The sequence below is a fragment of the Scardinius erythrophthalmus genome (genome assembly GCF_964197995.2).
Source record: "Scardinius erythrophthalmus genome assembly, chromosome: 3".
Lineage (NCBI taxonomy): Eukaryota > Metazoa > Chordata > Actinopteri > Cypriniformes > Leuciscidae > Scardinius > Scardinius erythrophthalmus.
In genome coordinates, this window is record NC_138223.1 from 48,274,661 (window position 1) to 48,346,749 (window position 72,089).

At 38.3% G+C, this 72,089-nt stretch overlaps 1 protein-coding gene across 1 annotated transcript; it reads left to right on the forward strand.

Moving 5' to 3' along the window:
* The first annotated feature begins 2,041 nt into the window (after positions 1-2,041).
* Positions 2,042-59,714, forward strand: LOC308687932 (complement C3-like). The gene is made up of 41 exons (XM_081360750.1): positions 2,042-2,243; positions 2,326-2,521; positions 2,607-2,775; positions 2,953-3,026; positions 3,150-3,238; positions 3,398-3,480; positions 3,583-3,670; positions 6,469-6,571; positions 6,703-6,823; positions 8,172-8,287; positions 8,546-8,692; positions 10,181-10,372; positions 10,510-10,701; positions 10,776-10,928; positions 11,010-11,139; positions 13,177-13,218; positions 13,672-13,771; positions 14,867-14,955; positions 15,066-15,208; positions 15,418-15,624; positions 15,848-15,908; positions 16,177-16,260; positions 23,743-23,946; positions 24,150-24,225; positions 24,373-24,532; positions 28,524-28,619; positions 36,116-36,272; positions 36,486-36,649; positions 36,727-36,885; positions 39,076-39,114; positions 39,629-39,685; positions 39,769-39,859; positions 40,219-40,264; positions 40,671-40,761; positions 40,874-40,963; positions 41,493-41,598; positions 41,785-41,874; positions 42,097-42,171; positions 42,265-42,348; positions 42,478-42,616; positions 59,301-59,714. Exons 1-41 carry the CDS (start codon positions 2,173-2,175, stop codon positions 59,440-59,442), a joined length of 4,716 nt encoding a protein of 1,571 aa, XP_081216876.1. The 5' UTR covers positions 2,042-2,172; the 3' UTR covers positions 59,443-59,714.
* The last annotated feature ends 12,375 nt before the right edge of the window (positions 59,715-72,089 follow it).

Here is a 72,089-nt window from a genome sequence, read left to right on the forward strand (position 1 = left end):
ATTGTGATTTATTAAGGGAAAACTGCGTAGGATGTGCGTGCGCACGGTTTTATAAATCCGAATATTTCTGTGCGTACGCACGTCCTATGTTTCATCCGTACGCCACTTCTGACGCAAATCCTACGCAAAGTTTTATAAATGAGGCCCCAGGTGTTAACAAGCAGAATCACTGAAGGAGAAAACCATAATTAAAGTCACCATTGTGGAGATCAGTGTGTGTTTTAGTTGGGCTCTTGACCCTTAAATTATTAACTTTAAGTTTTGTTCGGCTGCTGTACATGAGTTATAACAGCCAGATGAACAAAGAGAAAAGGTGATCTGATGGTGTGGGTTGTGTTTTAACATAATCATTATTTCACAATAATTTGACCTGAATCACTGAACTCACAGAGTCCAATTTATGAGTTAGGTTTACTTTATTAACTGTAGCAGCACTGGCCTTGTACGGTATAATATTTTTTAACTTTTACAATGCCTAAGGCAAATCATTTCTAAAAAGTTTATCTGACATAAAAAGGAGACACACAGACATCAATAATCAGCCTGTGATTCTCAACAATGGTGACAATAATAAAGCATGTTGCAGTGCATTCTGGGTTCCACCAATCAAAACTCATTCATGGCTCCCATCATGCATTGCTGCATGAATAAATAATGAGCTTATGTTCAGAGGTGATCTGTTTGTCACCATTGCTGAGATTCATACGCAAAATCTTGATGTGTGTTTGTGCCTAAAAAAAAAAAGAACACAACATAGGCTATATATTTATTTATTTTTTATTATTGATTTGATCATTTGGATTTCATTGAAAGGGCTAAAAATATTATACTGCTGTAGTTAATAAAGTTAACTTAACTCATAAATTGGACTCTGTATGAGGTTCAGTGATTCAGATCTAATGATTGTGAAATAATGATTATGTTAAATCACAACCAACACCATCAGATCACCTTTTCTATTTGATCATCTGGCTGCTATAACTCATGTACAGCAGCCAAACAAAACTTAAAACTAATAATTTAAGGGTCAAAATCACAACTAAAACACACACTGATCTCCACAATGGTAACTTTAATTATGGTTTTCTCCTTCAGTGATTCTGACGAGGATCAATATCAGCGTGGCGTTCGAGATGCCGAGAGCTAGCGTGCGCGACTAACTTCGACTCGACAGAGACGCCGCTCTTGCATGTACTTTATTAGACAGGTGAGCAAATGTCCATAAAACTAATCAATGTTATGTTGGCAATAAAAGATATTTTGTAAATTTTACTCATTTTAAATGGCTAACTTTTAAGGAATTCATTTGATTAATTATTACTCAATTCTAATTTGTTAAATTTAATTAATAATATTGCTTGTAATCTGTTGCCTCATTTTTATTAATTAGATATTAATAAAATCAATGTATTCTTTTTTACAGTGTGTGCGCGTTTGTGAATAATGTAACATCACATCATTGTTCTCTTTTTAAGCTTTGACAGTATACTAAATGTGCAATGTGTTACTGTGGTTGATCATTTTAGCCACTTGTAAATCATTTGTAACATTTTAATTGTGGTGGTAATCTCGTAGACTGTCATTAGGACATTGTGAAGGTACTGTCCCTTTAATAGTGAAAGTGAAAGTGTTTTCGGTCGTATCGCGTAACCCCCCGCGCCACTGTTAGGTGTCCTATTCCCGTGAAAGTAAATCTGGCAGCGAAATGATCAGAGCACGACGATATCCCATCACATTGACATCCATACAGTGCACTAACCTGTCTTGTTAAATATCTTGTTTTGATAGACTGATTTAGCAGTTCTCCTGGCCTTCCTCTCCCTCTTTTCTTTTTTTCTTTTCCCCTCTCCTTCTCTTTATGACGTACCCACATTTTTCCCCCGACATTTTCAGTCAGTCTTATTTCCACTGCGTACTTCTAACTTCAGCTGTTCTCGGGTCAGCCTGAACTCTGATTGGTTCTATTCACTAGCTAAGGTGGGACTTGAGATTTTATTGGGTCCTCCGCTGACTGAACTGAAGTGATTAATAACAATAGGACTAAACCATTTTTAGGGAGAGAAGGGAGTGGAGATTGTTTAAATTTCATGTTTTTGTTTTTTTTTTGGTTTTCAGTTTCACACAGAAAGAGACACACACACACACACACACACACACACAAACACAGACACGATGGAGGTGAAGCTGCTGTGTCTGACTGTTGTTCTTCTCTCCTCACCCCTCCTCACACTGTGTGACCCGCTGTGAGTATTAAACACACCGTTTGCTCATAGAGTTACTAATAATCAGTTTAAGATTTCAAACGCTGTGATTTGATCTCCTCAGGTTTGTTCTGTCAGCTCCTAATTTGCTGAGAGTGGGTTCCTCAGAGAACGTGTTTGTGGAGGCTCAGGATTACTCTGGAGGAAACCTGAACGTGAGGATCTCAGTGAAGACCTTCCCAAAGAAAGACAAGGAGATAACAGACAAAACAGTGACACTGACTGCAGAAAACAATTACCAGATCCTTACAGATATAAAGGTGAGAGCTACATAACAGTGCAGTGATGTTTAAATCTGATTAATTTATCATCAGATATAATTCAGGATGATTATATGTTCTCTAGATCCCTGATGATCAGAACTTGTTCTCTGATGATCCTCTGGAGAAGCAGTATGTGTATCTACAAGCTCAGTTTCTATCTCACACTCTGGAGAAAGTGGTCATGGTCTCATTCCAGTCTGGATATATATTTGTACAGACAGACAAGCCCATCTACACGCCTGCTAGCAGAGGTACGAGTATGTGCTAAGAATTGGAAAAAAAAATCAACACAGTGAATTTTAAACATGTTACAGAAGCATGACATAATCATATTTATTATTATAGTGACTGCTGTATTCAGGGTTTGAATCTGAGTAAAAAACATCAGAACTCATACTTCAGTTTTTTGCTTTGACCTCTTTTTGCAGTTCGATACAGGATTTTCTCTCTGACGCCCAACATGAAACCACTCAGTCAGACTGGAGTCACGGTGGAGATCATTGTACACAATATAAGTGCACACTGTTAATACACACACACTGTAGACATTTAAGCTGTAATGAGCATGTACACTGCTGATCTCAGTAAACACACAGTGTTAATGCTGATTTCTGTGTTTCTGAAGAATCCACAAGGCATCACATTTTCATCAGAGAAGTTAAATCCAGTGAAAGGGATGAAGTCTGGAAGCTACGCCATTCCTGAGGTTGCCAGGTGTGTGAAACGCTGACAGGACTGAAGATATTAAACCTGAGTGAACTTTAATGATTCAATGATTTGTCTTTAATTTATCTACACAATACTCATAGATGTGATATGTGTCATAAGATTCATTTGATTTTGTTAAAGTGTTTTGAAATATATTTGTTTCAGTCTTGGGATCTGGAAAGTTGTCACTCGGTACACACACACTCCTCAGAAGACGTTTACTGCAGGCTTTGAGGTCAAAGAATATGGTAAGATGTGTGTCAACAAAATGTGTGTTGTGTAAATGCGATAAAAACTAAAATAATGTTTTTATTTATTTATTTGTGTCTTTTCTCTGGATTGGTTTATAGTGCCGCCAACATTTGGAGTCAGATTAAGACTCAGTAAGACTTTCTTCTATGTGGGTGACGAGAGCCTGACAGTCGACATTGAAGCCAAGTAAGACAAAATATGTCTTTATTCAAAATGAATCTTTAGTATATGCACACACTGATTTAAAATATATTTGTTTGTAAACTACAAAATAATGTGCTATGAGAGCAACCAAAACTTTTCATGAGTTGATATAGTATAACTTCCAAAGAAATAAAGATATTTATTTTATTTGGTTATTTTTTGTTTTACTGATAGTACAAATATTGTTTCAGTTGTGTCTGACCCTTCTCACTATATCTGCACTACACAATATGTGGTAACACTTTAATTATTTAATACAGTTTGCTTAACATTTAAATGGTTTTGTAGGAGCAATTTATTGTACTGTAAAGCTTTTGTTGTCCACTGAGTGGTGCTGTGACATATTATAATTAGAGTAACAAGAAGTGTGTGAGTCGGTAATGGGGAAGCACACAGTTTTTGAGTGTGCTAAAGGGTAGTAAGGAACGTGGTAGTCTCAGCCTCAGTGAAGACCATGGATGGCACACTTTACTGGAAACACTGTCCACACTTTGGAAACACTTTGCAAAGTTGCGATCTGATTGGTTGAATTCTACAGGATGTCTGGAAGACGTGTGTGTTGCGTTCTTTAACTGTCCGCCTGGAAACAAATGCAGTGATGCCAAAACCCCTCATGGAAGAAGAACGCCGTTGTGTTTACAATGAGCACTTACCAGGATCAACTAAATGCTGCATTTTCAAAAGTAGCCTATGTGAAGTTCGCGGCTCCATTGTCGCAGTAAACAGCGTTCTTGAATGAATAATTTATGAGATGCACAACGGTCTGTTATTATAGGGACATCAACATTCACATTTTCACACCTCTAAACATGACGTGGAGCAAAACGAACTGTGATTGGTTGTGTTACATGTCAGTCAAACCAATGAAAGCTGCGATAGAGTCCAGACCTTCTGCCGTCAGTCTGAAGCTCTGGCTACGCGAGACTAGAAACATGGTGGATTATGGACAGTATGCTGGGTCTGTAATGTATGAACAATTAATGAACATTAAGGAAAGAAGTGGATTTGATGCAATGTTTATTCATTGGAACAAAATAAAGAAAGACATTTGTATGCATCTACATCTGAATGCATGGACTTTGTTTGTAGGCATCAAATACTTGCTCACTGCTGTAATAAATGACAACGGCTTAATGGAAATCTGTTACAGGTTTTATGTAAGATTTTATATGACAGAATCAACCTGACCTGATCATTTGGTTACACCAGGGTTTTTTGAAGTGTGGGGCACAGAGGAGTATATTGGCTACTTTATTGATACTTTTGATACTCATTGATACTCATACGTATGCATGCATACATAATGACCAATGAGAAAGAGTGTTACTAACCCAAGTACTATTACTAGTACAATCAGGATGCACTTTACTTTCCGTGAACTTGTGGAGCTGATCTTTGATTAGTTCAGATAACATTTTAAGCTGTCAAATGGTCATGTTACAATGTGCCCCACTTATGGGGCATGTCACATTTTACTTCCTTTCTTTTGGGATAAATCAAGAAAACTGTATACACTGTAATTAACAAAATAGAACTACTCTAAACAATAAGTAGGTTTACACAAACTGAGACAGTCAAAAACTGTTAGGTTTGTGTTCATTTATGCATGACTGACAAATATGAAACACATTCAGTTTATTAATACAATTACATAAATCTTACCAGTTTAATTTATGCATAACTGACAAATATAAATCACATTCCATTTATTAATTTATGTTAAAACAATGTAATCCACATGGGTGAAAATTTATATGCAATTCAAATACATAAATCTTAAGTTTAGACGTAAATGTTTACATGTGCAAACAATAATGTATTACTATTGAACTTAGGGCTTTAAAGAACAGTTAAGAAGGTATACCAGCAGCCAAGGGAAGAGGTCAAATATATGTAAAACTCATTAAGGATTGTGTTTGACTTGAATGATAAACTTGGCGCCTCTCTGAAATGTGTGGCCCCTGCTTTTAAAAAATCCTAGATTCGCCACTGCTTTTATTCACATACAAACATTGATCAGTGAACATAAACAGAAGTTCAACTGAAACTGTTTGACGCGTGAGAACAAACCTCTTCCTAAGCTCAAACGTGCTGCGTAACACGAGAATGAACCTCATTGGTTCTCACACGTCAAGCGAACATGCTTGAGCTTCTGTTTACCACAACTGATGTGTGTTGATGAATGTTTATATGTGAATAAAAGCCTAAATTAAGTCTGTTCATAGAAAGTGATTGTGTCTCTTCAGAAAACTTGGACTAAATCACTCAATATGGATTAGTTTTATTGTCTCTTTTGAATTTATTAAAGCGTCAGTTGCGTAGCTGTCAATGGAGGGACAGAAATCTCTCAATTTCATCAAAAATATCTTTATTTGTGTTCCAAAGATAAACGAAAGTCTTATGGGTTTGAAATGACATGAGTATGAGTAATTAATGACAGAATGATCATTTTTGGGTGAAACGCTCATTGCTCTTGACTATTATAGCATTTTTAATTTGCCAATCTTTGACTTTAAAACCCTCTGGGTGACACCAGCAAACATGTATTCTGTCTGTCAGAACAGGAAAAGAGCTCCTTAATTAAATAGTTTAAAATAGTCCAAAAATTAAAATTACACCCTCATGTTGTTCAAAACCTGTATGACTGTGGACAAAGAAAAGAAGGTTGTTAGACAAACGTTTAAGCTGCTTTTTTTCTATGTAATGAAAGTGGATGTGGATCAAGCACAGTTGTCGTCACCGTTCAGTTTTTACAGCAGAAATTGTCTGTGCTTTTATAGGTACCTGTTTGGACAGAAGGTGGAAGGAAATGCGTTTGTGATGTTTGGTGTGATGGACGGTGAGAAGAAAACAAGTATTGCTTCTTCTCTTCAAAGAGTCCAGGTGAGAGAAATTAAACAGTTTACAAGCTGTGATCAATCTCATTTCTCTTCACCTAAAGGACGACTTAAAACATTAAATACATTTTTATCTTGTCTTGTAGACTGATGTTATTGTCTTTCTCATATGAATAGATTAGGGAAGGAGAAGGTACAGCAGAACTGACCAGGGAGATGATCACTAAGACCTTTCCAGACATTATCCAGCTGGTTGGACGATCAATCTATGTTTCAGCCAGTCTTTTAACAGAAAGTGGTAAGACTCAACAGATACTGTACATCTGTATGCATGTTTACATATACACTCACCTAAAGGATTATTAGGAACACCTGTTCAATTTCTCATTAATGCAATTATCTAATCAACCAATCACATGGCAGTTGCTTCAATGCATTTAGGGGTGTGGTCCTGGTCAAGACAATCTCCTGAACTCTAAACTGAATGTCAGAATGGGAAAGAAAGGTGATTTAAGCAATTTTGAGCGTGGCATGGTTGTTGGTGCCAGACGGGCCGGTCTGAGTATTTCGCAATCTGCTCAGTTACTGGGATTTTCAGGCACAACTATTTCTAGGGTTTACAAAGAATGGTGTGAAAAGGGAAAAACATCCAGTATGCGGCAGTCCTGTGGGCGAAAATGCCTTGTTGATGCTAGAGGTCAGAGGAGAATGGGCCGACTGATTCAAGCTGATAGAAGAGCAACTTTGACTGAAATAACCACTTGTTACAACCGAGGTATGAAGCAAAGTATTTGTGAAGCCACAACACGCACAACCTTGAGGCGGATGGACTACAACAGCAGAAGACCCCACCGGGTACCACTCATCTCCACTACAAATAGGAAAAAGAGGCTACAATTTGCATGAGCTCACCAAAATTGGACAGTTGAAGACTGGAAAAATGTTGCCTGGTCTGATGAGTCTCGATTTCTGTTGAGACATTCAGATGGTAGAGTCAGAATTTGGCGTAAACAGAATGAGAACATGGATCCATCATGCCTTGTTACCACTGTGCAGGCTGGTGGTGATGGTGTAATGGTGTGGGGGATGTTTTCTTGGCACACTTTAGGCCCCTTAGTGCCAATTGGGCATCGTTTAAATGCCATGGCCTACCTGAGCATTGTTTCTGACCATGTCCATCCCTTTATGACCACCATGTACCCATCCTCTGATGGCTACTTCCAGCAGGATAATGCACCATGTCACAAAGCTCGAATCATTTCAAATTGGTTTCTTGAACATGACAATGAGTTCACTGTACTAAAATGGCCCCCACAGTCGCCAGATCTCAACCCAATAGAACCCAATCTTTGGGATTAGGTGGAACGGGAGCTTCGTGCCCTGGATGTGCATCCCACAAATCTCCATCAACTGCAAGATGCTATCCTATCAATATGGGCCAACATTTCTAAAGAATGCTTTCAGCACCTTGTTGAATCAATGCCACGTAGAATTAAGGCAGTTCTGAAGGCGAAAGGGGGTCAAACACAGTATTAGTATGGTGTTCCTAATAATCCTTTAGGTGAGTGTATATTTATATATGAGAGGCTAATCGTGTGTGTGTGTGTGTGTGTGTGTGTGTGTGTGTGTGTGTGTGTGTGTTTCAGGCAGTGAAATGGTGGAAGCAGAAAGGAGAGGCATTCAGATTGTGACGTCACCGTACACCATCCACTTCAAAAGAACACCACAATTCTTCAAACCTGGGATGCCCTTCGATATTTCGGTATAAACATAGATAAACATTACATAGACTAAGTTACATTAGAAAGTAGGGGTGTGCGATATGACAAAGTCTGCATGAAACAAAATTTGCATTGTCTTTTTTTTCCTTTTGTGGCATTTATATAGATATAGAAATAAAGATATATTTTGCCATATCGCCTATCCCTACTAGAAAGTTGCAAACCTGAAGGGTTGCAGGAACTGAGGAACAACTTCATAAATATATTATTTATTTATTTTGCTCTGGGTTCTATAACAGGTTTACGTAACAAATCCTGACCAGACTCCTGCTGAGAATGTGGAAGTGGAGGTCAATCCTGGAGGGGTCAGAGGTCAAACAAGAGCCAATGGCATTGCAAAGGTTACCATCAACACTCCAGGAGGATCTTCTACACTGCAGATCACTGTAAGACCTGCAAACTCAACTAATGTTCAGTCACTTTCACTGAAGAACTGGAGGAAAATAGATCAGTTAACATATGTTGAACAAGCAATGGAGAATATACAGGGATGCACATAAGTGGTGCGCAGGTGCACATGCGCTACCCAATTAAACAATGCGTACCAGATGAATTGCCGCAAACCTCATTTGCGTACCTAAGATTTGGGGATAGACAGGTGCGCAATCTGTGGTGTTGGATAGGCCTCAGAACTAGAGATGCGCGGATGGGCTATTTCATCCGCAACCGCATCGCAAAACTCATCCGTCCGCCATCCGTCCGCCATCCATCCACACCAGCGTTTTTGACCAATTTTCAAAATCGCACCCGCCCGCCATCCGCTGATTGGGCAATGCAAGGCGCTGCAGATGACAGCCGCGAGACTAGAAAACTCTCTTACCTCAGAATATCAGCAGTGAACTCCGTCTCCGATCGGCACACATGGACAAAAATAAATAAATGATTTAAATAAATAAATAGCCTAAATTAAACGAACTTCGGCAAACCTTACCGTACAATATTTTCATTGTAGCCTAATAGAAAACGCATTTTGGCACATCATTTACCACGATTTTTCGTTGGTGCGCCATCAGCTAGCCTATGCCTACAAAAGACAGATGAAATTTAATATTAATAATTGATCCATGTCGGTATACACAGCCTAATATTTTACACTTAGGCTATAATTAAAAAATAGCCTAAACAATCAAGATAGCCTATTTACTTTTTTTATTTATTAAAACCAGGAAATTGGTTAATGAAACATGGATTAAAATTAAGATACAATTAATACAAAACGAAATTCGCTTTAAAGAAAGGCTTTGTGCTTTCTGTATGAGGTCTCTGTTAAAGTTTGAAAGTCTTTTAGTGCCGCGGCGCTTTCAGAGTGGTCGCGTCCGTAATGGAGAACTGTCACTCACGTAAGATTGTTTTTTCCTCATAAATGACAAAATACTTAAAATTTAAAACCATCAATTTAAAAAAAAACATATATATATAAAAAAGGATGGATTTATAGCGTTTTGGGGGAAAAATGGATGGATGACCTTCTATTGCCTTTGTTTTTAATTCTCCTTTTTTGAGTTTGTCACGTAAAGTTACCTCCTTCGCCGGTGTTACCATCTCTGATAATAACAAGCAGTCTGCATAGACTCGACTAGGCCATATTAGCCTACTGCCTGATAAAAATTTGACTATATTAAAGTGTGCTCGATTTTTTTTTTTTATTATTATTTGGATGTAGGTATAGTCAGATAACAATATTTAACTATATATTATGCATCCCTCTAATGTGTTCCTCCCGTGAGGTGGGTTAAGGAAAAAATGCATTTGAAAATGTGAGGACCAAGCAACAATCCCAGGTTCTCCCCTGAGAACAAGACCAAAAATGTTATGTGCACCCCTGAGTATATACTACACAGCACATTAGAAAACAGTGTATTTGCTCTTTTCAGGCAAAAACCAAAGATCCACAATTAAGAGATGAACAGCAGGCACTGAAGACGATGACGGCTCTTGCTTACATTCCCAAAGGAGACTCCAATTACCTGCACATCGGCATTGATGCTGCAGAGCTTCAGATCGGTGGTCAAATGAAAGTCAATCTGTACACTGGACAAGTCAAAGATCAAGATTACACATACATGGTAAAGATTATAGTTATTTCATATTCAGCTGCACCACAAATGTATTTATTATATCAATATTTGATTAACTACCACAGCTTGTGTTTGAAATCATATGAATATCGTAAATACTGTTAACTCATCTGCCTCATTTACAGATCTTAAGTAAAGGTCAGATTGTTCAAGCAGACAGGTTAAAGAGAAGAGGACAAGCTCTAGTGACTCTGTCTCTACCTGTAACCAGAGACATGGTGCCGTCCTTCCGCTTTGTGGCTTATTACCATGTGGGCTCGTCTGAGGTGGTGTCTGATTCAGTCTGGGTCGACGTGAAGGACACGTGCATGGGAACGGTGGGTCAACCATCACAAGAAATGGTTGACATGCTCATCAACTAGATCTGATTCAGTGTGTTTCGTTTTAACAGCTCAAGCTTCAGGTGAAGGACAAGATGAATACCTATGGCACAGGAGATCTGGTCAAGCTGCAGATAACTGGAGATCCTGGAGCTCGAGTTGGGCTGGTGGTGGTTGACAAGGCTGTGCATGTCCTTAACAAGAACAGACTCACTCAGACTCAGGTGAAGCACATTCTTCAGACGTCATGGCACAATCAGCTCTGATTTAAACCGCATGTAACTGGTGTCTTTTTGCACCTTCAGATCTGGGACTTCATAGAGAAGCATGACACCGGCTGTACAGCAGGAGGAGGAAGGGACAGTATGGGGGTTTTCAGTGATGCAGGTCTGATGTTTGAGTCACACACCGCAGGAGGAACCGACACCAGAACAAGTATATATGTATATTTGTAATTTCTTCAATTTTAGTAAAAAAAAACAAACATTATATTTTATTTTATATTTCACTACAAACAATCCAGAGGGGCAGTGTCCATTGTAAGGACCATCCATTGGCCCAACGACGGAATCCAACGGCCTGGCGAAGGTTTAAAGCGTGTATGTCTTTTCAGCGCTCCAGTGAAGTTCACTTAATTTATTGGAACTTAGTTTTAGTATTACTTTAGCTCTATGCGTAATCTGACTCCAATTTCAAATGATAATCAAATTTAGATCGTATTTCTGATTAGAAAATAATCATAAATATTGATTATGAATTAATTTAGATCTTTGAATATTCTGAATATCCCATACTTTCAGTTATTAATTCATTATGGACCCAGTGCCGCACAGAGATCACGTCGGCCAATTCGTGTTTCTCACGGACACAAACTTGTTAATTCTGATTTTAGTCAGAGGATGTAGGGTGTGCTAATACCTCTAAAGTCGGTCGCCTACTGCTTACTCGGACTAGAGAGTGTAGTTTAATTTAGCCATTTCCATACAACTTGCTAAACCAGTGATAGACAGAAATCAAAAGATCTCCAGATGACGTGCCTACTGCTCCATTCATACCTGTGCCTTTAGTTTGACCTACCTTAACTAAGATTTGCGGTAGCACCAGCCTCCTTAAATATACTAAAATAATTATTTCAGAATACTCCAGAATAAATCAAGATGTAACATTTATTTGTCAGGTAAAAATGTATCATGCCAATTACAGAAGTAAATGATTAAAAGCCAATTCAGAAAATACATGACATCATTTACTCAAAGATGACTCTAAAAGTAAGCAATGTTCTCCTGACAAAGACACACAGTAATGTGTCAGGATTTTCCAACAGGAAAATACTGACATGCATTACTGTGTGGGGGATGATCCTGGTAAAAGATTCCCAAAGTGTATTCTATTCCCTTGCCTTAAATACCAGACCAGAACAACAGGGGTTATACAAATGTTGTTTAGAGTTGGTTGGGCCAATCCATGTACCCCAGGGGGGTAGCACCTGGTTTCTTGAGATATCACGAAGAGATATCAGCCTGAGAGATACATGATTCTCCTAAGTTCTCAATCTTTTTCATTAAACCAATGACTGCAATGAAATTAAGACCATTTTACCAATCGCACTGAGACCCTTAAAATGATACCAAACATGAAAAGGAAAAACAACATATTCACAAGAAGCACCATATGTGTTAAATAGACATTCTTCATGAACTTTCAGTGCCTTGAGGGAGGAGAGGGGGGATGAGTTGAAGTCAAACAAAGGGACAATGAGAAAAGTTTGGGCAGGACAAGGTTCTGTGCTCTGTCTTTGCTATCTGCTGTCCAGGGTGCGTTTTATGGCTTTATTGCAGGGTGCGTTTTGTTTTAGCAGGAAAATCAGTCCTTACACCATGAACATACAATTAAAATAATTTCTTACAGATATGCCCCTGAATGTCTCCAGTGTATATGTAAGGGATTAAGTAGAGCGAGGCAGTTGTTATAGTGAATACAACCCTGACAGGCTGATCAGGATCAGAGTCTTGAATCAGCCTGAAGGGGTTGTATTCGCCATAACAACTGCCTCGCTCTAGATTATCCCGCTTATTACATGGCTACCTACCAAATAAATCAATACTTTGACACAAAATATTGATTTAAAAAGGAGTTTTGAGGAGTTTATGATTTAAAAACGATTGTATTGCTTCCGCTAAAGAAAATAGTCTGTTCCGTCTCTACAGTTAGAATCCTGCTTCCATAGCAACGCTCTGTTTTTCATGGCAACGGTGTGTTATTCTAGCAGTGGTCTATTATCAAGAAATAACAGACCGCAGTCTACAAATTCAACCAAGCCATGTAAAAAAAAAAAAAATATATATATATATATATATTTAAGTTGGTATAATCAGCGCTGGAAAAGCACTGCACCAAGTTCAATTGTAGTGAATTCCTTCTCACACATTAGAGCGCCATATGCTAATTCCATTCTAATTAAATTCCCTCTAGCGCCGGAGTGTCCCTTCCTTTCAAAGAGAAGACGGAGATCAGGTGAGAATCTGCTCTTATGATTCGACCTTTTAAAGATTAAACATGTTTTAGAGTTCATCTATGCTGTTGTTTTTCTATCATTGTGGCTTGAATGGACCCTGTATTGGAATAAAGTTAACATAATCTTGAGGATTATCAGAATATGCTAGTAATGATCCAGTCATGATGTCTACAGAGCCCGTTAAGGGACATGATGGGAAAACATATGAGATGGGAGGAAAAATATTATGACAATACTTTTGCATTCTCTCACAAATGTATATCATTCCCCCAATAAACTTTCAGAAAATAAATGATTGGTAAATCAGTGCATAGGGTTCTAGCACCATCGGGGCTTGGAACCCTAAAACATTTTTACTTGACTTTGTAAAACTCAAACTTGTTTACAAAATTGATTGTTTGTCCTTTTGCTGTATTAGGTCTATTCTGTCACATTTTTATCTGTTACAACAGATGATGATGATGACTATTATATAGACTCTGATGATATCGTGTCACGTACTCAGTTCCCTGAGAGTTGGCTTTGGGAAGAGATTGATCTATGTGAGAATTGGTGAGTAGGAGACTTTTAGACAAAAGCCGTTATTTGAGCATTGTTCACACCACTAGTGACTCATAGCAAGTAATTTACATGAACTCATTTGACGAGAGTTGTTGGTGACGTGTGTGTGTGTGTGTGTGTGTGTGTGTGTGTGTGTGTGTGTGTGTGTGTGTGTGTGTGTGTGTGTGTGAGTAAAGTAACTTTGTGGGCGGGTCTCAAATCTAAAATGGGTTGGTCTGAAGTAGCTTCATTATTCATAGGTGTGGTTTGGGCGTAACGTGAAATAAACCAATCAGAGCGCCATCTCACATTCCCTTTAAGAGCAGGCGCGCTTGTTCCATGGCGGATTGCTATTATTACGGCGGATTTGCCAGGAGCGGTTCACAGCCGAGGAGACCGACGTTCTCGTCAGGGCCGTAAAACACAGAGAAGTGACATTGGGGATGGAGATACACACCCAAATTAGCTTCGGTTTAACAGGCGTATAATAATTTGGGTAAATGTGTAAGCTAGATTTATGCCTATTTTTTCACATCTTCATGGACACAACAATGATTTCCCTCATGATAATTTTTTTCCTTGTTAATTATGTATGGTTTGCAAAAATGAGAACTGCTGCGTCTGTGTACATGAGAGAAGCAAAGTGTATGCGCGTTCTGCACACGCTACATTATGGCCAAGCATGCGCCCTTAAAATAGCATCTGAAAAACACGCCACTGACTTAAGACTAGGTTTTTCCGGGTCAGTGGCGGAATTGTTTTATGAAACTGCAAAAAAGCACCGTTTTGAGGTTTGACGAAAAAAGGAATGTTTACGCCGGAACACGCCTCCTCTTTTCGCTGAACCGCTCCGGGAGCGCAAGTTCATTTCCTAATTTACCGATGTGCGTCTGTGGAGGGAAAATTCCGCTGTGTGTCGGGTGCAAAATAGGAATGATACACAAAGTCAATTGCGCTGGGTGCAAGATAGGGCCCTGTGTGTGGGTGTGTGTGTGTGTGTGTGTGTGTGTGTGTGTGTGTGTGTGTGTGTGTGTCTGACGATAAACAACCATTAGAATTCCACATTCAGTACTTCATCAGTCTTCTTGTATTTTCCTCATATCTCAGTCCAGCACCAGTCAGAGATAAAGTGATCTACGTGAAAGACTCTATTACTACCTGGCAGATCTTGGCTGTCAGTCTGTCACCAACACTTGGTAAGATGAAGCTGCAAACACAGGATACATGTTCTGAAAATCATCATCATCATCATCATCCAGGAGCTGCTGCTTTAAACCCTTCTGTGTGTCTGTGTTCCTCCTCAAAGGCATCTGTGTGGCCGAACCTGAGGAGCTGATCGTTTTTAAACCATTTTTCATTGACCTCAAGATCCCTTATTCAGCTGTGCGCGGTGAACAACTGGAAATCAAGGCCATTATTCACAACTACACACCAAGGAATCTGAAGAGGGTAGATCTGATTTGATGTTAAAAAAAATACTTTAAGATTTATGTTATACATTAAAACCATGTTCATCATAATAACTATTTCTGCAGGAGTCAAATCATAGACATATCAGAAATATCCTCTGTCATCACACATTTCATGTTCAGTTGAAATGCATTGGAGGACGTTTCCTCTAGATATTGAAGAGATTTGTGTCTCTCCTGTTTTCACAGGTGCGTGTGGAGTTTATGGAGACAGAAGATGTTTGCAGCTTTGCCAGTAAGAAAGGCAAATACAGAACAACAGTAAACATTGACAAAGACTCCAGCATAGCGGTTTCATATGTGATTATTCCCATGACTCTGGGAAATCATGATATTGAGGTGAAAGCTTCAATATTTGAGTATGAGGATGGCATGAGAAAGACCCTGAAGGTGGTGGTACGTCTGACGGGATTTCTGTCAATTTTGATCTGGTCATTCATTAATGTAATCAGTTTTGTCAAAGTTCGTCATATTTTGAATCTCTCTCTCTCTCTCTATCTCTATCTCTATCTCTATCTCTATCTCTATCTCTATCTCTATCTCTATCTCTCTCTCTCTCTCTCTCTCTCTCTCTCTCTCTCTCTCTCTCTCTCTCTCTCTCTCTCTCTCTCTCTCTCAGTCTGAGGGTGTGCGGATTCCATTACAAAGACCAAACGTGGAGCTCAATCCGGTTAAGAATGGTGAGATTTACTGTGAACGATACAATTACATTACTGTGTTATACTTCCATTATACAACATTACACACATTATTCTTTCAGCCAATTATGAAAAAAAATTTTTTTTCTAAATATCATTATAGTTCGAGTTAATCAAGAGACCAGAATGAACTCCTACACTTTTGTAGTTATTCCTACTCTTACTCACCAAAAGCGAACACAATTTCACCAACTCATTACTCTTCCTCCATCTTCCTCTTTGTCTCTGTTTCTCATCCCAAATGGAACAGGGGAAAAACCTGTAGTTATTAAAGCTGAAACACTAAAGGATCGGGTTCCAGACACACCTGCTAACACCTACATCTCAATTACTGGTGAGGAAATATATGTTTTCATGAATGTGTAATGATTATTTCTTAAATATTGTATGCATGTTTTTGTTTAAAGAGAGATGAAGCTATATATACAATCATCTGATGGCATCCATCTGTTTCTACTCCTCCAGGAGTTTTGTAGTAATATTTGAAGATTTTACCGCAGTACTTAATGCTCGGGTTGGTTACTAATAATTGCAATTTCAACTATGTTCTGTATGAGGATGCTGACGAGGTTTCTTTCATGATTTTATTCTCCGCTTGTGTGGTTTAAGTTTAAGCACTTGATTAAAAATCATGTGTAAATGACTTCTGGGTAGCCCTATGGTCGAGATGCACGTGTAGTCGAAAGCTCCGTCTCAGGTCTTGTGTTTTTTGCTTTAATCCGACCGATTTTACTGCTGAATTCAAAGATAATGGCTTCTGAAAACAAGAAGACAAGTGCGGGCACGCAAATGAATCTAAAATCATACACTACCAGGCTTAAAAATACTCAAACTCCAGCCAAAGACCCATCGGAAGACCAAACGGACCCGGCTGTGTTATTGGCGCTAAAACAGCAAGAGACGTCGATGCGTGATATGATGAAGCAAGTGGTAAAGGAAACTGTTCAGGAAGTTTTGTCAGGTGAATTTAAGCAGATGAAAGAGATGTTCGAGACGTCTATTTCAGCCATTGAACAGCTTTCAAAGGATGTGAAAGCGCAGGCCGAAGTCTCCGACATCTTAAAGATGCAGCAAAACACCATGGATGTATCGCTCCGCGCTGTGAAGAAGGATATAGCTGAACACGGCGGAGAAATCAGTCAACTACGAGAAAGAATTGTAAGCCAAGAGGACAGAGCCAGACGTCTCAATTTACGGCTCGTGAATCTACCAGAAGGCGCTGAAGGCTCTGACCCAATTGGGTTTCTCCAAGAAAACCTCGTCAAATGGTTTCCTGCACTAGCCGGTCGTAAAGTTGAAATTCAGAGGGCACATCGGATCTATGGACTCCGCTCCGGTGGACGTCCGCGCACGCTGATCTTTTGCTTGTTGAGATACGGCGACCGAGTGAAAATTCTTTGAGAGGCCAGGGCCCTGAAATCTCCTCCATCCCATGCCAGGTCGAATCTGTACTTTTTCGCGGATTACAGCCCCGAGACGACTTCCCGGCGGAAGGCATTTGACGCGATCAAGAAACAGCTCTACGCAAAAGGCTATCATGCTTTCTTGGTTTATCCTGCGGTCTTGAAGGTTAGAGAGGACGGCGGAGAAGTCCACGAGTTTCACTCACCTTCGGACGCCGAAACTTTCTAGCCGGTAAACTGAATGCTGATCGTGAAGACCCGGAATGCAGTAATAACTTTGACGCACTTGCTGATACGGAGAGCGGTCATGCTCCGTGAAAAATCTGCGTCATAGGCTTTAGAGGGGCCTGGGACGGCCGCGTCACGGTCAAGGAGCTACGCGGAGTATTTCTCTTTTTTTTGTGTGTGAGAGTTTAACCAAAGACAGAGTCAGGCAAGTTATGCCGCCTCAGTTGTTAACGGTTAAAAGTTCTCCCGGTTGGGAGTTTAGGTGTTTGTCAGAGTGGATCTTTTGTTTCTTGGATTTGAAAGTGTTTTTTATTTTTTTATTTTTTATTTTGTTTTTGTGGTCTCATTACATGCAGAGTCACGTTAAAGCGCAAATGTATCCGTTCATTTCTCCATTACAAGAATTGGTAGAGTGGTGCAGGATTTAATATTGATATCATGGAATGTTCGAGGTCTGAACTCGAAAGTAAAACGGGCTAAATGTTTACATTATCTTAAGCAGAACAAGGTGACCATAGCATTAATACAAGAAACACACTTGAGACAGAAGGATGTGCACTGCTTTCAAAACAGACACTATAGGTCTGTCGCATATTCCTCTGCTAACAATAAAACAAAAGGAGTACTGATTCTATTTAATAGGAAGTTCAAAGCCCATGTCGAATATATTGGATCTGATAATGTGGGTCGAATGGCTTATGTATGTGTTGTCATTAATAATAATAAGTTTTGTATAGCATGCATTTATGCCCCAAATGATCATAATTCTAACTTCTTTTCACTTTTGACAAAAACATTGTTAGATTTTAAAGACAATTATTTAATAATTGGAGGTGATTTCAATCAAGTGTGTAATCCTGCTCTTGATAAATCTTCAGGTCCAGCTGTAGATATTGCGCACCCTCCTAGTGAATTGAATATATTCATGGAAGAGCTCAATGTAATTGATGCGTGGCGCTCTAGGAACTTATCCATTAAGGATTATTCCTTTTATTCATCTCGCCACAAAACATATTCTCGAATTGATTATATTTTTGTTTCTCCTCAACTTGATGGATGCATTGTGTCCACACAGATATTGCCTATTCTTATATCTGACCATGGTGCGGTACTGTATACACTTCTCATAGGGGATAGAGTGAATTCCAAGGCTAGGCGTTGGAGATTTAACAATGCTCTCCTGAAAAACAGCGACTTCATTTTACAGCTTAATTCTAATCTTGCTGACTTTATTCTTCGCAATAAGGATTCTGCTTCTAATCCGCAATCCCTGTGGGAAGTAACTAAATGTTTTCTACGGGGCAATGCTATTTCCTTCTCATCGCGTCTCCAGTCGGCTAGGAAAAAGACATTATCTGATTTACAAACCCAGATCTCTCTAATCGAAAATTGCCAAAAGTCTGCATATTGTGAATCGAGAGAGAAACAGCTGACAGCACTGAAAAAAGAATATAACACTGCTACGCAACATATTGCAGAATTTATAATTCATAGAACTAGAGTCAACTACTATTATTATAACGAGCGGTCAAGCAGACTTTTGGCTTTAAAAATGAAGGAAGGGGAGTCTTTGTCGTTTATTAGTAGTATTCAAACACTCCAGGGGTTGATCACTCACAATCAGCAAGAAATAAACTGTACATTTAAGGAATTTTATTCCACATTATACACCTCAGAAGCGGATCCAAATGAATGCGCGATGAGGGAATTCTTAGCTGACCTAAACCTTCCCTCCTTATCTCCGGAGGAAGCTATGGCTCTAGGAGCTCCTATCACGCTAGAAGAGCTGACAAGAGCTTTAAAATCGTTGAAACTGGGCAAGTCCCCGGGTTTAGATGGGCTTCCTCCTGAACTTTTTCAGGAGGTATGGGATCAGGTGGGACCACTGGTCCTGGCTTCAATAAATTATGCCATTGAACATGGGAGGTTTCATAGAGACCAAAACACATCCTTAATTACTCTACTTTTAAAAAAAGACAAACCTCCGTTTTCCCCCAAAAGCTACCGGCCTATTTCTTAAATATCTTCAGAATTAAAACTTTTTGCAAAAGTACTTGTAAATAGAATCAACCCACTGATTGGTAAACTGATACATGAGGACCAGACCGGTTTTATTAAAGGTAGACTGGCTTCTGATAATGTCAGACGACTTTTTCACATTCTTAATATTCTTGAAACATCTAATAACCCAGCAGCACTTTTCAGCCTAGATGCTGAAAAAGCCTTTGACAGGCTTGAATGGAGGTATTTATGGGCAGTTCTTGATGTATTTGGCTTTGATTGTAACTTTATACAGATGATAGAAACACTATACAGCTGCTCACAGGCAGTGGTTCAAACAGGGGAGGTTATCTCCAACTCTTTTCCTCTTAATAGAGGGTCTCGTCAAGGCTGTCCACTTTCGCCAGTCTTATTTGCCCTTTCCGTGGAGCCTTTAGCACAGGCCATAAGACAAAATTCCATGATCTCACCAATAATGATAATAATATTTTCATTAATAATTATTAAAGATACAAGTCATAAAATTTCATTATATGCTGATGACATTATCCTTTATTTTTCTGATATTACTAATTCGCTTCCTCAGATCATGAACCTTTTTTCTAATTTTAGTTCCTTTTCAGGATATAAAATAAATTGGGAGAAGTCCCTATTAGTTCCTTTAAATGATGCAGCGAAGAAGACTCCCCTTCCTGACAGCTTACCTCTCGAGTGGCACACTTCAAAATTTACTTACCTTGGTCTATGTATTCCTCCCTGTTTTTCAAATATCGGCTTTGAGAATTATGTTACACTTAAGGGCAAAATACAAGCGGATTTACAAAGGTGGTCATCCTTGAAATTGACATTACAAGGGAGGATTGCGTTAGTAAAGATGAATGTTCTTGGGCGCTTAAATTTTTTGTTCTCCATGCTGCCATTTTCTCCCCCTAAAGATTACTTCACAGACCTCCAAAGGATGACTTCTAAATTCATTTGGAATAACAAAAAACCCCGTATCAAATTCGATACCCTAAAACTTCCTAAGTCTTTGGGTGGCCTATCATTGCCGGACTTTAAGTTGTACTATTGGTCTTTTCAGTTAAAGTATTTAAATTCATGGTTAGATGTACAACCTTCCCGGGCTCCTCAGTGGAAATTAATTGAAGAGTCATTGGTTTCTCCTCATAGATTGCAGGATGTGCTATTTTCAGGAATCAAACTTAAAAAAGCTTCTAAAGAATTTGGCCCAATTATAGCTAATTCAATATCTACATGGCGTCTGGTAGAAAAATATGTTAATCATTCATCCAAATTTTGCATGCAGTCTCCCATTTGGAACAATTACTACCTATTACGAAACATGAAACCATATACCTGTTCGCTGTGGTCAGATAGAGGTATTAATACATTAGATAATATTTATGATCAGACAGGGTTAAGGACATTCCGGGATCTGCAGTCCTGTTATAATCTGCCTGGATTCTCATGGTTCTTGTATTTACAGTTAAGGTCCTCACTTAAAGCTTATGGAGTTCCTTGGGACAGACCTTTGACATCTCACCCCATGGCTCATTGGTTTGAATCCATGAAGGGGAAAACAGCCAAGGTCTCTATTATTTATGGTAGTCTTGTCGTGGAGAAATGTGGGACTCTTGGTATCACCCGAATTTGGGACAGAGAGCTTTTGGCACAGGATCGCAGTTTTGATTGGGAGACAATATGGCAAAATGTCTCAGTCTCATCTAAAAACCCTGCTCACCAGCTGATAAACTACAATGTAATCCACAGAATATATTATACTCCCCTGAAACGTTTTAGAATGAAACTTATTCCCTCCCCTGTGTGTGATAAATGTAGCACTGGGGCAATCGGCAGCTTTCTCCATCTGTTCTGGGAATGTCCTCTGATCTTCAGCTTCTGGGTTAAAATTTCTTCAGTTCTATCACAACTTTTGGAACTGACAATTGATCCTGAGCCATGTCTTTTCCTTCTTAACGATGTCTCTTCTGTTGCTCTTACGTTAAATCATAAACGGACTCTCTTCTCTGGGTTAACTGCTGCTAAGAAAACCATAATTAGTTCTTGGTTTCCCCCTAATTCACTATCAAAGCAGCAGTGGTTGTCCTATTTTATAGATATTGTTCGTTTGGAGCGATCCTCTGCCTTAATTAATAGGGCAAAGATTAAAACTATTGAGCACTGGAGCCAAACACATGACAGCTTAATGTCTATTCTTTAAACTTGACTGTTCTAAAGGGATAGGGGAGCACTCAGATGGGGATCAGGGCTAATGGGATGGCAGATTCCCTCTTTTTCCCTCTTTATTTATTGTAACTTTTAAGTTTTATTTATTTATGTTTATAGGGGCCTTAATCATCTTTATCTCATTAGACACTTTCTATCTGTAAACCATTTATCTCTGACTATATATATAGTTCAAAAAATTTTTTTTTATTTTATTTTATGTAACTTATTTTATTTTATTAATCCTTCTGTATATGCACATGTTTCTCTTCTGTATATCTGTTTTGTATTTGTTATCAGTTATGTCCTCCGCATTGAAGTAATTTTGTGAAAATTTGTCAATGCTAATGCTGATAGCCTTGTGCGTAAGAAATACAATAAAGTATTGGTCACAAAAAAAAAAAATCATGTGTAAATGAAACTAAGATGCATTGTGATCAAAACCACATTCAACTTGAAATCATCTGCTTGCCACACATGCTCACTCAAGGAAAGTTTTAATTTCTTAAAAAACGTTTTCTCATTTTCTTTGCTTGCAATCCCTATTAGCACACTTTACTGTGAGAATGTTTTAAAAGCAGTGCAATGCAATTGACAGATCCCTTAGCAATAACATTTTCAATTATCCTTTGATGTTTTTAAAATTCTGTAAATTAATAAAATATATATATTTTTTAATATAACCTGTAAGAATATAAAAATGTCATTGACAGTTGTAGCAGGTAAGTGCAATCTGATCTTTAATCTTTCCTCGCCATTGAGGGCATTTTCCATCTTTTCATGTTTTCACTGTTATACGGTAGGGCGCGCTATTATACGAATCTTCTGAAATAGAATTGAATCTCCTGATCAAAACACATGCGAGAAAGATGCAGAAACGTGTAATATCATATTTAATCATATGCATATGATTACATAACACTATAATCAACATTAAAGGATTAGTTCACCCCAAAATGAAAATTTCCTAATAATTTACCCACCCCAATGCCACCCAAGATATCCATGTCTTTCTTTCCTCAGTGGGAGAGAAATTATGTTTTTTGAGGAAAACATTTCTAGATTTTTCGTCTAACAATGGACTCCAATGGACTTCATTGGTTACCATCGTTTTTAAGTCCAAATCATTGCAGTTTCAAAAGTATTTGAAGTGTTTAAATGGGCTGTACGCGATCACAGCTGAAGAAGAGGTTGTTATCTAGCGAAACGCTAGGTCATTTAAAAAAAAAAAAGATAATTTATAGACTTTTTACCTTCAATAGTTTGGATTGAGCTGATAAACAAACGGACAGGGAACTGCGTCATCACGTTGAAAGGTCACGCCGGCAATACTATTTGAACTACTATTCATATTCATCAGAATGTTATTCATATACCATTCATATTCATATTCATATTCACTGAATACTATTACTATATATATAATAGCAAACAATACTATTTGAACTATACTCCTACATACGGTCGCATTGTAAACAGTGGCGCGGTACTTATGGTGGCGCCGGCGTGACCTTTCAACGTGATGACGTACCCGGTAGTTCCCTGCCCGTTTGTTGATCAGCTCAATCCGAACTATTGAAGGGAAAAAGTCTATAAATTATATATTTTTTTGAGTGCTGTGAACTCAATTTTATTTAGTACATATTACTGTTAGGTTTTACAGTGTATATATATATATATATATTATTATTTTTTTTATAATTTGTTTTTAAGAATACGGTATGATCTTTCTTTTGACATATTGCATGTTCAGATATTCTTACAACAAAGTATTCTGGGGTCCATTAAACTTTGTGAAAATGATCAAAAACGCTGTCAGGGAAAGAGTTAAAGAATTTGAAACTGTCTAGATACAAAACCAAATAGTGTTGAGAATGTTACATACAAAATATTCCATCTTGATGAAGATAATAAAAAAAAAAAAACTGAATTCTCATCCTGCTCTTTCCTCCTTCCAGGTGAAGAGATCTCTCAGACAGTCGAGCAGGCCATCAGTGGAGACTTCATGGGTCGCCTTATTGTCCAGCCCAGTGGTGATGGAGAGCAGAACATGATCACTATGACTCTACCTGTCATTGCCACTCATTATCTGGACAGCACCAATCAGTGGGAGACTGTTGGAATAGACCGCCGTAGTGAAGCCATTAACCAGATCAACACAGGTCAGCAGGACAAATATAAGGCCAATTCAGGTTGATTGGGACACATTTTGCCTTTAAGATGACTAGGAAAATGTGTCCCAATCAACCTGAATTCACCCCTAAAGAAAATGAAATAAAATCAAAAGCACACTCAAAGATGCTCTCATGAAAAATGTGGAAAATATATGTAAATAAATATTCTTTTTTATCTTTTGTGTATTAAGGTTATCAACGGCAGCTGGGTTACCGTAAACCAGATGGATCCTACACTGCCTCGATAGACAGGCCGAGCAGCACATGGTAGTCATTTTTTGTTTCATTTCATGCCTGATTTCTCTTACATATTGTATTATTTAACATTGTTAAAAGTAGTAAGTTATAGTAAAAATAATTAGAAATTGTAATTAATTTGATTTATTAATTTCCTTCTGTTTGTCTGTTTTTAAGGCTGACTGCATATGTTGCTAAAGTCTTCGTCATGGCCAGTAACTTAATTGATATTGAGGAAAATGTGCTCTGCAGCGCCCTCAAGTGGCTGGTTCTCCACAAACAACTGCCAGACGGCTCCTTTAGAGAGGATTCAGCTGTAACTCATGGAGAGATGGTGGTAAGTTGAATGTGGCCTGTTTGTGTTCACCTGTGTTCAGAAAATAATAATCACGCAGCAGATGAAATGACCCAGAACCAGGAATTTTTTCTCTGTGATCTCTGTGGTTTGACTCTATGATATTTGAATGTCCGTCTTCAAAGATAAGATCACAGTTGGACGCCGTATGACGTAGTACACCACCATGACTTGTTGAGAATCAACTCAAGAGCTTGTTCTCCATTTACAGTTTTTCTCAATTGCTAAAACACAATTTCTGAAACCTTGCTCCATTTTCTGAAAACATTAAACACAAACCCTCATCTTCAAGCACTATTCACAAAACCTCTGACTCCTCTCGCAAAATGAAACTTTCACCTCAAAACAGTTTTACCTGTGTTCAAAATCAAACACTGCTCTCAAATCATAGACAAAGTGATCAAAATGATATACACTATCAAGCAGTCAGTAAACAATACACCAAAAAATAAAAAAACACATTGTTCAAAACATATAGTTCTCAGGGAGAAGTACATTTATAATCTCGAAACAAATTTCATATTTTTCCGTCATTGTCTTTTGATGAACGAAAACATGTTCTATCGTAGTAGCTCAAAACTGATCAGAAATTACTACTCCGCTTTGCTCTTTGCAATTTTTTTGTTCTTCTTGTACCCCTATTTTTACAGTACTGTACCCTGCATCTCACAAACTTGTCCTTGTCTCTGTGATACTGTAATTCTTGTTCTTTGTTGATATGAACCTGCAACCAGTCAAAATCTATTGAGCAGTCAGTGCTGTTAACAAATGGAAAGCACAATGTTCAGGCCCATACAGTTTGTTCATTGTACAGTATACAGCCTTCAATGCACTGTACTACAGTATACAATACTAAAAGGGACAAACATCAAAGGAGTAAATGTGATCAGTGTGCTTCTTCTTGTCTTTGGGCATCATTTGAAACAGGTTAAATCAGTGTTGAGTGGTTGTGTTCAATCAATGACTTGTGTTCTCTAGTTGTATTTGATTGTTGCCACTTGTGTTTACCAGTATGGATGACGTGTGCATTACAGTGCAGAATGTGTTTTGAGAATGAGAATGTGTTTAGAGTTTTGCTGTAAAGTCTAAGTGAGATCTGCAAATTGTGTTGTACCATGTGAAATTGTTTAAGGTATTGACAACAGACTGCACAATTAGCTAAATGAGTTCAGGCAACTGAGAACTTTGTTCAGACAATGGGTTTTAGTGTTTTTGCCATTGAGAAAAACTGTAAACCAGGAGCTAAATCCTTTTAAAACTCTTTGCAAACCATAAACCTTTGACGCCACAACCATTTATGTCTGGGTCTCGTTCCGTACTGAAATGTTTGGAGCACACGCACAATATATCCGCTCACACGGGTGAATGTCAAAATAAAAGACCTCCTTTACCATAACACAAATAAAAGCCAGACTCAGAAAATTAAATGCCATACAAAAATAAATACTCCATAAATCGTTTAAGGACTATGAAAAAAATAAAGCAGACAATATAAAACAAAGTCATTAACAGCCAGTACTAACCATAGACTGTAAAAAACATATGGATGTCGTGTCCGTGACGTCACCCATAAGTTTCTAAAGAGCATTTTTGAAGTGGGTGGAGCCGGCCATCACCGTCTTGGCAGCGCGTCTCTCCCGGATAACAGATTAATGTGATGCGGGATGTGGGTGGAGCTGAGGTGCCTGTTGCTGAAACCACGCCCAAGTTAGCTCAGGCTAAGGAGCTAATGCTATATGCTACTGGCAGTACTGTCGCAAGTGCTGTGCCAAGTGTGCGACTGCACAGGCCTCGCGCTAAAGTGGCAGCTGACTTGATGATGTAAAGCCAATAGTTAAAGCTATCGTGATGCTGTATTATTTTGCTAGTTAAAAATGTATTATGCAGTAACTTAATATATTTCTCTGAGCGTGTGTGTGAGTGATTAATTCGCCTACATGTCAGTCAGCGCGGCATCGCAAGTCAAGTTCATAAATGGGGCTATAGATATTACCTAAGAAGTTCAAGTAAATGCGCTAGCAAGCCGCGCTCATTCAAGGATGTGCATTTATTGCATGGATGCAGAGTAAGCACTGACACCTCCAGGATTTCATCTGACGGTAAAGAAGCAAGCATATACAGTCTATCTGTTCAATGAGAGCAACGGTGTCGGTACCGCAGAACGAGTGTAGCCTCTATATCTATAGACGTTTTTAAAGGGGACATATCATGCTAAATCCACTTTTTTTAGCCCTTAAATGCATTTTGTTGTATATTTGGAGTGTTTAGAAGTACAGAAAAGTTGAAATTATTCTCTTCAGGTGCTTCGTTGATATCTTTATATTCTGTTTTGGTCATATTTTGCTGCCTGTTCCGATTTTTCTGTTATCTATGACGTTTTTTGAACTATTACGTCACAGTATTTGCAGCGGAACTGCCAAATAAGGACATTGACTTCCGGCCCAACACTTCGAGCAATCCGCCATTTTTATTTCTCGCTGCGATTTTGTAGTCCAAGCTCAAGGATGCAGAAGTTACGAGAGTGTAAGTTAAAATGTTCGGTTGTTGGATGTAGTAACCCACACGCTTCATTACACCGTCTCCCAGCATCAGAACCTCTTCGAAGTGCCTGGTTGAGTTTTATTTTCCACGGAAATGTACCCACATCTGTGGGTAAAGTCATTTTTGTGTGTGAGAACGCAAAGCACTTCAAGTATAAAGTGCAACAACAGGGTTTTTCCTGCATTGAACTTATTTTAGCGCCCGCCAAAGTCTTATTTGATCGGTGAGTAATGTAGATGAACTGCTGTGCTTGTGACAGGGCGCATGTTTAACTGAGAGAGAGAGAGAGAGAGACAGAGACAGAGACAGAGAGAGAGAGAGAGAGAGAGAGAGAGAGAGAGAGAGAGAGAGAGAGAGAGAGAGAGAGAGAGAGAGAGAGAGAGAGAGAGAGAGAGAGAGAGAGACGGTCTCTCTTCCGAGCCAGGCGAAAGTGTAAACAATAATAATATAATTACTATAATAATGAGGAATTCAGACCCAAGCATTGCAGTTCCGCTTTAAATAGACCACAAATGTATGATTTATATGTACTGTAAAAACGAACAATTCAAAAGCATGATATGTCTCCTTTTAATATGAAAACTGCAAAAAACAACAAAATTGTCAGACATTCATGTCATGAGTGCATGTTCAAAGATGAATCCAACTGAAAAACAGCACTGGTTGTTCTCTCGATACTCAATCCTCGACAACGATGGAAACCAGCGGTGTGGGCGAAGGTATAATGGGTGTATTAAACTGCATATAATAATCGTGAAAAAAGCACAAACACGGCAGAGATAGCAAGTTCCGCGGCTGGAATTATATGAGGTGTCGGGATGCTAACAGACAGCAGACAAACGGCTAGCAGTGACATCAGCGGCAACCCTGCTTGTTATCATCAGATGTCTTCAGTAATGCTCAATCATCACTCAATCACTTAATTATCTCATTAACTTTAACACTGCTTCAGTGTTACTTAGAACACTCTGTGTGTGGATTATATAAACACTGAGCAGTGTTAATTTAACTGGGGATTTTGCAGTGTAAGACATCTATAATAATCACTATAGTGAACTATAAAAGACGTCACAGCCATGATAAAATGTTATATTGTAGCTTACAGCAGTTTAACCAGTATTCTAGAAATACTTTTAGGTTTAAACGCAAAGGCAATGAAAAAGCTTTAGACAGCAGAATGCAAATATTATACACCCAAAAATAAATAAATAAATAAAATAGATAATATAAAAAAAGTTTTTATGAGGGGATGTGATCCCACTTATTTTTCAGCATTTCTGTTACTCACAGACGCCAAATTCACACCTAGATTTTCTGAGACCAGCAATGTTTATTATTGTACATGAATGTGCAAATTGTTATTAAATGATTAAAACTCACACATAATCTGATTGTTTTGTGATATAGTCTGTTTATGTGTGCTTTATTCCAGGGTGATGTACAAGGTAAAGATGCCGATGCCTCTCTGACGGCCTTTGTTGTGATTGCCATGCAAGAGGGCAGAGAGATCTGTGCTGGATCAGTTGGTGTAAGTCAATTTGTTTCACCTCTAGTGGCCGCTCAGGGATTTCTTAAATAGAGGAAGCACAGTAGTTATCTGGGGATCCTTTTCACCATTAGGTCACTTGATGGAGTTTTTCGGTTCCTTGCCACTGTTGCCTTTGGCTTGCTCAGTTGGGGATATTTTGGGGATATTTAATTTAATTTTATCAATCAATAAATTCCACTAGAAACAAACATTGTTGTATTATTTTAATTTAATACTGTGAAGCTGCTTTGATACAATCTGTATTGTGAAAAGCGCTATACAAATATACTTGACTTGACTTGACTTGACTCTCCTGAGTATTTCTCTATTTTTAACTGCTTTAAAATCCCTTTTTGGATACCTTTTAAACAAAAAATGTAAAAACACAGAGCCAAACCAAACACAGGGCCTCTTTCAAAGGTGGTTTACAAATTTGTGATTGCTAATATTACTTAAGTCAAAAATTGTGGATATCAAAGGGGGTAAATTATTAAAACTGACAGCTCTTCTTCACAGCCAAACGTTGCAGTCAGTGAATACTGTATGTGGCCACAGAGTCAAGGCAAACAAAATGAATATCTATGACTTCATCACTGTCTAAAACATTTTTTTCTGTCATTCGACTGTATCACTTCCCACATAGCAACATTGTGTTGGCCCAGATCCGGCCCACATCTGGCACACGTGGAAAGATGATCTGGCCCACATGCAGCATGGAATGATGGCACTTGGGCGGACCGCTCCTGTTTGCCAAATCTGGGCCACAAGCAGGCCATAGCAATCTTTCTTTCTTTCTTTATTGTATTTATATAGCACAATTCATTGCAACTGCAGTTGCACCAATGTGCTTTCCAGACATAAAAAAATATAAGTAAATACATAGACACCACAAAAAACAACAGAGAACAACAACAGAATTTTGACTCAATGCCCAGAGGAATTAAAAGCCTGGGTTAATAGATGAGTTTTTAACAATGATTTAAAACTGGAAATAGTCTGAGCCAATCTAATGTGAACTGGTAACAGATTCCAAAGTTTCGGGGCAGCGATCGAGAAAGCACGATCCCCCTATGTTTTAATCATTAAAAGACACAGATCGGAAGACCACAGGGATCTATTTGATGTATAACGTTTCACTAAAGAATCAAAGTATGTAGGTGCCAAACCATTTAAGGATTTAAAAACAAACATTAAAAGTTTATATTCTATACGGAAACGGATCGGCAACCATTGGAGAGAGTACAAAATTGGAGTAATGTGCTCACGCTTTCTTGTACCTGTCAATAGCCTAGCGGCCACATTTTGAACTATCTGCAAACGCGCCAATGCTGTCTGACTAACTCCTGTTTAGAGAGTATTACAATAATCGAGTCATGAAAAGATAAAAGCATGAATAACTTTCTCAAGGTTTCTCTAAGTTCTTCACAAGAGCCTTATTGTGCATAGCCAAGGGTCCAAGATTAGAATTGAGAGAAACGTCTCGGTTACGTATGTAACCCTCGTTCCCTGAGTTGGGAGCGGAGACGTTACGTCGGATGACGACGAATGGGGTTTCGCTTAGAAAGCCTCTCACCTTCGAGTATATAAAACGAGCCAATGGCAATGAAATGCCATGGGTCTGCGGAATTTGCATAGCGTATCTCCGCCCCACACAGGGGGTATATAAGGAAGTGCGCGAGCAACATGCAGATATGTCTTCGCTGAGGAGCCGAGACTGAACTCAGGCGTTCCAGCGGTACAGCGGAAGTGGCAGGGAGACGTAACGTCTCCGTTCCCTACTCAGGGAACGAGGGTTACATACGTAACCAAGACGTTCCCTTTCGTTGTCACTCCGAGTTACGTCGGATGACGACGCATGGGGTTCCCGTATAATCACGCCACCTCTCGACTGTCTTCCAGTGCCCTGCGTAAGTCTGAGCTCCCTGTCGTGAGACTGGCACAGACGAAGGACTCCTACTTAACACAGGAATACCAAGGTACACTGGGAAGCATATCTCAGTGGAAATATGCAATCATGCCCAACCCGAAGGGGGGGACTTGGAATACACATATGACCCCGAAGGGCTGCATACGGAGTAACACTGGGGTGTCCAGCCGCAGGTGGAATATTTCAACCCCAGGGGTGGCAAGATGGCTTGCCAAGGGAAAGACACATGCTCAAGAGGCTTACAGTGGAAAAACACATGTGGGGGTCGCCCGGAGGGGAACCATGCACATGGAGGCACCTAGCCAAGCGCGAAAGCTGCCGGTGGCATAACTCTGGCGTTGACGTCGTCAGTGCTGGAGGAGACTCAGGGCTTATTAGGCTCACCTGAGGAAATATCGCACGTATCCTGTCCGTGGAGAGGAATGGCTAGCAAGCGAAGACACCTGAGCAGAATCTAGTACCGGCTAGTTGAAGCGAGTACATGAGAAGAAACTGGCTCTACTCGGAGATTGTAGAATCTCGCGAATGTGTTGGGTGTCGCCCAGCCTGCAGCTCTGCAGATGTCTGTTAGCGAGGCACCATGCGCTAGAGCCCAAGAGGATGCCACACTCCGAGTGGAGTGGGCCGTCACACCAAGGGGGCACGGTCGACCTTGCTGCTGGTAAGCCAAAGCAATGGCGTCCACTATCCAGTGAGACAACCTTTGCTTGGAGAGAGCCTTTCCCTTCAGCTTCCCACCATAACAGACAAAGAGCTGGTCTGAGGTCCTGAAACACTGCGTTCTGTCTAAGTAAGCACGAAGGGCGCGTACTGGACAGAGCAGTGCCAAGGCTGGGTCTGCCTCCTCCAAGGGCAGCGCTTGCAGGTTCACCACCTGATCTCGAAAGGGTATTGGTGGGAACCTTGGGAACATATCCAGGCCGGGGTCTCAGGATCACGTGAGAGTTAGCCGGCCCGAATTCCAGGCACGCTTCGTCAACCGAAAATGCCTGCAGGTCCCCTACCCTCTTGATGGAGGCCAATGCAACCAGGAGCGCTGTCTTCATTGACAGGAACTTAAGCTCCACTGATTGCAGAGGCTCAAAGGGAGCACTCTGCAGGGCAGTTAAAACCACTGAGAGGTCCCAAGAGGGTAAGAGGGGAGGACGAGGAGGATTCAATCTCCTGGCTCCCCTCAGGAACCTGACGATCAGGTCGTGCTTTCCTAATGACTTACCATCAACTGCGTCGTGATGTGCAGCAATGGCGGCAACATACACTTTCAGGGTGGAGGGAAAGCAGGTCCTTCCTCAGGGGAATAGGCCAGGGAGGTGCTGTCGCGAGGAGTACTAGTTCTGGGAACCAGATGCGGTTGTGCCAATACGGGGCAACCAAAATTACCTGCTCCTCGTCCTCCCTGATCTTGCGCAAGGTCTGCGCAAGAAGGCTCACTGGGGGAAACGCATACTTGCGGAGGCCCCGCGGCCAGCTGTGCGCCAGTGCATCCGTGCCGAGCGTGCCCTCGGACAGGGAATAAAACAGGTCTACCTGTGCGTCCCCGAACTGATCCCAAATCAGCTGAACCGTCTGGGGATGGAGTCTCCATTCTCCAGCGAGAGACCGAAGCCGCGACAGCTCGTCGGCTGCCTGGTTCAGGTCTCCCGGGATATAAATGGCTCGAAGCGACCTCAGATGCTTCTGACTCCATATAAGGAGGTGGCGGGCGAGTTGCGACATACGGCGGGAGCGTAGACCACCTTGATGGTTGATGTACGCTACTGTGGCGGTATTGTCTGATCGGACTAGTACGTGTTGACCCCTGAGCAACGCCCGAAAGCGGTGCAGGGCAAGGCGTACAGCCAGCAACATGAGGCAATTGACATGCCAAAGGCGCTGGGGTCCTGTCCAGGAGCCCGCGGCAGCATGTCCATTGCACATGGCACCCCAACCCGTGGCGGAGGCATCTGTTGATACAACAAAATGCCTGGAAGCTCGTCCTAAGGGAACTCCGGCCCGTAGACAATTGAGGTTCGACCACGGGGTGAAGGTCTGACGGCAGGTCGGAGTCACTGGGACTCGGAGCGTGCCGTGTTGCCATGCCCACCTTGGGACTCGATCGCGAAGCCAAAGCTGAAGCGGTCTCATATGAAGCAAACCGAGCGGCGTTACTGCGGCTGCGGATGCCATATGCCCCAGGAGCCTCTGAAAGAGTTTCAGTGGGACCGCACTCTTGCCCTCGAACTGACGAAGACAAGTCAGCAGTGACTGCGCGCGCTCGCTCGTAAGCTGCGTGCACATGGCGACCGAGTCGATTTCCATACCGAGAAAAGAGATCCTCTGCACTGGGCAGAGTTTGCTCTTCTCCCAGTTGACCCGAAGGCCCAGACGAGCTAGGTGCCGGAGCACAAGGTCCCTGTGTTCGCAAACCTGGTCTCGAGAGTGCGCTAGGATCAGCCAGTCGTCGAGATAGTTCAGGATGCGAACCCCGTGTTCTCGTAGGGGAACAAGGGCTGCCTCGACGACCTTCGTGAAGTCGCGAGGAGACAGGGCTAGCCCGAAAGGGAGAACTGCGTACTGGTATGCCTGCCCCTCGAAAGCAAACCGTAGAAACGGTCTGTGTCGAGGAAGAATGGAGACATGGAAGTAGGCGTCCTTCAGGTCGATCGCTGCAAACCAATCCTGCGGCCGCACGCATTCGAAAATGCGTTTGGCCATGAGCATCTTGAACGGCAGCCTGTGAAGGGAGCGGTTCAAGATGCGCAGGTCGAGGATTGGCCGTAACCCACCAGATTTCTTCGGTACAATGAAGTAAGAGCTGTAGAAGCCGGACTTCATTTCGGCTGGAGGGACAGTCTCGATCGCACCCTTCTCCAGTAGGGTGGCGACCTCCGCTCTCATGACAGGGGCATTGCCACCGACCATGTGAAGCGGACTCCCCTGAAGCAGGGAGGAGACCGCGCGAACTGAATCGCGTAGCCGAGCCTGATGGTTCTCGCGACCCAGCGGGACATTACGGAACCACAGACGTGCCGTCGGTGGTGCAGCGAGGCGGAATGACCAGCCCAGGCGTGGGTGGCATAGCGGCCCTGTGCAGGGGCACGGTCATTAACCACGTCCTGCCAGGGGAGGACCAGCGTCCCACGAGGGCGTGCTCTGGCAGGGGTCTGGCGACAGAGGGGGATGAGAGGAGCATGGCCCGTGGGCGGGGCATGCTGTCATCCACAGCCTCTTGGGGCTTGGAGGAAGGGACAACAGTTCTTGAAACAAGAATTTTCCCCCGGCCCTCCACCGGGGGAAGGAGTGGCCCTGCTACCAGCTACTGAGAAGAACTGAGCCCTAACCCCAAGCTGCCCGTCTCAGAAGTGCTGCTTAGCATGGCGTTTAGCCGGCTAAGGGACGGAGACAGGCGGTGCCACCCTCCTGCGACCTCCTCATACTCTGGGCCAGTGAAGGCTCGAGGGGAGGAATCGCAGAGGGCCGGTGTCGGCGGGAAGCAGGCTAAGGAGACCGCACGGACAGATGACCGTCGGTGCAGAAGGTCCTCAGCCTGCTTATAGAGTGATCGAAGACTGTTGGGCGCAATCCTCAACCAGACCGCCAACCAGGCTGCCCGTCTCAAGAGTGCTGCTTAGGCTGGCGTGGCAGTCTAAGGGGCGGAGACGGGCAGCGCCGCCCTCCTGCGACTTGCTCCTGCTCAGGGCCGGTGAAGACCCGAGGGGAGCATGGAGGCATGCTTCTTGGCGGGAAGCAGACTAAGGAGACCGCACGGATGGATGACCATCGGTGCAGGACCCGAGTCTACTTCAGGTGGTCGAAGCCACACCGCCAAAGAGCCAAGCCCGGGACATGGGGGAGCTTAGAAAATGAACTCAGACACCCCCACATCAACCTGGCTAAGCCCATATCTGGACCACACTAGTGGACATCACCTGACCCAGGATCACGCAGGTACTGATGTCGCCGAGGAATTGACTCGTCGGTTGTTGTGCTTCACCGAACCCTCAGATCACCCTGGCCACCAGCCAAAGTATCCCTTCTCGAGTAAGAGATAAATTGGGGTGTGGCAGAGGGGACTCCACTCACATGGAGATCATTGAGTCTCGATCTATAAACATCGCGATGGTCATGTTCCCGCAATGAAAAACATGACTCATCAACGAGCGCTGCAGAGCGTGATTAAGCCCAACACGCAAAACAGCGCTTGCGACCGTTAGGCAGATGAATCACGCACACACATCCAGAAAATAGAAAATACACGGGCGAACCGTCTTGAAAAAGACGTGCCGCGTGCAGCTCTTTTAGAGAGTGGAAAAGCTCAGCAGAGTGCTGAAGCGCCCGGGGAGAAACACACTCACTGTAGGCAGATTACTGCACAAAACAGCAGCAGGAAATGCGATCTCGCTGGAACACGCCGTCACACCAACACACTGAAGAGCCGCTCGTCTCGAGGAGATTTGAGATGACACTCAGAAGGCTTGTGGAGTGAAGTACTGAACTTGGCTCCGAAGCGAAAACATATCTGCATGTTGCTCGCGCACTTCCTTATATACCCCCTGCGTGGGGCGGAGATACGCTATGCAAATTCCGCAGACCCATGGCATTTCATTGCCATTGGCTCGTTTTATATACTCGAAGGTGAGAGGCTTTCTAAGCGAAACCCCATTCGTCGTCATCCGATGTAACTCGGAGTGACAACGAAAGGGAACTGGATTTTCATTTTGTCCAAATAAAATAATTTCTGTTTTATTTTCATTTAATTTCAGATAATTTAAAGCAATGCCACATGTCAGCCAAGAGCAAAATAAATAAACCAGAACTGGACCTTATCTGAGCCACAAAGTCTGTGTATATTAAATATGGAGTCATCTCAGCCTTAATAAGCCTGTTAACAAGCAGAATCACTGAAGGAAAGAAGAGAACAGAAAAAGAGACGAGCAGAAACACAAGAACTACAACTGACTTCAGCCACAGTCTAAGATGAAATCAACTGAAGAGAAAAGAAGACATTAAATCTGTGAAGATCTCAGCAGAGGAGGATTAAACAACTCCACAAACAGCATTACCAGCTTCACTTATTACTAACCAGACTGACTTTATTTCTGGCAGATTAGTGTTTCCATTAGTTGGGCTCTTAACTCGTATTATAATATATTGTCTTTTTTGGCCGCTGTGACAGTGTGTTTGTCAAACACATTTGCAGCTGCAAAGAAAGCTAAAGTGAAATGAGATCAGCTGATGATGGTTACCTGTTGATGGCTTTATAATCATCCTGAAACAGACTGATGCACTGAGGTTTTTATAATCTAACAATTGTATTGTTCCACTAATATATTCACATCACAAACCCTGTGTTTCTGCAGCATGAGATCCAGAAATATTATAACAATCAGTTAGACTTTAACAAACATCTCTGTTACTGTAATTTCCTATTATCACTGTAAAGCTACTTTGAAACTATTCATATTGTTAAAAGCGCTATATAAATGAAGGTGACTTGACTTGGCTTGAAGAGTTAGGTTAAAAGTTCTTAGATCTACATCCTACAACATACAGTACACCATAATTGACTCTTTTACACTCTCTTTTATAGAGTCTGGATGAAAGTATCAGGAGGGCTGTTGCATTCTTAGAAGGTCGACTTCCACAACTGACCAATCCTTACGCTGTTGCGATGACGTCCTACGCCATGGCCAATGCTGACAAACTCAATAAAGACGTCTTGATGAGGCACTCCAGCAACAGAGAAGGTCAGTCACACCAACACGTCAACAATTTGTGTTTTTTTTTTCTTTATACAACATCCAACAATAAAACAAACCCAAGTGGAAGTTCTGAAAGAATTATGTAAGTTTTGGTTTGTAATAATAACTACGTGTTGGTGTAAAAAAACAGTTATGGAACGAATATAGAGCCAACAGCAACACAGTCCTGTTATTATTCCTGCTTTGTGTTTGAATCAGCCGGTAGGTCCTGGACTGTCGCTGGACAGCATCATCACTCAATGGAGGCGACGGCCTATGCAGTGCTGGCACTTGTGAAGGCCAAAGACTTTGATAAAGCAGGAGAGGCAGTGCGCTGGCTGCGTTCAAAACAGTCTCATTATGGTGGATCTGGCACCACACAGGTACACTAACATCTCATCATCTGACTGTGATAAACTGATGCAGAACTTGTCTTTGAATGCTGTTCTGCACTTTCCAGGCGACCATCATGGTGTTCCAGGCCGTGGCAGCGTATCGCACGCAGGTGAAGGACCAACAAAACTTCAATCTGGAGGTGGAGCTGTCCGTGGCAGGAAGAAGCAAACCTGTCAGATATACCATTAAAAGAGACAATGCGCATCTTACACGGTCAGACAAGGTGAGGATTAAACTCATCAACTTGATATAAAATATGTGCTGTTCATGTCAAGTGGATATTTTTGTATCATTATTTGTCATCCTTCATATTTAGTTGTCTGTATCAATGGGGGGGGGGGGGTATTTTATTTTTTTAATAATTTTTTATGATACATTCAGGGTGCAAAGAAAATAAGTAAATAAACAAAATAAACAGGTATAAATAATAATAATGATAATACAAAACAACAACAACAGCAACACAAAATAAAATAAAAATAAATAGAAAATAAAAGACATGACAAAAAGTAAAAATGTAGGTAGTAAAATCAGTATACAAATACATTTTCATCAGCAGCTAACAATGGAAAACTGAGAAATACTAATACAAATAATGTATTTTGTATAAATACTAGGGCTGGGAATCAATTAAAAAATTAACTAATTAATTGCACAATTTGCTGTAATTAATTGCAATTAACTAACTAAAATAAAATAAACAAGACAGGAAAAAAAGGAACAGAAAATAGCCCTATATTAAAATAATATTAAACATCAATATATCAATATATTATTATTTTTCAATAATCAATTAACACAATCAATTTAACAGATTTATTTTTATTTTTATTTTTTATACTAATTATCAAAATGAAATATAGTCCTACAAAGCTATTATTACCAGAGCATGTGATCAGAGCAGGTCATTTTACCATTGTTGCCCAGCATGACTATACCAGCTCAGTAGGGATATTGCAAACAGAAGTCTATTACTGAGAAATTTCACCTTATTTGAGTGGACTCTGTTTTTCCAGTGCGTTTGGGCCGTTAACGACAGAGCAGAACGCGCAGCGCAAACACGGAGCGGAACATATATTTTTTTAACGCGTTAAACATCTCAAATTAATCTCAAAGATTAACGCGTTAATTCCCCCAGCCCTAATAAATACACATTTTAGAGAATGATGTACTGGGTTGGTGAAGAGAAAATAATTTTTTTTGAAGTTTGATGAAATACAAGGCGTCTTTAATCCACCTAGAGTGTGATGGGGGATGGGAGTTTTTCCAGTTAAGCAAAATTTGTCGTCTGGCAATAAATAAGCAATAAAATCAGCAAAATAACGGGGTAAAGAATAACCAGCAGGCAGTACTCCAAACAGGCCAATGATACAGGTAAAGGTTGAATATTGAAAGAGGAACTGATTGAAAGGGAGTTGAAAACAGTACACCAGAATGGAAATAGGGCAGGGCAAGACCAAAACATATGTATTCGAGTGGCAGGACTGGAATGGCATCTATCGCTTTCGGGGTCGAGTATTAATACGGACCAGTCTACTCTTAGACCAATGTGCTCTGTGGACAACTTTACATTGTATCCCTCCATGACGAGCACAAATAGAACAGGAATGAACCCGATTTAGAACTTCTGCCCAAGTCTCTTCATCCATTTCTATACCAATGTCTTGGGACCAAATTATACGAAGTGAATCAACAGATATAGACTGAAAAGAGAAGATCGCATTGTATTGCAGTGAAATAGACCCCCTTTGACATGGATTAATACTTAGAATCATGTCTACTTCAGATGGTGGAGGTTTGTCTGGGAAATTAGGAAGTTGTTTGCGCATGAAATCTCAAATCTGTAAATATATATATATTAAAAAAAGAACGTTTAACGTTTAAAATTCAGTTAACTGTGAAAATGATGCAAAAGTATCATCAATGTACAAGTCAGCAAATGAATGAGACAAGACCGCATTCTTTCCAAGAGGCAAATGCTCCATCCATGGTGGAGGGGGGAAATAAAGGGTTGGAGCAGATGGGAGAAGACAAGGGAACGGCCTGAATTCCAAAATGGCGCAAAAGCTGGGTCCGGATCTTAACGCTATTAGTCACTAGCACATTTTTGGAATATTTTGCTACAGATAATTTGGTTAGGAGACAAAGAAATGAGTTTGAGAGTTTGCATGAGGCCAATAATACAATAAAAAGTTGGGGAGTCCAAGGCCACTGTTTGGGATCTTGCAGGGTACTTTTACGAATCTTTGGAACTTTACTATTCCAAATAAACCTAGAGGGAAATACTTAGAATGGCAATTATTTGTATTTTATACAAATAGTGTGGTGTTTAGTCAATAAAGTCTTCAGGTATCTCTGCTACATCATGGATTTGATGATCCTGCTGACTCGAGTACGTGTGTTCACTCAACAGGTGGAGATCAACAAGGCAAGGCAAGGCAAGGCAAGGCAAGGCAAGGCAAGTTTATTTATATAGCACATTTCATACACAATGGTAATTCAAAGTGCTTTACATACTATTAAAAATAAACAGAAGAAATAAGAATATACAAAACAGTTTAGAATAAAGAAACAAGAAAGAACTAAAAATAATTAAAACAGTTTAGAATAAAGAACAGTTTAAAATAAAGAAACGAGAAAGAACTAAAAATAATTAAAACAGTTTAGAATAAAGACTAAAATAAGACACAGTATAAACAGTCGGACAGACAGTGACACAGTGCTCATTCATTAAATGCAAAGTTAAACAGATGTGTTTTGAGTCTGGATTTGAATGTGACTACTGTAGGAGCACATCTGATCTCCTCTGGAAGCTGGTTCCAGCTGCGGCTGGCATAATAGCTAAAAGCAGACTCTCCATGCTTAGAGTGAACTCTTGGAACTTCTAGCTGATGTGATCCTAATGATCTGAGTAATCTGTTGGGTTTGTATTCCGTGAGCATATCTGCAATGTATTGAGGTCCTAGGCCATTAACAAGGACTTCAATGTGACGGCTAGAGGAACTGGAACAGCCACTCTCTCAGTGAGTGTTCATGAGCGTTTATACGGTCAACAGCAAGATTGAAGCGTTTGAACATCTAATCTGAGACGTGCTGCTCTTTTCAGGTTCTGACGCTGTACTACGCCAGACCTGTTGAGAAGAAGTCTGACTGTACATTCTTTGATCTGACTGTTATGATGGAAAAAGCCCCTGAAAGTGAGATTGACAAAGAGGCCTTTCTGTAGCACTTTATAAACATTAAGGCTTTTCACACTGTGCTTAACCCTGGGTTATCATCACTCTAACCCTGTTTAGGAACATTTGACACTTAACTACAACTATAATGACATTAGAAGTGGGTTAGCACTGCTTTCTACATGAATCATGAAACATTAAACATGATAACACAGGATTATGTTTACCAACGGGCTAGACTGACCCAGGGTTAACTTGTATTTCCTCAAATACCTTTATGTATTAAATCTTCATTTTAATGAAATTTATTTTCATATTCCCTTTAGAAAGGGAAGACTTGACTTGAACTAAAACCACCAAATACTTTTGTTTCCTTTTAGCAAAACAAGGAGCCACTGCAAGTTACAACTTCATTATGGATTTCTTGTATGTGAACAAATACCCCAATTTTTATTTTATTTTTTGTCAAGAAACCATTTAATTTGTAATCAATCAGCATGTGCTCATTTAGGCTGTTTTCACACTTGGTTTGTTTACTGTCCCACATTCGCTGTATGTTTGCTTCATGAACGCGAGTACCAGGGACAGTTAGATAATGATTTCAGGGGAGACTCCAGTTTCACTGCGTTCTGACACGGATAAAAGAGTTTATTCAGAGACAAGCAGCTCTACGTTACACTACAATATAAGAAATCTGACATCAAACGGACTCAGGTTTGCATGTAAAGCTCTAGTGTGAAAGCAGCCTTAAATGCAGAATCAGTTGATGGAGGAAAACTGAAGACTTACTGAACCTGTTAATAAAACCTGCACTTTATCTCCATCTTTACAGCTACAAAAGTGATAAAACTGACGCCACTATGACTATTCTGGACATTGGCATACTGACGGGATTTGATGTTGAAGAAAATGATCTTAAAGAGGTATTATGATGATAAACTGATGCAGAATTGCCTCACATCTGCAGATAGGCCATAAAACATGTTGGTCATCATGTGATGCACTGAGTTATTTTTCTCATTTTCTTGCCCTCAGTTGTCCACGGGGAAGGAGAGATACATTCAGAAATATGAAAAGAATAAAGTGCTGTCAGAGCGAGGATCCCTCATCCTCTACTTGGATAAGGTATTTCAAACAACATCTGTTGCCCGATGATGTCAAAAACGGATTTGTTTTCTTTTAATATGGAAACCATGTGTTTTGGTTAATATCACAGTATTGTTGAAATCTTGATTCTGATTGGCTGACAGATGTTCCAAGATGCTCATTATCTGTAAGGGCATGTGGTTCCACGTAACTTCGGTACATTACAGACTGCTTATCAGAATCATATCTCACATGATACTTTAAGCAGAAGTGACTATAAAAGGATTACATGTATTTTGCTATGCAAAACAGAATACTGTTTTTGTAGTGTAATTGCAGCTGTACATTGTTAAATGAATGCAAGAAAAAAAACACCAATTGCAATTCGTATGAAAAAATAATACTTTTGTTGACAAAAATTTGTTTAAATTTGATTTTTACATATTATTATTATTATTATTATTATTATTATTTGTTTCTTGTGCAAATGTTAATGTGGGCAGTTTCCAGTGTACAATATGATATTTAATACCATGCAATTCGCTTTGATTTGTTTTTGCCTCGTTAGGTTTCTCATAAAGAGACAGAAAGACTTTCCTTCAGAATGAACAAGATGTTTAATGTGGGTCTGCTTCAACCTTCTGCTGTCACAATATATGAATATTACTCACCCGGTAAGTTTTTGCTGCACGTGTATAAACACATACACAGACTTCTGATTAATTAAACTGGAGCACTCATATTAACAGGGTTATTTAGTACCATTATTAATGGCACTAATTAATTATGACAATAATTATCTGGTCTCATAGTGCTAGAAGGATGTTACAGTCATCTGTTATTAAATTTGTGTGTTTCAGATGCTCGCTGTACAAAGTTCTTCCACCCTGAGAGGGCAGATGGCGCTATATACACACCGAGTAAGGGAAATTTCAGCCAGTGTGCAAAAGGTATTATTCTATTACTTTTAAGTTTATTACTTTCTCCAGACACGTTTATCTAAAGCAACTTCTAAATGACAAACATCACAACTAATTCACCATAAGAGCCATGCGTCTTTCTTGCATCAAATGTAGGGGTGGGTGGGGGGGGGTTCATAATTACTTTTATGAATGGGGGAACAACTCTGTGTGTAAGTATAGATATCAGATAATCAACATCCCATAACACAGAAAACTGCCAGAAGAAGGATCAGGTCAGTGAACAGGAGCGTTTGGATAGAGCCTGTGAATCTGGCACGGATTACGGTAAACGCATGTTCTCCTTCCTCAGCCATTGACTCTTCCTTCATCCAGTCGCACGGCTGATTCTGATAACAATATATCATGTATCATTGACAGTTTATAAAGTCACAGTATTGGATATGGATCTGGTACAGGACTCTGCCATCTATGACATGAAGGTGGAACTGGTGCTGAGAGAAGGTATGGGTAATTATTCCCTTCTGTCCATCAAAGTTTATTAAAGTTTGTATTTTTTTAGAGCATGTAACTCTTGAACTGTGGTTGACGTTTGGACGTCCTGTTAGAACTGTGTCCTGTTCTGTCCTGTAGGCACTGATGATAAGAAAGTTGAGGGGAAAGTCAGACCATTTTTGGCTAGTCTTATTTGCAGTGACCTTTTAGATTTGGGACAAGGCAAGTCGTACCTCATCATGGGCAAATCCACTGACCTGTCACGGCTAGGAGGAAGGTGAGTGTTTGTTCTTCCTACAGGATTCTGCTTTTGCACAGGAGGACACGCAACCAGGTAAGTAGTACTTATGGGGGGACATGTGTCAAAATGATTTACGACTTTGACCTTTGACCTTTTGGCAGGTTGAACTTCCGGTGACCTTTTATGATTGATGGGTTGAACTTTCGGAATGCGGTCATGGGATTAACCTATTGACCCTGCTAGCCTATCGATCATGTTGTATGACAGTTAGTTTTGAACTATGACCTATGTAGGACTAAATCATAATTTTGACGGGTAGTTTTTTTTTTGGCGGTTGTTTGAACTTTGTCCCAGTTATATGTGTGCGGTGATTGTGCTTGCGCCCCCCTCCCACCCTTGCATTCCAGAGCAGTTATTGCATATATGTGACATTCGGTTATTTCACATTTATATATAAAAGGTTTGGTTTCAACCAAGGTTGATAAAACATTTAGTTATTTCACATTCATATGTATATGAATACACATTCATATATAATAATCATCGTGCTGAAGTTGTTTTTTTTTAAAATGTATAATATATAATCTAAAGCAATTTAACTAAGGTTGAAAAATATTCTGTTCTTTTAAAAGTATTTTCAATAATATCTTACTAAAATATAATTGATGTCCACAAAAATAATTAATCTAAATTTGAAAAAAGATTCTATCCTTTAAAAGTGTTTAAATGAAATCTTTATAAAATAAATATCTTGCAAATTAAACTAAAGTTGAAAAACATACTGTTCTTTAAAAGTCTATAAATTAAACTAAAGTTGAAAAACATGCCTTTAAAAGCTTACTAAAACCAATAGTTTTAGTTTTAGATGAATAAAAGAATATAAAATAAAAAGCTTACTAAAACCAATAGTTTTAGATGAATAAAAAATGACTGAGTTAAAATTAACACATCAATGTCCATACCATTCATGTCCACAAAAATAATTAACCTAAAGTTGAAAAACATTATATCCTTTAAAAGCATAAATGAAATGCTTATACAATATATCTTACTAAAAAGAATAAAAATAAAAATCATCTTATATGTTTGTAAGATATCAGGGGCTGAAATTATTTCAAAGTTTAAATGATATCTTGTTAATAATGTATTAAATTATTAAAAGTTGTAATAGAGTTGTTAAATTATTAAAAGTGGTAAAACAAAAACACTCCTTTCCTGTATGAGCTCACCAGAGCACTCAGAATGGTGCGCGCACGTGTCTGCAGGCGCGCCCCCCTCTCCGTCTGAGCTCTGACCCCCTCCTTTTCACACACCTCAGTACAGTGGAACTGTGAAGTCTATCTCACACTACCTAAAGTTGAAAACATGCCTTTAAAAGTATAATATAAATATCTTATTGATCCAATTATTTTAGTTTTAGATGAATAAAAGAATATAAAATAAAAAGCTTGCTAAAAATAAAAATCATCTTACATGTTAGAGGTAAAGTATACCGTGACGGATGTCCATAAAAATGCAATGTATGAAACGGAGTCGCAGGTCCCTCCTGCCTTCACATTCCTGAACAGTATATATAAATGGGGTCAGTTATTTCATATATGTCACATTCAGTTATTTCACATTCATATGTAAAACATTCTGTTCTTTTTAAAAGTATATAGATGTTTATAAAAATAATATCTTACTAAAATAATTAAAGTTGAAAAAAGATTCTATCCTTTAAAAGTGTTTAAATGAAATCTTGCAAATTAAACTAAAGTTGAAAAACATACTGTTCTTTAAAATCATTTAAAAAGGCTCACTAAAACCAATTATTTTAGTTTTAGATGAATAAAAGTATATAAAAAGCTTACTAAAACCAATTATTTTAGTTTTAGATGAATAAACGTATACAAAATAAAAAGCTTACTAAAACCAATTATTTTAGTTTTAGATGAATAAAAAATGACTGAGTTAAAATTAACACATCAATGTCCATACCACTGATGCCCACAAAAATAATTAAACTAAAGTTGAAAAATATTCTGTTCTTTTTAAAAGAATATAAAATAAAAAGCTTACTAAAACCAATTAATTCAGCTGAATAAATAAAATCATCTTACCTTATTTTAGAAAGTTGAAGTATACCATTGATGTCCACAAAAAATGTAATGTATGAATGGATTCAAAATTGTTTTACACAACTGAATTCACATAGTCATTCCTGAATGTCTCTCAAAGCACCGTCTCAAAACATAGGGAGCACGCCTCTAATGTATGTGCGTCAAAAGTAAAACACACGTGTTAGTGTGTGTTTTTGTGTGTGTGTGTGTGTGTGTGTGTGTGTGTGTGTGTGTGTGTGTGCGTGCCCCTTCACGTGAGCTTTGACCCCTCTCCTTCGCATACCAGAGCCCAGTGGAAGTGAGGAAGGGGTTTCCTAATATCACACTAACAAAAGTTGAAAAACATACTGTTCCTTAAAAGTGTATAAATAAAATGGTTATAAAAATATACAGAAACCAATTATTTTAGATGAATAAATAAAATTCATCTGACATGTTTAGAGTTACAACTCTTGAACTTACAAGTTCAAGAAGCTCTTAAAGACATAAATCACAGAGTGGTTCTCTCTCTCACACCAGCGTCTCTGACTCAGAGGGTTGTATTCAGTGATGGGATGAGACATTGTGAATGCTGTGTTGGGGGTAAATTCATTTCAAAGTTTAAATGATATCTTTTAAGAATAAAATTTAAATAAATTATTAAAAGTCTTAGTAAAAAACAAATATTCTACAACGATGGTCTGTGGAAATATTTGACTTGAACTTATTTTTCTTTATTTATCATGGGTATGTAAAATAATTAGAAAATTTTTAAAGCGTCACAAGTCATATCACGCCTGTGAAATATTCAATAATTTCTTAAGTTGTATCTGTGGACAACCACATAGGCCTATCTTCAGAGAGAGCAACCATGAAAACATTTAGAAACTGGGAATCTTCCAGAAATAAGGTCCTTCCAAACAGCGCTGAGAAAGAAGTTACTGGACAATAATGATAGCTTCAGGATATCGGATGACAGATGAGCCTCTGTGCATCGTGTCAGAGCGTATGTCATGTTAGTCTGCTAACGCCTTTACAGAGCCAAAGTTTTGTACACACTAAATTTATTTCAAAGCATAAACTTAAAAAGTTTGCATTAGATATTATAAAAGATTGATTAAATTAAATCTTTAAAGTTTGAATACATACTCATCTTCTATTTATCTGTACTTATGTATGATATAAATTATTTTTTGCTTAACGGTGACCTAAAGTATAATTGTTATTAAACAATGTCTGTTCAAAAACTGTACTTGGTCGTCTTAAATCTCATTTATACGAAAAAGATTCAAACAGCATTTTTTGTCCATGTGGGGGTTTCAACTTTTATGGTGGGGCTTTCCATAGCTATCCCACACACCTAAACACGACCATCACAGAAAATTTTTAAATGAAATAAAATGTAAACAAAGTTTTAGCTCAATAAAAACACCTTACATTTCCAGAGAGGCAAAGTAGTTCTTTATGCAATGATCCAAAAAAGCAAATAGTTTAAGTTGTCATAAACAGAACAAAACAAAACAAAAATCCTCCAGTGATAAAACTACGGTGTGAACTGAAGCTTCAGGATATAGGACGACAGACCAGATGAGTCTCGGGGGGACACTGTCACAGTAAATCTAGTCTGCATTCCAGAGTACATCCAGAGTTTTATACTAAATTCATTTAAAAGCATAACATTAAAAGTTTAAATCAAATCTTTAAAGTTTTATTAAAATCATATCTTCTTAGAAGATTTATGTATTATTGTTACTAAGCAGCATCTGTCCAAAAACTTTAGATTGTTACATACAACATACAACATGTTGTCAAAGTTTGTCACAACTTATACACACTCTTATTTAGACAAAGTTGTATCATTTGGAAAATCAAAGTAAAAATCACCCATCGTATAAGATCATTTTTACTTGTATCTCCCGAACTAGGGTGAAACCCTTTACTGAGAATATACCACCGGCCATCTACTCAAAATATATGTAGAAGTTTCAAACATTTGTTGATGGTGGTCGCATGAACAGACTTTGGGGAGAGCTATATCAGGAAGCATGCCCTTTGACCTCCTCGATTTTGGAGGCGTTTTTGTTAAAGATTTCTCCCATTGTGGTTCTCCCATCTACTCGTTTTTTTCAACTTTGGTAAATGTGCCAAGAATCTATGACAACGTGTCTTCCGATAGCGCTTCATCGAGTTTAATTGTACATGTTCTACCGTTATGATGTACTTGTTACATGTTCTACCGTACATGTTCTACCGTACCGTTCTATATAATGATTTACACAACCGAGCAATAGACCGTACCTTTGACTTACCCGTCGAGAAGAAAGTAGATTCCTAGATAAAAGCTATCCCGATATTTATTTACATACCGATAAATTAAATTTGAATTTAGTTAAAACTTCTCCTGTGGCTCGGCATAACTATGATCCAGCATTATATTGTACCGTGCAGTGCAGCCTTTCAAATGTGGCGGGGGCAGTATCAACGCCTCCCATATGGTCTAGCGGTTAGGATTCCTGGTTTTCATCCAGGCTGCCCGGGTTCGACTCCCGGTATGGGAAGACAATTTTTTTTACATTGCCAACAAAATTCAAGTTATTCAAGTTCATCAATAATCATTTTTAGTCTTAGAGGCCTACACGAACTGCAGAAACAAGCAGTTTCTTGAAGATTCGGTACCGAATCATTTTCACAAATACAATTATATTGAATTCAGAAAATTTCACAATGGAATACTTTATCATAATTTCAATTTAGTACGTCATCATTTCAACTTTTCATCTCATAATTATGACGCAGTGTCATAATTTCAACTTTTTAAGTCATCATTTCGACTTTTTGTCAATTACGCCTTTTTAATGTTTTAAAGTCATAATTTGGTTGTTGACTATAGTAGTGTTGCACCTGCATGTCCACTAACTCGCTTGTGAGAGTCAGAGTGTGTAAAGTAAACTCTCATTAGTGTTAGTAGAGTATTAGTGGACTGGTAGGGTTAGAATAAATAATATTAGAATAAAATATCTGTTGGGGAGCATCGCGATAAAGAGTTCATGTTTAATGACAACGTACCATTTTTCAACCGAGCGAATCTGCGCATGACAGGCCTTCTTCAACTTTTTAATTCAGAATTACAATGACGCCTTTTTAATGTAATGCTTAAAACGTTTTTTAGTCATAATTTGGTTGTTGACTATAGTAGTGTTGATGATGAAACGTGCTAGTGCTTTTTGTACCTCTCTGGTATTATAGTGTTTCAAGATGGCGGAAGCCTCCTTGGACTTACCCGCCCCATGTAAATAAAAGATAAGAAATGATCTGATTTTACACCCATGAGGACATATTTATGAATAAAGACAATGATTTTAGCTAATTAAATACCATTTTTCAATCTACACATGAGAGACCTTCAGAAGTCAGAACTTCAGGGGTAGGTCCGTTGGTGAAAACACTGCATGTGTAAAAATCAAATACTGTATGACACTTTTCAAAGTTAGAATAACCTGTTGTGTTCTGACACAAGGCCATCAACCGGTTCTTTTTTGTTTTATAAATGTGCTTATTTCTAAACATCAACCTGATAAATATGAATACGATGAAACGATAATTTTTAAGAAAAAACATTTTTAAGAAAAATAAACCATGATAATGTTTAGTTTAGTTGTTGATGATTTCTCTAACATTGCTCTAACATCTCACTCACAACGCAAAACGTTGTAAATAAACATTTTCAAACTGTAATTTTATTTTATTGATTATGGTGATTTAAAGTTTTTGTTATTAACTAATACCTTTATATTTTAACTAACATCTGACCCCAAATAAACAGATAATGGAATGTTCACAATCTACATGGTAAGATATTCTCCGATGTATCTAAGTAGTTGTGCTTAAATCTTTGGCTGTATTTTGTCACACTCTTGTAAAGACTATGGACTAACTTATCAGACACTCACCACACTGATGTTAACATCGCCATATATTGTCTTTTCTACCATGATTGGAGCAACTATTGTCCCACCATTCTTCTGGTCAATTGTGAAGGTAAGCTGATTAGGGATCTGAATTAATAGCCGTCCGAATGATGTAGAATTATTATTATTATTAGTATTATTATGCTGTCGTTGTAGATGGTTGTTAGGCTGTTGGTCTGTCATGTTTCCAGAATGTGTTTGAATGCTCAGCATCTGAACGTCACCATCTGTTAAAAAAAAATTTAAGAAGATTGAAGATTGAGAAACATATTCACTACTAACAAAGTAAAATTATAAATCTTTTCCTACGTTTGATATTCTTTTTTCTGATTTTTTTCACTATGGACTTGATCCTTTTTAATGCTGTTTTCTCTCCATATTTATTCTGTAGTTCCTCTACTGTGTCTTCCAACCTCCCTGTTGTTCTTCTCCAACTGTGTCAACCAAAGACAAGCAGTTAGAAGAATAAAATGTATGTACAGCAAAACAAAGTTAACATAAAATTAACACATTCATACACCAGTTCAAAGTCAATGAACCGGCTGATGCTGCAGTGTTAGAGCACATGATGGCTGGTGAACAGACGCACAGCAAGTTAAACCAGAGTTAAAACAATAGTCTATGTTAGGACAATAGTATCTGATAATAGCTGATAACGGTCAAAGTGCGAGATAAGGCGCAAGTAGCCAAACTAAACATTTCATATTTGACAGAATACAACTACAAAAATAATCAACTTGTTTCTAATTTCTTTTTTTCTAAATTGTGATTTAATGTGAGAGGAGAAGAAACAATATTAAGAATCATTAATAATGAATGTGTACAATTTAATAAACGTATTTACCTAACATCCATAGCCTTCGTTAAATTAAGACTAAGTTCCTTTTTGCGGACAAAGTGAACTTTGGAGGGCTCAAAATAAGTGCCATGGAACTCTTTTATCAAAAAATTTATTGATAATGATTAGTTATGCCAAATGATAGTTTGGCATGCATGGGATTGGTTGTCCATAGTGAGAGAGAAATACTTTTATTATAGAAATGGCTATTCTTTATTCTATTCTTTAATCCACAAATAAAATTTTTATACCTGCTCAAGTACTTCTTGATGAGTTTCTTCTGTATTAAACAGCGAATCTTCTCAGTCAGATCGTCGCAAGATCTCAGGAATCCTCTCACACTGCTCGTGTTCACGCGCTCCATCGCTGCACTTGTGTGTATGACTCGAACGATTCAAACTTCTCTCTGACGACATGTAGGACTTGTTGGTTATGCAGGAACTAGTTATTTATGGCTTTCCTGAGGCCAACCTCCATACATTCTACACAACAGGGTGGGTGGACCCCAGCCTGATAAATATTTCAGGACATTACACGCTGTAGCTCTACTAGCCTCGGACTGCTGCGCCACTGCAACAAAAGTTGAAAGTCCTGAACCTGACGCAAACTTCTGACCCACAAACTTCTGCGCATTAACGCACAAGGCACGATTGTACCGCAAGGGAGATTGCAGGAACATTGCAGGAGATTCAGGAACGAAAAGCTGAAAAAATGGCGACGCAAAACCTAAAGGAGAACGACCCCCCGTTGAGTTCTGGCGATACGGGGTACAATTATCCTCCGGCGTGTGAGTGTGCCACGGGCAAAGAGTGTCGTTTAAGAGCTATGCTGGACTCTATGTTTAAAGATTATTTTAGAGGCCAAATGGTTGGCTTGATGCACAGGATCATCGACGCTGCGTGTGATATGAAAAAAGATTGTGCGCAGGACACCAAACGTGTGACAAATCTCAAAAATGAAATGGATGACGTAAGAGGCTTGACAAAGCCATGGCCTGATGTAACGCCCATGTTTTTTGACGGCAAAGAGCCGAACGGCATAATCCTCAGAAAAGTTTTGGATGTGTTGCGTGAATGTAGTGCCGAATTCGAAATCATTGAAATACTCGCTATATGGACATTCGTAACGGATCTCTGTGTGTCACTGGTGTCAAAAAATGCAAAAACTGACGTTGGTGAATTAGTTGAAAGTCTGGTCAACTATAGCCTGGAGCAAAACATGATAGCCTGCAGAGATTTTCTATTCTGGTTAGACCATCTGTAAATGTCGTTATTGTCGTTTTACTTCAATGTATGAAAGTATAATGTTGAAATAAAATTCTGGTAAAAAAATGTCTGAGCTCATAATATTTAGAATATTTCAGTATTTGTTTTCTAATTACCATATTCCCGAGGCGGCAATACAGTTGTATCATATCAAATGATACAACTATTTTGCCCAGAACAGAAGAAAGGACATTTTGTGGTGTTGTTCTTGTTCTCATTACATTTTTTAATAAGATGATGTGTTCTGCCATGGATGACTAGACACTAGTCCGGCAGAGAGAAGGGCTTGAGTGGACACGCCCTGTGGTCCCATTTTTATGTCTTCACCCTTTTCCCCGCTTCGCAACTGAGAGCTTTCCACCACCACGGCATCCGTTTCAGGCCAAACGGAGGAGTTTACTTAAACATGGATATGTCTCACCAGCAACCTCCGGCTTGTCACAATCCTGGCATGCGTCGGGAACAGGAACGCCTTGACACCTTTCAGAATTGGACTCTTGCACCAGTAAGTCCGGCCGAGCTTGCCAAAAGTGGTTTCTACTACCTTGGCCAGGGCGACAGAGTGTCTTGTTTCAGTTGTGGAGGCCAGCTTAGCAACTGGGAACCGGGAGATCGTGTAGTATCAGAGCACCAGAGGCATTACCCCAACTGCCCCTTCGTTCGAGGTGACCGTGCAGATAATGTACCTTTATCTAGCCTTTTCAATGTATCGGCAATGCAACGGTGTGAAGAAAGGTCGCTCACATTTGTCTTCTGGCCCTCAAGAATAACTGTTCGACCAGACCAATTGGCTAAGGCTGGTTTTTACTATGTTGGTCGTAATGATGACGTGAAGTGCTTTTGTTGCGACGGTGGACTCAGATGTTGGGAGTCTGGTGATGATCCATGGGTAGAACATGCCAAGTGGTTTCCAAGATGTCAATACCTGCTGCAAGAAAAGGGCCAAGAGTTTGTTCATCAGATTCAAGCAAGATTTCCAAGACTATTTGAGCGGCTATTGACTCATGGAGACACGAGAGAATGTGTTGATCCAGCTGTGGGTCCTGGAGAAGACCGTTCAGAAGATGCGGTGGTGGAGTCTGCTTTAGAGATGGAATTTGAGTGTGGCCTGACGGCCCAGACAAATGAAGCTGCATCCCCGAGTCAAGATCTTTCAGACTTGCCTATGGAGGAACAGTTAAGAAGACTTCAAGAGGAGCGCACATGCAAAGTTTGCATGGATAAGGAAGTGAACATTGTCTTCATCCCCTGTGGTCACCTAGTTGTGTGCAAAGAATGTGCGCCTTCTCTGCGCAAGTGCCCCATATGTAGAGGATTGGTCAAAGACGCCGTCCGTACTTTCCTATCATAAAGTTTTCCTATCATTTGGATTTAACTTGATGAATAAACACAAAGGAGAAGTTTATTATTTTCACTCGATCCAGTAACAACATTTTTTGGATTTACAAACATTTAGTTAATGTTAAACAAGTTAATGTTTTTTAAGAATAATTTTGCGCAGGCTTTAAGTTCATAGACCTTTAAAATGAGTTGAAATTAAAATGTGATATCATTACCGAATTCAGGGGTGTTTAATAGATTCAATAGCAGCCGCTGAGTTTTTCAAACAAAAGTGATGTTGTTGTATGCACAGATTTTGAGGGTCGCTTATAGAAAGAGTCTTTAAAAACATAGAACCAGAGATATAATTAAAATATTAAAACATACATTTTAGCGCTATTTACAGTATAATATAATAAATGTCTCTCGTATCAAATCAAGACTCAAATCAAGCCAATTCATGTGAATACCGTCGTGTATGAACAAATATGATATCCTGGGGAAAGTGTAAAGAAAAAACATTACAATCGCAACCGGCAATACGATAAGTGTTACGCTAGCGGTGTTAAACAATTTCAAAACAGGGTGTTTCAGAAGAAATGCAAACAAAATCTTTTAAACAAAGTCTTGTTTCAGAGTCGGTACGGTGAAAACTATGTGAACTTTGATGAGGCCAAGAACAATAGCCCTTTTATTTAACAATTATTTTCAATAATATTGAAAAACGGTTCAATAACAATGTTCAATATAAACAAGAATCCAATGTGTGAATCCTATGTTTCACATATAATAGTTAGATGATTTATCTAACCATTGAAATTGACGTTATGTTAAAACATTTCGGCATTCTGCCGAATAAAACAATGGTGTCAAAGTGTGGACGGAATAAAAAAATGAATCAATTCACGTAAAAATACCACGTATCAACCGTAATTCATTAGCTTAACCGTGTAATAGTTAAACGAGTTATAGCGTAATAGGTAACAGAAAAACAGCCATAGTCATTTTTTTAGTCATATTTTTTTTTTTCTTTTTTTTTTATAAAACAAAAAAGAACCGGTTAAAGGCCTATCGTGTAGAAGGACCTCTAATGTATAGGATACATTCCTAACATGTTTGACCACGCTCTATGTACTTTTTGCAAACTGTACAAGAAGAAACAAGATGTCAATGACAGACATTCAAAACGGATCACTATAGTGGCTTTTCTGTATTTGTTTTAAATGGCTCATGATGATGAAGAATTAGAATTTACTTTTGTGGAATTTTACCTACAGGTTTTACCAAAGTCTGGAACTTTGTATCGCTAAGGTGTGACAAAATACAGCCAAAGATTTAAGCACAACTACTTAGATACATCGGAGAATATCTTACCATGTAGATTGTGAACATTCCATTATCTGTTTATTTGGGGTCAGATGTTAGTTAAAATATAAAGGTATTAGTTAATAACAAAAACTTTAAATCACCATAATCAATAAAATAAAATTACAGTTTGAAAATGTTTATTTACAACGTTTTGCGTTGTGAGTGAGATGTTAGAGCAATGTTAGAGAAATCATCAACAACTAAACTAAACATTATCATGGTTTATTTTTCTTAAAAATGTTTTTTCTTAAAAATTATCGTTTCATCGTATTCATATTTATCAGGTTGATGTTTAGAAATAAGCACATTTATAAAACAAAAAAGAACCGGTTGATGGCCTTGTGTCAGAACACAACAGGTTATTCTAACTTTGAAAAGTGTCATACAGTATTTGATTTTTACACATGCAGTGTTTTCACCAACGGACCTACCCCTGAAGTTCTGACTTCTGAAGGTCTCTCATGTGTAGATTGAAAAATGGTATTTAATTAGCTAAAATCATTGTCTTTATTCATAAATATGTCCTCATGGGTGTAAAATCAGATCATTTCTTATCTTTTATTTACATGGGGCGGGTAAGTCCAAGGAGGCTTCCGCCATCTTGAAACACTATAATACCAGAGAGGTACAAAAAGCACTAGCACGTTTCATCATCAACACTACTATAGTCAACAACCAAATTATGACTAAAAAAACGTTTTAAGCATTACATTAAAAAGGCGTCATTGTAATTCTGAATTAAAAAGTTGAAGAAGGCCTCTCATGCGCAGATTCGCTCGGTTGAAAAATGGTATGTTGTCATTAAACATGAACTCTTTATCGCGATGCTCCCCAACAGATATTTTATTCTAATATTATTTATTCTAACCCTACCAGTCCACTAATACTCTACTAACACTAATGAGAGTTTACTTTACACACTCTGACTCTCACAAGCGAGTTAGTGGACATGCAGGTGCAACACTACTATAGTCAACAACCAAATTATGACTTTAAAACATTAAAAAGGCGTAATTGACAAAAAGTCGAAATGATGACTTAAAAAGTTGAAATTATGACTATGCGTCATAATTATGAGATGAAAAGTTGAAACTAAATTGAAATTATGATAAAGTATTCCATTGTGAAATTTTCTGAATTCAATATAATTGTATTTGTGAAAATGATTCGGTACCGAATCTTCAAGAAACTGCTTGTTTCTGCAGTTCGTGTAGGCCTCTAAGACTAAAAATGATTATTGATGAACTTGAATAACTTGAATTTTGTTGGCAATGTAAAAAAAATTGTCTTCCCATACCGGGAGTCGAACCCGGGCAGCCTGGATGAAAACCAGGAATCCTAACCGCTAGACCATATGGGAGGCGTTGATACTGCCCCCGCCACATTTGAAAGGCTGCACTGCACGGTACAATATAATGCTGGATCATAGTTATGCCGAGCCACAGGAGAAGTTTTAATTAAATTCAAATTTAATTTATCGGTATGTAAATAAATATCGGGATAGCTTTTATCTAGGAATCTACTTTCTTCTCGACGGGTAAGTCAAAGTTACGGCCTATTGCTCGGTTGTGTAAATCATTATATAGAACGGTAGAACATGTAACAAGTACATCATAACGGTAGAACATGTACAATTAAACTCGATGAAGCGCTATCGGAAGACACGTTGTCATAGATTCTTGGCACATTTACCAAAGTTGAAAAAGCGAGTAGATGGGAGAACCGCTAGATGGGAAACTTTAACAAAAAGGCCTCCAAAATCGAGGAGGTCAAAGGGCATGCTTCCTGCTATATCACACATTGCATCTCTCAAATTGTGTGGTGATTTTCCAAATGATACAACTTTGTCTAAATAAGAGTGTGTATAAGTTGTGACAAACTTTGACAACATGTTGTATGTTGTATGTAACAATCTAAAGTTTTTGGACAGACGCTGCTTAGTAACAATAATACATAAATCTTCTAAGAAGATATGATTTTAATAAAACTTTAAAGATTTGATTTAAACTTTTAAGGTTATGCTTTTAAATGAAATTAGTGTAAACTTTGGATGTAGTCTGGAATGCAGACTAGATTTACTGTGACAGTGTCCCCCCGAGACTCATCTGGTCTGTCGTCCTATATCCTGAAGCTTCAGTTCACACCGTAGTTTTATCACTGGAGGATTTTTGTTTTGTTTTGTTCTGTTTATGACAACTTAAACTATTTGCTTTTTTGGATCATTGCATAAAGAACTACTTTGCCTCTCTGGAAATGTAAGGTGTTTTTATTGAGCTAAAACTTTGTTTACATTTTATTTCATTTAAAAATTTTCTGTGATGGTCGTGTTTAGGTGTGTGGGATAGCTATGGAAAGCCCCACCATAAAAGTTGAAACCCCCACATGGACAAAAAATGCTGATTGAATCTTTTTCGTATAAATGAGATTTAAGACGACCAAGTACAGTTTTTGAACAGACATTGTTTAATAACAATTATACTTTAGGTCACCGTTAAGCAAAAAATAATTTATATCATACATAAGTACAGATAAATAGAAGATGAGTATGTATTCAAACTTTAAAGATTTAATTTAATCAATCTTTTATAATATCTAATGCAAACTTTTTAAGTTTATGCTTTGAAATAAATTTAGTGTGTACAAAACTTTGGCTCTGTAAAGGCGTTAGCAGACTAACATGACATACGCTCTGACACGATGCACAGAGGCTCATCTGTCATCCGATATCCTGAAGCTATCATTATTGTCCAGTAACTTCTTTCTCAGCGCTGTTTGGAAGGACCTTATTTCTGGAAGATTCCCAGTTTCTAAATGTTTTCATGGTTGCTCTCTCTGAAGATAGGCCTATGTGGTTGTCCACAGATACAACTTAAGAAATTATTGAATATTTCACAGGCGTGATATGACTTGTGACGCTTTAAAAATTTTCTAATTATTTTACATACCCATGATAAATAAAGAAAAATAAGTTCAAGTCAAATATTTCCACAGACCATCGTTGTAGAATATTTGTTTTTTATTAAGACTTTTAATAATTTATTTAAATTTTATTTTTAAAAGATATCATTTAAACTTTGAAATGAATTTACCCCCAACACAGCATTCACAATGTCTCATCCCATCACTGAATACAACCCTCTGAGTCAGAGACGCTGGTGTGAGAGAGAGAACCACTCTGTGATTTATGTCTTTAAGAGCTTCTTGAACTTGTAAGTTCAAGAGTTGTAACTCTAAACATGTCAGATGAATTTTATTTATTCATCTAAAATAATTGGTTTCAGTATATTTTTATAACCATTTTATTTATACACTTTTAAGGAACAGTATGTTTTTCAACTTTTGTTAGTGTGATATTAGGAAACCCCTTCCTCACTTCCACTGGGCTCTGGTATGCGAAGGAGAGGGGTCAAAGCTCACGTGAAGGGGCACGCACACACACACACACACACACACACACACACACACACACACACACACAAAAACACACACTAACACGTGTGTTTTACTTTTGACGCACATACATTAGAGGCGTGCTCCCTATGTTTTGAGACGGTGCTTTGAGAGACATTCAGGAATGACTATGTGAATTCAGTTGTGTAAAACAATTTTGAATCCATTCATACATTACATTTTTTGTGGACATCAATGGTATACTTCAACTTTCTAAAATAAGGTAAGATGATTTTATTTATTCAGCTGAATTAATTGGTTTTAGTAAGCTTTTTATTTTATATTCTTTTAAAAAGAACAGAATATTTTTCAACTTTAGTTTAATTATTTTTGTGGGCATCAGTGGTATGGACATTGATGTGTTAATTTTAACTCAGTCATTTTTTATTCATCTAAAACTAAAATAATTGGTTTTAGTAAGCTTTTTATTTTGTATACGTTTATTCATCTAAAACTAAAATAATTGGTTTTAGTAAGCTTTTTATATACTTTTATTCATCTAAAACTAAAATAATTGGTTTTAGTGAGCCTTTTTAAATGATTTTAAAGAACAGTATGTTTTTCAACTTTAGTTTAATTTGCAAGATTTCATTTAAACACTTTTAAAGGATAGAATCTTTTTTCAACTTTAATTATTTTAGTAAGATATTATTTTTATAAACATCTATATACTTTTAAAAAGAACAGAATGTTTTACATATGAATGTGAAATAACTGAATGTGACATATATGAAATAACTGACCCCATTTATATATACTGTTCAGGAATGTGAAGGCAGGAGGGACCTGCGACTCCGTTTCATACATTGCATTTTTATGGACATCCGTCACGGTATACTTTACCTCTAACATGTAAGATGATTTTTATTTTTAGCAAGCTTTTTATTTTATATTCTTTTATTCATCTAAAACTAAAATAATTGGATCAATAAGATATTTATATTATACTTTTAAAGGCATGTTTTCAACTTTAGGTAGTGTGAGATAGACTTCACAGTTCCACTGTACTGAGGTGTGTGAAAAGGAGGGGGTCAGAGCTCAGACGGAGAGGGGGGCGCGCCTGCAGACACGTGCGCGCACCATTCTGAGTGCTCTGGTGAGCTCATACAGGAAAGGAGTGTTTTTGTTTTACCACTTTTAATAATTTAACAACTCTATTACAACTTTTAATAATTTAATACATTATTAACAAGATATCATTTAAACTTTGAAATAATTTCAGCCCCTGATATCTTACAAACATATAAGATGATTTTTATTTTTATTCTTTTTAGTAAGATATATTGTATAAGCATTTCATTTATGCTTTTAAAGGATATAATGTTTTTCAACTTTAGGTTAATTATTTTTGTGGACATGAATGGTATGGACATTGATGTGTTAATTTTAACTCAGTCATTTTTTATTCATCTAAAACTATTGGTTTTAGTAAGCTTTTTATTTTATATTCTTTTATTCATCTAAAACTAAAACTATTGGTTTTAGTAAGCTTTTAAAGGCATGTTTTTCAACTTTAGTTTAATTTATAGACTTTTAAAGAACAGTATGTTTTTCAACTTTAGTTTAATTTGCAAGATATTTATTTTATAAAGATTTCATTTAAACACTTTTAAAGGATAGAATCTTTTTTCAAATTTAGATTAATTATTTTTGTGGACATCAATTATATTTTAGTAAGATATTATTGAAAATACTTTTAAAAGAACAGAATATTTTTCAACCTTAGTTAAATTGCTTTAGATTATATATTATACATTTTAAAAAAAAACAACTTCAGCACGATGATTATTATATATGAATGTGTATTCATATACATATGAATGTGAAATAACTAAATGTTTTATCAACCTTGGTTGAAACCAAACCTTTTATATATAAATGTGAAATAACCGAATGTCACATATATGCAATAACTGCTCTGGAATGCAAGGGTGGGAGGGGGGCGCAAGCACAATCACCGCACACATATAACTGGGACAAAGTTCAAACAACCGCCAAAAAAAAAACTACCCGTCAAAATTATGATTTAGTCCTACATAGGTCATAGTTCAAAACTAACTGTCATACAACATGATCGATAGGCTAGCAGGGTCAATAGGTTAATCCCATGACCGCATTCCGAAAGTTCAACCCATCAATCATAAAAGGTCACCGGAAGTTCAACCTGCCAAAAGGTCAAAGGTCAAAGTCGTAAATCATTTTGACACATGTCCCCCCATAAGTACTACTCAGGTACATTTAGGATGCAATACAAACACGTATGAGGAAAAACTGATTGCATTCACATAGAATTGCTGTATGAGTCATTTGTAAGACAGAGGAAAACTGAATCACACACAAGAACTGCACGTTAGTGTCATGTTTGTGTATTTAATGTTCATTAATGGTTGTTTATACCATGTTTTGCATGTTTTTTTGTGTTGTTTTAAGTCTGAAGTACATCTTTGGAGAGCACACCTGGGTTGAATACTGGCCCACAAGAGAGGAAAGCCGAACACCAGAATACAGGGATCAGTATATTGGAATCTCTACGCTTCAGGATAGGCTCTTTAAAGAAATATGTGCTACGTAATAGTATACATTTTCTTGATTAAATGAAATGTAACATTATCTCTCTTAATAATCATGGTGCATGATATACAGTGCCTTATATTGAACTTGAATTCTTATTTCAAGATCTTGTTATATTCTAACTTATCTCAGTTGTTTAAATTATTTTATGCGTCGGTTGCATTTAAATTCATCCACTTCTCCCACAAACGTTAGAGTGGCTGGTGAAATATATAGGAATATACTTACTCTATTTAGAATTCGTGTTTGATATGAATAAAAACATGTCAAATTATGATTGAAATGTTTTTTCGAATATTGGCGCTTCCATAAGAATATTTCCTTATATTTTTACTTGTAGGCTATTTATTTGAGTGTAAATATCTAAAGCTACAACAACAAAATTGTGGTTGAAAACACTGGACAGTTTTGAATTATGACAAGCGCTGAGGGAGTATGGCATGATCATACATCTTAAAAGGGTTAAACGTGTCTTTTATTGCACTTGGTTCCTCCCCTTTGATGCTCATGGTTGTGCGATCAAGATTAACCCATTCATTGAGTTAGATGACTCGCCATTTAGACCAGTAAGTTTTTACCTGCAGTTACTGTTGCGAATTTGGCCCTTTTCTTTACTTTTTTGTAGTGAAGTAAAGAAAACTTCACTGCAAACCCCCCCAAACCACTGTAATTATGAGGCACAGGGTACTGTGCCCTTTTTCCTGGCTCAGCATCTCTGCGTGCATGAAACTGCCTTTGCCTCTCTGCTGTTGATGTGGGTGCCATTTATGACTAGGATGCCTGTTGAAGTTTAAGTGGACACATTACATCAAATATTTTATCTATAACAAAAATATGAGTTATGATTTTGGTAATAATATATTTACTGAAATATTTCTTTTAAATTGAAATCATTGATTAAATTAAGTGAATAACTCAACCCTGTCACAAAGTTTACAACCCCGAAACAATGACATATGTGATGGGGTTGAGTGTGATGGGGTTGAGTTTTTTTGCTCAAAATGGCCACTGCTCTTAATGTGGTGTAGAAGAGTGGGCCACATGGCAGCCAATGAAATAAGTATATTTTAGATTTTTATGGATTAAAATAAAATTTTGAAAAGTCGTCATTTTCCATCTTAATTGTATGTGATGGGGTTGAGTTGTTAAGCTTGAGAGTAACCTCCCTGACTATAATACACCTCAAAAAATGAATAAAAAGTGTGATATCACTCACCTTCTTCTGCACCATGCTGTTGAAGAGAGCTGAATGATGCAACTTCCTGTGAATGATGTCACATATGGGTGGAGTCTAAATTATTATGGGCGGAGAATGGTTGGCATGACGGGGTTGAGTTCAGACTGAGGAACGTAACTTTATAAGTTGTTTTTTATCAAATATCTTGCATTTTTTAACCTTTTTCCTTTTCAAAAGCAAAGAACACAAATAAATACTTAAATTATTGCCGAAAATTATAGACACTGTGCACATTTTATGAATTATTTTCCAAGTACAAATTCAGCGAAGAACCTCAGGGACATGACAAAATGCTTGCTGTAAGACAGAAATAAAAAAATATTTAAATGCAATAATTATTTGTATTCATTATAAAGGACATACCAAAGTATTGCGAAAAGCTTTTAAATTTCATTTTGGTGAACCACCACTTTCAAAAATCTAGGGGACTGAAATATTACCAAATCCCAAGAATGACCCAGTGACTTAAAATCATCTTGTACATCCAATTCATCATGTCCATCTGTAAAAAATGTAATCACTTTTACAGTAATTTCAGAAAGAAATGTGGAAAATGAAAAAAAAAAAACATGTTGAAATCAAAATTGTACACATCATTATTGTTTTTAAATTAACGGGCCTCATAAATAACTTCCCTTCCCTCTTGCAGCAACATCTCTTTCTCTCTGATGAGGTGATGAGGTGTTTACTGGTGTGAGGGCGGGACAACTTGTCACTCACATGAGATCGACCAATGGCAAGCCACAACAGTCCAAGTCCAAGTTGGGTTAGCTTTAAGTAGAAAAGCAGAAAATTGTGGGAAATAACAGATCTGTCTCAATAGGTTATATGCGTTGAAGAAGCAGAAAGACCTAGTCTTAGGAGCTCCTCAAGTACTGTGATTTATAAATGCAGGATCTGTTTGTTTAATTAACTTTGGTCCTTTACTCACACATCTTTATTTTTATTGGGATTGTGTTATCATTAATCATTAAATCTTTATTAAGCATTCAATCAAGCCTGTTTAAAATGCATAAGCTCAGGAGGAAAGCTAATAAACGAACAAAGACGTCAATCAATTTGCTTTCTGAAGAACAATCGCATAGGCACAAGCACATTGTCTCTCTGTAGGGTCTCTCTTCTCACTTTGGTTTTGTTCCATAGTCTTATTCATTGAAAGGTTTATTAAAGATCACGGCAAATTCGGATGTGCATACCTACAGTTTGAGGAGTCCGATTGCACCAAGAAAATAAAAGAATAATCTTTTGGGGATTCTTCCTATTGTATTTATCTGACATGATAAAATTCCAATGCAATGGATTTATTATGCATGACTGAGCGGATGCCTGTGACGGTGGATCAAATATCAATATTTATGAGGATGTCCCTTTTTCATTTCTGCTGCTTCATACTGCATTTCTCTCCTCTAACCCTCATATTCAGTTGACTTTATGCACAGCTGCACTACTTCCTGAACTTAAGCCAGCTCCTTTATTTCCTGTCTTACATTATTGGACACACTGATTAATCCAGGTGTGTCTGATTATTGTTGCTATGACTACTGAGGTCAGGCACACCTGAATTAATCAGTGTGTCCAGTAATGAAAGACAGGAAATAAAGGAGCTGGCTTAAGTTCAGGAAGTAGTGCAGCTGTGCATAAAGTCAATTGAACGATTCTTACATTTAAATGGAGCTAAAGGTCAAAATAAACCTGCATTTTAGCATAACATTAAACTTACAAATGAAATGCATATGTTGTTTCATGAATGAACAGCACTGGAGTAATGTGAGATTACAGGAGATTCAGACCATACAATATTTTTAGATAATTTTACCAACAGGATTAAACCAATCCGGTCACACTAAATGTGTCTCTATAGCACGCATGGTGTTTATCGTGAAATGTATATGCGAAAATGAGTTTTTAGGTGCATATGATATGCATGGGCAGGTTTAGGGTAGGATTAGTAGTGGTGTGGGGTACGGATGTATTATACGTTTGGGTAGGATTAGTGTTGTGGGGTGTGTGTGTATTACACGTATCATATGCATGCAAAAACTGCGTATCATATGCATGTAAACACTCATTTTTGCGTATAAATTGCACGATAAACAATGCGTGCAGAGACGCATTTTCATAAGATCAGGCTGATTTGATTTGAACACACAGAGTAATGTTGAGGTTGGCATTGTGAACATCCTTCAGAATTGAGATTTGTGTGAGGGTTAGATTTAGAGCAAATACGTCCATCCATCCATCCATCCATCCACCCACCTTCTTCCGCTTATCCGGGGCCGGGTCGTGGGGCAGCAGTCTAAGCAGAGATGCCCAGACCTCCCTCTCCCCGGACACTTCCTCCAGCTCTTCCGGGGGGACACCGAGGCGTTCCCAAGCCAGTTGGGAGACATAGTCCCTCCAGCTTGTCCTAGGTCTTCCCCGGGGCCTCCTCCCGGTGGGACGTGCCCAGAACACCTTCCCGGAAAGACGTCCAGGAGGCATCCGGAACATGCCCGAGCCACCTCAGCTGACCCCTCTCGATGTGGAGGAGTAGCGGCTCTACTCTGAGCTCCTCCTGAGTGACCGAGCTTCTCACCCTATCTCTAAGGGATCGCCCAGCCACCCTGCGGAGAAAGCTCATTTCGGCCGCTTGTATCCGGGATCTTGTCCTTTCGGTCATGACCCACAGCTCATGACCATAGGTGAGAGTAGGAACATAGATTGACCGGTTAATCGAGAGCTTCGCCCTGCGGCTCAGCTCTTTCTTCACCATGACAGACCGGTACATCGACCGCATTACTGCAGAAGCTGCACCGATACATCTGGGAATCTCCCGTTCCATCCTTCCCTCACTCGTGAACAAAACCCCAAGATACTTAAACACCTCCACTTGAGGCAGGAACTCTCCACCAACCTGAAATGGGCAAGCCACCCTTTTCCGACTGAGGACCATGGCCTCGGATTTGGAGGTGCTGATTCTCATCCCAGCCGCTTCACACTCGGCTGCAAACCGTCCCAGTGCATGCTGAAGGTCCTGGTCTGATGGGGCCAACACGACAACATCATCCACAAAGAGTAGAGATTAGATCATGTGGTCCCCAAACCTGACCCCCTCCGGCCCCTGGCTGCGCCTAGAAATTCTGTCTATAAAAATTATGAACAGAACCGGCGACAAAGGGCAGCCCTGCCGGAGTCCAACATGCACTGGGAACAAGTCTGACATTTTGCCTGCAATGCGAACCAAGCTCCTGCTCTGGTCGAACAGAGACCGAATAGCCCTTAGCAAAGGGCCCCGGACCCCATACTCCCGGAGCACCCTCCACAGGCCGCCGCGAGGAACGCAGTCAGATGCCTTCTCCAAATCCACAAAGCACATGTGGATTGGTTGGGCAAACTCCCATGAACCCTCCAGCACCCTGTAGAGGGTATAAAGCTGGTCCAGTGTTCCACGACCGGTGGAGCAAATGTAATTAGCTCAATATAAAAACAATCAATTGTCAATGGAAAATCCCACTATATAAAAGTGTGTGTGTTTGAATTATTAAGATGAGTGCAGTGCGGTCATGGGGTTGAATGGGAAAATAATTCAATCAACAAAGAAAATGCACTCATTCATATTTAATTTGTTCATAGCCATATATCTCCAACTACACACACACACACACACAACCAGTCAACCAGATGCTGAACCAAATCTATTTTCTATACAGTTTTGTGTATATGGACATAACATTGTATTGCATGTGTAAAGAAAAGTTATTATGTGCTAACAGTTTACTTTCAAAGCAACTTGATTCAATCAAGTTATTTTTTCTAATTTTGGTTGTTACTCAGTTCATACATTAAGTATTTGAGTAAAGATGACATATTTCCATTGTGTGGAACCACCACTATCCATAATTTAAGTTGTCAAAGACTAAAGTCATTATTCATTATACACTTTGTAAATCTTTGAATTTTATTCACTGCAGAGCACAAAAACATGCAGACAAAAAAAAAAAATAAAAAAATAAGACCGTCAAATCTGTGGCAAACCTTTCATTCCCTAACAATTAAAGAAATTATTTGTGAAATGTTCATAGATTAATATTACTAAATAACCAGACTGGCAGACCAATAACAGACCATCAAAAGGTTTCATAAATGCTTGTCAAAAGTGTTTATTTGAGGAATCACTTCAGTAAAGTCTCCGTTCTTGAGTAAATGGCTGGTCTGACTCATCTTAAACAAGCAGGACTGAAGGAGTCGGTGAAGAAAACACACACTTCGGCCTTTGCGTGAGCCGGGACACGGTCTGGTATTTTTTTAATGGTGACAGTGAGCAGCTCTAGATGTCACTGAACATATGCATACAAATGATTAAATCATACAGCTATACATTTACTTGGTCAGTTTAGCTAATGGTTTTTGATTGACGGCAACTGATTCACACAAAAAAAAAATGTCATCACTTACCGTTCATGTCACTGCAAATCCAACATTTCTTATATTAAACAAAAAAGGGGTTAAAAAAGCTTGAATAATAATAATAATGAAAACTATTATAAAATGGTCCATAAAACAGTAAATTGCTGAATAAAATATTTTGAAAAAAAAGGTGCAAATTAAGTATTAAAATGATATTGACAAAAAAGCGATTAGTAATTTATTATTTTATAGACCGTTTTATAGTAGGCTATATTACTGGCATGACAAACTTACAATGGCAAAGCATAAAAGCAAGCGTACAAGAAATGGTAAAAAAAAATAAAAAATTACAGTAAATCACTAATCGCTTTTTTGTCAGTATCATTTTAATACTTAATTTGCACCCTTTTTTCCAAAATACTTTATTCAGCAATTTACTGTATTTTTTTTTTACCATTTCTTGTACGCTTGCTTTTATGCTTTGCCATTGTGAGTTTGTCATGCCAGTAATACGGTACACAGTACATTGAACTGAAAATTGAAATCCAGATGGGCTAAATCATCTTTCTCCATTGACAGCCATTCAAAAGCAGCCGTGTATTCTCACAAAAATATATATATATATTATGACCTGTATTTTTCGAGTAGCATTTCCATGCATGTCTTCGCTTTCTCGTCTGTTTCTAGCACTTTCTGTCTGTCTTTGAGAGAGTTGGTGAAGTGTGTGATGAGAACAGGGATGCAGAGTGTTTAAATCACAGTCATTATAGAGAGCAAACGAGCGCTAAAATCTTATCAGGAGGCAGACAGACGCCTACATAAACTGCATTTTCCACTATATTACTTTGATGTAAAATGAATTATAAAAATATTAGTCTATTGTCATCCTTATTGTAGTACCGTGCTGTCATTTAGCATGCTAATTCACACGTATATCACTGTTTATCTGTGATTTACGAGGTCCATTTCATAGGATGTTATCTCAGTGTACAACAAGGCAACTCACTGTGGTTTAGAACAGACTCACTCTTTCAGTTCATTCACCGAGCAGACGAGATACATGAAGACGGATACTTTCAATTAAAAACTCAGACTCAGAGTAAATAAACAGCTTGCATGAATCCCCGAGACTTCCGTCGGCACCGCAGGCGCGCGTGACCATGTTAATGTTCACATGAACACTGCGATTATAAACACACAGGAAGCATTATCACACACGTTCGCTAGATTATGTGGATCCACGGGGAAACAATCTGTTTGTCAGTAAAACGCAGCATAAACACTGACAGATCGTTGAGGGAACACGAGGGGAATGGAGTCGGTTGGAGTTTGTTAATGCAGCTCGTGCAGAATGACGATAAGAACTGGACTATACCCCAGTTAACAATTTTTGGTTCCCGAGCCATTCCACCGAATGGGTGACATTTATGTCCCCAGAACATCATATGTAAAAAATTGCATGAAAATTAACTCTAAAATACATTTTATTATTAAGCAAAATGTCCTGCATATTAAGCTAACTACAAATTATAAAATTTATAATTAAAAACATTAATAAAAACTACATAGAACACAAAAAAATAGCATTTTCTGCATGTCCCCACTCTCTGTCTCTAAAATTTGCCATGAAATATAATGATTAAAATCCTTCAGAAATCTTAAGTTTTGGGGATTGTTGTATGACTTAATATCCAATGTATTTAAAATATTTGTTTATTTTTATGAGAAAAAAATATTTTATCTAATATTTTAGATAAAATACACATTTTAGTCATGTCCCCGGGTTTTCACTCAGTCCTGTTACCCTTACACATCCCCCCCTCTGAAAAACTTGGAATATTCCACAAGACACATTTTCAACAGGAAGTTGCATCATCTTGATCTTCTAAAGGCAATGGGAAGATCATAAGTTAGTCCTCTTATTTTAATTTCTGTATATTTGATGAAATTGTAACTATGACTGAGAAGGTCAATCTCAACATACTATCCTGTTACCTAAATAATTTCTTAGAATGTATTTGTTTATTTTAAAGGTATTAACTTTTGTTAAGTTACTAGAATTTGCTCAGTGTCCTCATGCTATTAGCATGTATGCTATGTGGCCATATGTCATGTATTTGAGAACTTTTTGCTTAAAAACTCAATCCTGTTACTTTCAGTCCTGTTACTTATATGAAAAAATAACAGGAGTGAGTTAACGTAACAGGAGTGAGTAGAGTCCTGTGTTTTGATGATTTAATACTGTAAATATTATTTCTCTTTCCACCTCATTTGCTGTGAAGTACTACTAGCATATAGTACATCACTTCAACATAGAAATCTAATGCACACACAGTCATGTACACTCTCTCTCGTGCACACACATATGGACACTCATTCCTGTTACCTGTTCCTCATTCCTGTTATGAAATAGTTCATTCCTGTTACCAAGTGTTCAGTCCTGTTACTATTATTTATTTATTTTCTAAAAAAATAAAGTTAAACCACTTTTTTATCAGTTTTGTTTGGTCCATCATTTATACAATTGTTTAATAAATTAAATTATAAAAAAAAATTATAAACTTGAGGCTTCGGCCTTCTTTAAAATGAAAAAAAAATGGCTTTGTGTTTTTTATTAAAATACACTTTGCCTTAATATAGTGATTTTTTTGTCACAAATATCAGTTATTTGAACATATAACCAACAATATCTTTAAAATAAACACTTTCTTGTGGGGAAAACAAAGGAATAATTGACATGCTTTTAAACATGCTTTTTAAATGTCACATGAGTTTCGGTAACAGGACTGTGAAAACACGCATCCATCTTCTGCTTAGAAACCTTGTAAAAAATTAAATAAAGTAGCCTGAGATTGACCAATACACATTTTGAATAGGTAAATATTTGAGTATTAGATTCAGTGTTGAAAAAAATAAAAAAATTAAGTTTAATTTTTAAGAGTTACAACAAGCAAATGTCACCCATTCGGTGGAATGGCCCTCCCAGAACGTTCCCAGAACGTTATTTTCAGGTTCCCAGAACGTTCTCAGAACAAACATTCTAACGTTCCCTGTTAGTTAGCTAGGAAAGTTTTCTTTACGTTAATAGAACGTTCCCTATAGGTTAGGGGAACGTTCCGGGAACGTTGCCGAAAGGTTCTCGGAACGTTCCCGGAACGTTCCCTATAGGTTAGGGGAACGTTCCGGGAACGTTGCCTAAAGGTTCTCGGAACGTTCCCGGAAGGTTCTCGGAACGTTATAAAAAATAAATTAAAAATCTTTAATATTTATATAATTTCTATATTATAATTTATAATATAAGTATAACATAAATTACCAATCTAAATTAGGTTGTAAAGTGAGTTGAAAATTTCAGGCCTAATTTCAAACGTGAATAAATGGTTATATTTAATATTCATAATAAAACAATTCATAAAAGATTTGCAGACCATTTATTGACACATCAGATACATCTTTCACATAAAAAACACGTTTCTGATCACATCTTAAGCCTGCATTTGATCAAGCATACCCTAAAAACAGTTATATTGTGAAATATTACTACAATAAAAATAACTTTGCATACATGTAAATATATAGTAATGTGTAATTTATTCATGTGATGCAAAGCTGAATTTTCAGCATCATTACTTCAGTCTTCAGTGTCACATGATCCTTCAGAAATCATTATAAAATGATGATTTGATTCTCAAAAAAAAACTGATTACTATCAGTTGTACGGCTTCATATTTTTGTGGAAACTACGATACAGTTTTCAGTATTCTTTCAATAGAACTTTCAAAAGAGCAGCATTTATTCGAAACATAATTTCTTTTTAACAACTTTAAAGTTTTTACTGTGACTTATTAAATTTTTCTTTTCTGTATATTTTTTTTTTCAAAACAATAAATCTTAAAAATATTGAAAATAAAACAGAACAATTGACCAGTTATAACCAAATTAGAAAACAGTACCTAAAGAGATAGTTCACACAAAAATGTAAATTCTGTCAATAATTACTTACCATGTCGCTCCAAACCCTTTTGTGGAAAACACAAATGAAGATATTTTTAACAGATACCTTGTGTGCGCAAACAATTGCGTCTTTATTCACAAATGATGTATCTCCGACACATGTTGCACCATGAGATGGCCAACTCTCTTGCCAACACAACACTGATGAATCGTGGTGCTCCGTGAACCATGGTTCCCGTTGTCCGGTAATTGCCGGGCATTGGCCGAAAAAAAAAATGAAATGTCCGACAAAATTAAATCTCTCCGGTCAAATTGTCCGATTAAAATTGGCTATCCCGCCCCCCTAACACAATCTGAATTTGAGAATAAGCCTAAAATGTATAAAGCAAAAATACACCTACCTTTGACTATGTTCTAAAGGAACAGTTTGAAAGTTATTAAACATTATTACATGGCTTGGTTGAATTCCAATGTGGAATGCGGTCTGTTATTTCTTGATATCAGACCGCTGAAGCACTAACGGCGCCAGGATTTTGATTGTAGGTGGGCCTCCAGAAAACTGGATGGGCCAGTTAAAATAAGTCAAAAAAAAAAGTAAATAAAAACGGGTTCCCCTTCGTTTCCGTTACAGCGCTTTTCTGGGCACCGAGGACAGCGACTCAGAATTTAATGCGTAATTAGTATAGGTTAAAAAAAACTTAAACAGGAGTTTTGTTTTTTAGTTGCTTTTTTAATACAATTACAATTTCATTTAATTTATTGTTTAATAAAATTATAGGCCTATTATTTTTTAGTTTATTAACAGCAACAACAGCTGTAAAGAGTAAGTTGACGATCGCCATCTCCGTAGTGAACGCGCTAGAGAGAAATGCACATCATGGATTACATAATCAGACTGTAGCCTATTTCTTTTCGTTTTAAATTGTTAAAAAGACATTTCAAGCTTTCTTAAGATATATTTCATGTCTGTGAGGGTGAGGCCTACGCTGAGTTTCGTTAAATTAGGATGAGATGCGCTCCAGCAATGCAAGTGACCGCGCGGGCGCCGTCATCATTAGGCCTATCGTCTGCTATATTTGCTAAAATCCAGGCAATTGGTTGATAAAAAAAATATTAAAATTAAGATACAATTTATACAAAACGAAATTCACTTAAAAAAGGCTTTCTACAAAACAAAAAAACTTAATTAAGTGGTCAAAATCATCTGACCCGCTCCATGTCTCTCGATATTGCGCATCCTTACATCTTATAAGATGTAAGAGAGTATACTCGTGCGGTTCACTTTTCATAATCAACATAAATTAAAAAATAACATTATAATATTTTAACAAATATTAAACTTAATGTTGCTGCACATTCATTTTATTCTGAATTTTGCACACATAAGTTGAAAGGCATTTGTTTGCATGCATAGCAAAACATATCTGCAACATTTATCAAATTCACTGATAATTATGCGTGCATTTATTAATTATTATCTTAATGAATAATGAAACAAGGACGAAGCATATAAACTGCGTTGTTTGTTTAGAATGGATCGCAAATAGATCCGAATGAAGAAACGTACATAACCATAGTAGAAAATGTGTCTCGAGTGTTCCTGCAGAGAGGGGGTTCTCGCTGCAGAATCGGATCAAGACAAGCAGCGATGTCGCCTTGCGGAGAACAAGGTTACGCGGCTTATGCGGCTTATGCGCATTGCAAGTTGTGGAGAGACACTGGAAGTTCGCTTGAGTAAAAACAATAGGCTTCAAATATTTTATGTTGGGAAGGGGGATTGGTTTGTTAAAATATGAATGTGAAACCATAGTAAAAACAATTGACGTTGATTGACGCCAATCGGTGGTTCATGTTTTTTGAAAGTTAGGCTAATAAACATGTTGCATTCTATACAGCCTTATGTCATTTTTTAAGTTACATAGCCTGCCTCCAGTTTTCCTCAACTTGACTAATTTAAGAGGCGATAGGCCTATTTGAACGGCATATCATCAAAATGTCCGGAAAACGAAACCTTTGTGACCGGCACCATTTTTTTCTAGCGGAAACTCTGCCGTGAACTGCCGTGACACATGCCGTGTGTCGTGCTGACGTGTCAGAGATGTATATTTTGTGAATAAAGATGCAATGGGTTTTTTTTGCACACACAAAGTATTCACTTCATAAAGTTGAGGTTAAACCACTAGTCATATTGATTATTGTTACAATGTCTTTTACCTTGAAAGTTGTAGTTGCATAAACTGTGAAATGGAGGGACAGAAAGCTCTCAGATTTCATTAAAAAGATCTACATTTGTGTTTCAAAGATGAACGAAAGTCTTACAGGTTTGCAACGACATGAAGGTGAGTGATGAAAATGTTTGGTAATGTTTGACGCATAAGGTAAATCAGTTCCTCAGGGGCACCAGTAGATCTCTTCCTGATCTCTGATCTGCTCCTTCCACCGTCCCAATCCTGGATTATTGAGCCACGACAGAAGTTTCCACTTTGAATGCTTTAGCCTGGATGTTTTTTCTCCAGCATCTAAAGTGAGAAAGAAAACAATAACCAAAATGTAAATGTAAAAAAACAATGGTTGTCCAAAATGTGAAGTATTTGGAGTTTTCTTGAGTTTTCCCTCTACATATTTGTGCAAGATTTCAGTCATAGATAAATTGTGAATGTTTGCTTGATTAGACATTACCTGTCTAGCAACGTATGTTTATGCTGAAATATAATATTGGTTTGTGTTTTAAAATCAGCTATCACGTCATTTTGTAGCGAACTGTCTCGTGTGATAAAGTTTTGAGCTTCAGAACTTCCGATAACATAGTGAGTTTTTAGGGAGCGAATGTTTCAGTGCACTGTAAGGATTTTGTGATAAAGACAGCCCTTAACCACTGACTACTGAGCTAGAGACCTGAGTGATATGCACCCAGAGTTTAGCACCTTGATTAGCTTGTTCAGGTGTGCTACACTAGGTTGGAGTAAACCTCTGCATGTAAGTGGACCTTGAGAGACAATGTTGATATCTCCTGCAATATGTTCTGAACTTACATCACTGGTGTCCAGACCAAAGTTCTGCAGAGTTTCTGG

Excerpts from the sequence above, each read along its gene's own strand:
- LOC308687932 (XM_081360750.1), top strand. The coding sequence starts at position 2,173 with ATGGAGGTGAAGCTGCTGTGTCTGACTGTTGTTCTTCTCTCCTCACCC. Across the intron at positions 15,209-15,417 it reads CACCAAGGAATCTGAAGAGG|GTGCGTGTGGAGTTTATGGA; the intron begins GTAGATCTGATT and ends CTGTTTTCACAG. Across the intron at positions 40,265-40,670 it reads AACTTCATTATGGATTTCTT|CTACAAAAGTGATAAAACTG; the intron begins GTATGTGAACAA and ends CCATCTTTACAG.